Source organism: Nerophis ophidion, linkage group LG14, assembly GCF_033978795.1.
Source record: "Nerophis ophidion isolate RoL-2023_Sa linkage group LG14, RoL_Noph_v1.0, whole genome shotgun sequence".
Classification (NCBI taxonomy): Eukaryota; Metazoa; Chordata; class Actinopteri; order Syngnathiformes; family Syngnathidae; genus Nerophis; species Nerophis ophidion.
The window spans coordinates 3,712,028-3,784,116 of NC_084624.1; the positions used below are offsets into that span (position 1 = coordinate 3,712,028).

The 72,089-nt window shown below is 40.7% G+C and overlaps 2 protein-coding genes across 5 annotated transcripts in view; one reads left to right on the forward strand and one right to left on the reverse strand.

The window, feature by feature from the left end:
- The window catches only part of miga1 (mitoguardin 1), a 20,938-nt gene extending 16,021 nt beyond the window's left edge, over window positions 1–4,917 (reverse strand). The window contains exon 1 of the mRNA XM_061919651.1: window positions 4,765–4,917. The gene's annotated coding sequence lies outside the window, so the exon portion shown is untranslated. The remainder of the gene's footprint in view (window positions 1–4,764) is intronic.
- Window positions 4,918–10,515: 5,598 nt separating this feature from the next.
- usp33 (ubiquitin specific peptidase 33) lies at window positions 10,516–51,765 on the forward strand. 4 transcript variants are annotated; one of them, XM_061919652.1, is made up of 24 exons: window positions 10,516–10,686; window positions 14,204–14,304; window positions 19,616–19,669; window positions 19,764–19,826; window positions 24,044–24,193; window positions 24,383–24,491; window positions 25,741–25,810; window positions 29,052–29,165; window positions 32,778–32,856; window positions 33,116–33,554; window positions 33,615–33,755; window positions 37,384–37,499; window positions 37,584–37,756; window positions 39,366–39,436; window positions 39,513–39,546; window positions 39,625–39,670; window positions 39,748–39,928; window positions 40,032–40,158; window positions 40,251–40,420; window positions 43,632–43,713; window positions 43,791–43,899; window positions 45,812–45,914; window positions 46,387–46,455; window positions 50,808–51,765. In XM_061919652.1, exons 2-24 carry the CDS (start codon window positions 14,221–14,223, stop codon window positions 50,963–50,965), a joined length of 2,742 nt encoding a protein of 913 aa, XP_061775636.1. In that variant the 5' UTR covers window positions 10,516–10,686; window positions 14,204–14,220; the 3' UTR covers window positions 50,966–51,765. The 4 variants fall into 4 exon arrangements, with proteins under 4 accessions (XP_061775636.1, XP_061775637.1, XP_061775638.1 ...); XM_061919653.1 differs by having other exon boundaries at window positions 37,387–37,499; XM_061919654.1 differs by having other exon boundaries at window positions 10,517–10,686; window positions 33,627–33,755.
- The last annotated feature ends 20,324 nt before the right edge of the window (window positions 51,766–72,089 follow it).

The following is a 72,089-nucleotide window of genomic DNA, read 5'->3' on the forward strand; positions in this document are numbered from 1 at the left end:
CAGTCCAAGGGAGCAGAGTCAAAGAATGCATTTTGCAGTGATCACTTTGTTAAAGATTTGTTTGATATATTATTAACGTTTATTATTTCTCAATAAATTATTATTCTGATATTATTTGTATTTCTTTCAAAAGCACCAACTCCGCCAGTCTAAATTAAAGAAAGCAAATGTGAGCAAAAACCTAAAGAGTTAAGCTTTAACCAAAGGCAACAATCATAAACCGCCACTCTACCAACCGGCATAGCTCGGTTGGTAGAGTGGCCGTGCTAGCAACTTGAGGGTTGCAGGTTCGATTCCCTCTTCCGCCATTCTAGTCACTGCCGTTGTGTCCTTGGGCAAGACACTTTACCCACCTGCTCCCAGTGCCACCCACACTGCTTTAAATGTAACTTAGATATTGGGTTTCACTATGTAAAGCGCTTTGAGTCACTAGAGAAAAGCGCTATATAAATATAATTCACTTCACTAAATGAAACTTTCAGCACATACAAAATGTATAGATGCAAACGGGGAAAAACACGCTACCAGTAAACGGCGCGTGCAACACCAACAAATATCAGAAGACGCGAAGTTAAATCATAATATGTAACTTTACCCCAGCAAAAACGATACATATTTATCCTGGAGTCTTGATACTAATTTCCTTGACCCATCCACACACAAAGGAGTTGTAGACCTCCATGCTTTTCAAAGTTTCCATCTGTTTTGTCATGTAGAAATGCATCAGGAGCACAATAGCGATCGGCGTATAATCTTTTTTTGATAATGTATAGGGATGTATTCCATTGCATAGTTTGATTTTTGCAGGAATATTTACCGTATTTTTCGGATTATAAGTTGTTCCGGAGTTTACGTCGCACCGGCCGAAAATCCATGATAAAGAAGGAAAAAAACATATATAAGTCACATTTTTGGGGGAAATTTATTCGATAAAATCCAACACCAAGAATAGACATTTGAAAGGCAATTTAAAATAAATAAAGAAAAATGAACAACAGGCTGAATAAGTGTAGGTTATATGAGGCATAAATAAGCAACTGCTATGTTAACCTAACATATTATGGTAAGAGTCATTCAAATAACTATAACATATAGAACATGCTATACCTTTACCAAACTATCTCTCACTCCTAATCCATAAATCCCATGAAATCTTCTTCCTCGATGTCGCTTCTAAACAACTCTGCCAACTCCAAAAGTATGCACCTCTTCCTCTGCGGCATAGCTCGGTTGGTAGAGCGGCTGTGCCAGCAACTTGAGGGTTGCAGGTTCAATTCCCGCTTCCGCCATCCTAGTCATTCCCGTTGTGTCCTTGGGCAAGACACTTTAAACACCTGCTCCCAGTGCCACCCACACTGGTTTGAATGTAACTTAGATATTGGGTTTCACTATGTAAAGCGCTTTGAGTCACTCGAGAAAAGCGCTATATAAATATAATTCACTTCACTTCAGCCAATGGGAGTAGTTCTATTGTGCCTCTAAAGCAGGGGTCACCAACATGATACCCGCGGGCACCAGGTCGCCCGTAAGGACCAGATGAGTCGCCCGCTGGCCTGTTCTAAAAATAGCTCAAATAGCAGCACTGGGGCGGTATAGCTCGGTTGGTAGAGCGGCCATTCCAGCAACTTGAGGGTTGCAGGTTCAATTCCCGCTTCTGCCATCCTAGTCACTCCCGTTGTGTCCTTGGGCAAGACACTTTACTCACCTGCTCCCAGTGCCACCCACACTGGTTTAAATGTAACTTAGATATTGGGTTTCACTATGAAAAGTGCTTTGAGTCACTAGAGAAAAGCGCTATATAAATATAATTCACTTCACTTCACTCTTGTCCTTTTCTGCGGCATATTTCACTACATCCAGCTTGTAACCTGCACTACATGATTTCCTTTTCAACGCCATTTTTGTTCAGCCCTTCTCACTTTTCATAAGTTATCGCCAACGATGAAATTATATATTTTAATAGCTAAGGCAGTAGCATATAGCAGTTAGCATTCCATGACCCACAATGCACTTCTGCCATGACCCTCCCCTGCCGAATTCTTATTGGTTGACGTGTGTGTGACGATTGCTGACATTTTCTTCGTCTCTTCTGCGAATGAGATAAATAATATTATTTGATATTTTACGGTAATGTGTTAATAATTTCACACATAAGTCGCTCCGGAGTATAAGTCGCACCCCCGGCCAAACTATGAAAAAACAGCCATCTTAGCAATTGGCATTTGTATTTATTTTTACATTAAGGAATTGCATTTTTGTATCACTACCCACTCTTTAACAAGTTGGGTCAAAAATGACCCCGAGCAGTTCCATAGATTCTTCTATGAAACTGTAATTCTTAGCAACTCTGACCATCCCACTTACACATCTGATGTGATCTCACACAAAGAAAACGTAGGTCAAACTGTATGATGTTTGTGAAATGCGACTTTCAGGGTTCTACTAAAGCATTTTAGGCCCGTGTAGAGATCCAAACTCCAGAGGTTACAAGGTTCAACAATATTAATCACTGGTGTTCTGCACACTGTATCAATCCCAGTGGGTTGAATTCAATTTGCATCATATTATTGTACTTGCCCGGAAAAGGGTGGAATGCCATCTCCGGGTTGGGGAGGAGCCCCTGCCCCAAGTGGAGGAGTTCAAGTACCTAGGAGTCTTGTTCACGAGTGAGGGAAGAGTGGATGGTGAGATCGACAGGCGGATCGGTGCGGCGTCTTCAGTAATGCGGACGTTGTACCGATCCGTTGTGTTGAAGAAGGAGCTGAGCCGGAAGGCAAAGCTCTCAATTTACCGGTCGATCTACGTTCCCATCCTCACCTATGGTCATGAGCTTTGGGTCATGACCGAAAGGATAAGATCACGGGTACAAGCGGCCCAAATGAGTTTCCTCCGCCGGGTGGTGGGTGTCCCTTAGAGATAGGGTGAGAAGCTCTGCCATCCGGGAGGAACTCAAAGTAAAGCCGCTGCTCCTCCACATGGAGAGGAGCCAGATGAGGTGGTTCGGGCATCTGGTCAGGATGCCGCCCGAACGCCTCCCTAGGGAGGTGTTTAGGGCACGTCCAACCGGTAGGAGGCCACAGGGAAGACCCAGGACACGTTGGGAAGACTATGTCTCCCGGCTGGCCTGGGAACGCCTCGGGATCCCCCGGGAAGAGCTCGACGAAGTGGCTGGGAGAGGGAAGTCTGGGTTTCCCTGCTTAGGCTGCTGCTCCCGCGACCCGACCTCGGATAAGCGGAAGAAGATGGATGGATGGATGGGATTATTGTACTGAAAATTCACCTGAGGAGTTGTTGGTAGCACTTTCATTTTGATATTAACATTATTTACAAAAACGATGTGGGAACCCATGAAGGGCGAAATAAAGTGAGTTTGTCGCAGTAAGAATGAGTTAGAAAAAGTGAAAAAGTGAGTTTGTCACAGTAAGAATGAGTTAGAAAAAGGAAGAGAGGTAAAAAAAAAAAACTGTGGCTCAATCCCACCATACCTGATTACCCATAATACATTGTGTCCAAACCATATTAGCACACAGGTCCTTCCGCCATATATGCAAATAAACAGTTACATAATATTCACTGTATTAAAGCAGTATAAAAGAGTATGTCCTCATATTATTTAGACAAATGTAATAATTACAAATGAAGTGTACCTTATAATTATGCTAAGCATGCAATATATACATATTCATATTATCCAAATAAAGTAAATAGTCCCCTTTCTCCATGTGGCCCTCGATCTTAAATGAGTTTGACACCACTAAATGGGCCCTAGTGTTTAAATGTGAGTGTGAATATTTGTCTATCTGTGTTGGCCCTGCGATGAGATAGGGACTTGTCCAGGGTGTAGCCCGCCTCCCGCCCGATTGAAGCTGAGATAGGCGCCAGCGACCCCAAAAGGGAAGAAGCGGTAGAAAATGGATGGATGGATGGACCCCTGGTGTAAAGGAATACTCAGTAAGGGATAAGGAGAAAGGAGTTTGATTACGCTCTGCTTCCATCCATTTCCTACCGCTTATTCCCTTTTGGGGTTGCGGGGGGCGCTGGCGCCTATCTCAGCTACAATCGGGCGGAAGGCGGCGTACACCCTGGACAAGTCGCCACCTCATCACAGGGCCAACACAGATAGACAGACAACATTCACACACTAGGGACCATTTAGTGTTGCCAATCAACCTATCCCCAGGTGCATGTCTTTGGAGGTGGGAGGGGCCTATCCCCAGGTGCATGTCTTTGCTTATTATGCTCTTATTTAGGATGCCCCAAAAAATATTTTCAAAATAAAGGTGCTCCACTTTAAGCAAATGGGAAAGCCCTAATTATCTACCAACCAATAACCAATTAAATTTGCTCCTCATGCTCATTCAGTTTGTCCTAATGGAAGATTAGCTCAATTTATAACTACGATTAATCCTTATTTACACCTGTGGAACTGTTTTTTTTTTTTTTTTCCAAGTAGAAAACAAACCAGTGTGCTTGTATAATATGCAAAAAATACAAATAAAAACGGTAATAAATGCATTAGAAACACACGTGGTTACTTGTGGTTGCAGTATATTATATTACACGTTATCTTTGAAGACGTAATCCTTAAAAATAAGTAAGAGAACAATTATCTTAGAAATGACAAGTCGTGAGTCTGCGCGACTGAGAGTTAGCAATGCTAACAGTAGCTCACACACACACAACATTGATACATGTAATTACCCCGTTCGTTCGAAACAAGACAAGAAGTGTAAATATGAAGAATTGCGCCTTGAATACGATTACCGGCTCATGTGAAGAAGGCTCGTCCACGACAAAAGCCGCCAACGGTGCACCGGGACGGGCGCCTGACCTCAGTTGCAGCCGCCGTGAAGGACTCGCTGATTAGCCAACTAGCTCCACTTTTCAAAATAAAAGCACGTCGCCAATAACATGGGGTTTACGCGCCCCTAGTGTACGAACGTGGGTATTGCAAGTCTAAGTGAAGGTCATGCACACACAGCCAGTGGTTACACAAGAGAGTCTATGCATGCCACTTCAGTCAAATGAAATGTGCATAAAAGAAAATTTTCAAATGTTATTTGCTTAAAAAACGTTGCGTTTCATGTGTGCTATTGTGTGTTACCTCAAACATTAATCCCATTTATGGATGTAAAATCAATCAATCAATGTTTATTCATATAGCCCTAAATTACAAGTGTCTCAAAGGGATGCACGAGCCACAACAACATCCACGGTACAGAACCCACATACGGGCAAGGAAAAACTCACCCCAGTGGGACGTTGATGTGAATGACTACGTGAAACCTTGGAGAGGACCGCATATGTGAAAGTCCAGTCCATAGTGGATCTAACAGAATAGCGAGAGTCCAGTCCATAGTGGATCTAACATAATAGTGAGAGTCCAGTCCATAGTGGATCTAACATAATAGTAAGAGTCCAGTCCATAGTGGATCTAACATAATAGTGAGAGTCCAGTCCATAGTGGATCTAACATAATAGTAAGAGTCCAGTCCATAGTGGATCCAACATAATAGTGAGAGTCCAGTCCATAGTGGATCTAACATAATAGTGTGAGAGTCCAGTCCATAGTGGATCTAACATAATAGTGCGAGTCCAGTCCATAGTGGATCTAACAGAATAGTGAGAGTCCAGTCCATAGTGGATCTAACATAATAGTGAGAGTCCAGTCCATAGTGGATCTAACATAATCGTGAGAGTCCAGTCCATAGTGGATCTAACATAATAGTGAGAGTCCAGTCCATAGTGGATCCAACATAATAGTGAGAGTCCAGTTCATAGTGGATCTAACATAATAGTGAGAGTCCAGTCCATAGTGGATCCAACAAAATAGTGAGAGTCCAGTCCATAGTGGATCTAACATAATCGTGAGAGTCCAGTCCATAGTGGATCTAACATAATAGTGAGAGTCCAGTCCATAGTGGATCTAACATAATAGTGAGAGTCCAGTCCATAGTGGATCTAACATAATAGTGAGAGTCCAGTTCATAGTGGATCTAACATTATAGTGAGAGTCCAGTCCATAGTGGATCTAATATAATAGTGAGAGTCCAGTCCATAGTGGATCTAACATAATAGTGAGAGTCCAGTCCATAGTGGATCTAACATAATAGTGAGAGTCCAGTTCATAGTGGATCTAACATAATAGTGAGAGTCCAGTCCATAGTGGATCCAACATAATAGTGAGAGTCCAGTCCATAGTGGATCTAACATCATAGTGAGAGTCCATTCCATAGTGGATCTAACATAATAGTGCGAGTCCAGTCCATAGTGGATCTGGCCGATACACAGGCGAGCGGTCCATCCTGGGTCCCGACTCTGGACAGCCAGTGCTTCATCCATGGCCACCGGACCGAACCCCCTCCACAAGGGAGAGTGGGACAGAGGAGAAAAAGAAAAGAAACGGCAGATCCAGGGAGGCGTTCGGGTGGCATCCTGACCAGATGCCCGAACCACCTCATCTGGCTCCTCTCCATGTGGAGGAGCAGCGGCTTTACTTTGAGTTCCTCCCGGATGGCAGAGCTTCTCACCCTATCTCTAAGGGAGAGACCCGCCACACGGCGGAGGAAACTCATTTGGGCCGCTTGTACCCGTGATCTTATCCTTTCGGTCATGACCCAAAACTCATGACCATAGGTGAGGATGGGAACGTAAATCGACCGGTAAATTGAGAGCTTTGCCTTCTGGCTCAGCTCCTTCTTCACCACAACGGATCGGTACAACGTCCACATTACTGAAGACGCCGCACCGATCCGCCTGTCGATCTCACCATCCACTCTTCCCCCACTCGTGAACAAGACTCCTAGGTACTTGAACTCCTCCACTTGGGGCAGGGTCTCCTGCCCAACCCGGAAATGGCATTCCACCCTTTTCCGGGCGAGAACCATGGACTCGGACTTGGAGGTGCTGATTCTCATTCCGGTCGCTTCACACTCGGCTGCGAACCGATCCAGTGAGAGCTGATCAGGACCACATCATCTGCAAAAAGCAGAGACCTAATCCTGCAGCCACCAAACTGGAACCCCTCAACGCCTTGACTGTGCCTAGAAATTCTGTCCATAAAAGTTATGAACAGAATGGGTGACAAAGGACAGCCTTGGTGGAGTCCAACCCTCACTGGAAATGTGTTCGACTTACTGCCGGCAATGCGGACCAAGCTCTGACACTGATCATACAGGGAGTGGACCACCACAATAAGACAGTCCGATACCCCATACTCTCTTCAAGACTTCCCGAGGGACACGGTCCAATGCCTTCTCCAAGTCCACAAAGCACATGTAGACTGGTTGGGCAAACTCCCATGCACCCTCAAGAACCCTGCCCAGAGTATAGAGCTGGTCCACAGTTCCACGACCAGGACGGAAACCACACTGTTCCTCCTGAATCTGAGGTTCGTAGCCTCCTCTCCTCATAACTACACATAGAAAAACTCCAAATTTTCCTTTACACCCCCAAAAAGATATGAGTTTGTACCTATTCGACCTGCTCGTTCTGATTGTAAATTATGGTATTAGTTTATTTCCAACATGCGTACATCGACAATATGGTACATCACATATTTCAAGCTTTTCATTGCAGCGAGTCAAAAAAGGAGTAGGAAGAAGCAGAGTTTATACCCCTTTTCGTTTCATGGCAATTTCTAACACATTTTTTTGCACTCAATCTGTAACACAACAGTGAATAAATAAGTAAATGAGTAAGTGAATAAATAAATAGACAAATGATTGAGTAAATGAATATTAAATACATGGAAAATGGAAGGATAGATGATCTAATAATAATAATAATAATATATTTTATTTGTAAAGAGCACTTTACATTGACCAAACAATCTCAAAGTGCTACAGTGTATTAAAATAAATAAATAAATGATTAATAATAATAATAATAAAGTTTTCATAAATAAATAGTTATGGTATTTATCCATCCATCCATTTTCTACAGCTTGTCCCTTTCGGAGTGGCGGGTGTTGCTGGAGCCTATCTCAGGTGCATTTTGGGCAGAAGCCGGGGTTTATAATTCACATAATGAGACTAATAATAATAATAGTAATAATAATAATAATAATGATAATCTGGCGACTTGTCCAGGGCAGTGTTTTTCAACCTTTTTCAAGTCAAGGCAAATTTTTTTCATAACAAAAATACAGAAGCACCAGCAGAAAATCAATCAATCAATCAATCGATGTTTACTTATATAGCCCTAAATCAATAGTGTCTCAAAGGGCTGCACAAACCACTACGACATCCTCGGTAGGCCCACATAAGGGCAAGGAAAACTCACACCCAGTGGGACGTCGGTGACAATAATGACTATGAGAACCTTGGAGAGGAGGAAAGCAATGGATGTGGAGCGGGTCTAACATGATACTGTGAAAGTTCAATCCATAATGGATCCAACACAGTTGCGAGAGTCCAGTCCAAAGCGGATCCAACACAGCAGCGAGAGTCCCGTTCACAGCGGAGCCAGCAGGAAACCATCCCAAGCGGAGGCGGATCAGCAGCGCAGAGATGTCCCCAGCCGATACACAGGCAAGCAGTACATGGCCACCGGATCCACAAGGGAGAGTGGGACATAGGAGAAAAAGAAAAGAAACGGCAGATCAACTGGTCTAAAAAATGGAGGAAAATGTTAAAAAAAATGAAACTCCACCAGGTTGTCCTGCCTTATTTTGAGTTTGTTGTTGTTTCCTGTGTGTAGTGCTTTAGTTCCTATTTTGGTGACTTTTCCTGTTTTGTTGGTGTTCTCCAGTAGCAGCTTCATGCCCTCCTTTGAGTGTGATTCCCCGCAACCGATTTGTTTTCCCAATCAAGACTATTTAAGTTGTGCGTACGCGTTCTTTCTTTGTGGGGACATTATTGATCGTCATGTCATGTACGGATGTGTGAACGCCGTCTTTACTCCACACGCTGTAAGTTTTTGCTGTCGTCCAGCATTTTGTTTTTGTCGACTCTGTATACAGTTCAGTTTTACTTTTGTTTTACATAGCCATCACTTTGCTTCAGTGCCTTTTCCTAGCGGGACTTGCCTTTTGTTAATTTTTGGTTGAAGCGTTGCATACCTTTTTGACTGCATGCTGTCTCCCACTTTGCTCTGCATTTTGGGATCACGACAGACCGTCCTCGACGCGTTCCGACTTCTACAAAGCACTACCTGCTGCCATCTACTGATATGGAGTTTTACATGGTTACCCTGCCAAGTTCTACACAGCACAGGCACTAAATAACGGCACACACCACTTTGCGGTGTCTTGGCTGGGTGAGCAGGTGTCGGACACCTTAGTCACCTTGGACGTATCCTCGCTCATCCATGCGGACTGGACACTGGCCGAGAGTGGAGTCGACTGTCTTGGTTGCTTTGTTGGGTCTGCTCCCTCCACCCCAGCGGACGATGGCGTGGAACACAGCAGAGGCCACCACAGTGTATATGTTTCTTTTACTTTTTATTCTTAGCTGTATGTAGAAGTGTCTGGTTGTATCTGCTGCTTTAATGTCTTTAATGTCCTCTGTGTTCTTTGATGTTTCCCTCTTACACACATGGAAGAGGGATGTGTACTATGGCTATGAGTTCTTTTTTTTCCCCTTGGCCTCAGTCTGCACCCCCTCTCCAGAGCCCAGGCTAAGACCGATTTTTTTTTATTATTATTTTTTTTAATCTTCTATTCCCCCCACCCCCCGCCCTTGTTTACCTGTATCTCATCTTTTTTGTAAGGGGCGCTGGAAGCCGGCAGACCCGTCAGCGATCCTGTTCTGTCTCCCTGTAATGTTTGTCTGATCTTGAATGGGATTGTGCTGAAAATTTTTATTTTCCTGAAGGAACTCTCCTGACGGAATAAATAAAGTACTATCTAATCTAAACATTGCTATGATTATTGATTTGCAAAAAACGTGTTTGGGACCAATTTAGGCAAAGTTGCTTATTTTCCCACGGCACACCAGACAATATCTCGCGGCGCACCGGTGTGCCGCGGCACAGTGGTTGAAAATCACTGGTCCAGGGTGTACACCGCCTTCCATCCAAATACAGCTGAGATAGGTTTCAGCAGCCCCCTGAAACCCCAAAAGGGACAAGCAGTAGAAATGGATGGATGGATGGATGGATGGATGGCTAGTTGGATGGATGGATGGATGGATGGATGGATGGATGGATGGATGGATGGCTGGCTGGCTGGCTAGTTGGTTGGATGGATGGATGGATGGATGGATGGATGGATGGATGGATGGATGGATGGATGGCTGGTTGGATGGCTGGCTGGTTGGATGGATGGATGGATGGATGGCTGGTTGGATGGATGGATGGATGGATGGCTGGCTGGCTGGCTGGTTGGATGGATGGTTGGATGGATGGATGGATGGATGAATGCATGGATGGATGGATGGATGGATGGATGGATGGATGGATGGATGGATGGATGGATGGATGGATGATGTTAAAGCCAACGTTGCCTCTCCAAGAGAGAGATTGTCTATCTTGTGGCAAAAGTCGTTCTTTGGGCTGAACGGGGTGGGAGGCGTTTAACCTGAAAGGGGCGTGGCCAGCTGTAACGTTAGCAACCACGCAGAACGGCGAAGAGCGGCTGACGTTACTTCACAGCAAGGCGCTCCGCGAATCTAAAAACCCGAATCTTTAAAACATTGGAGTGGATCTTATCTCATTTTCCAGGATCGTCGATATTTGAACGTCAAGGTAAGAGACGACGAGTGTCCAGCGGGCGGGGTTGTAGCCGCCAGGCTGCTGGAGGCTAACGTTAGCTCAGTGCTAACAGGCGGCCGTCTCACTTCCTCAAACCCGCTTGGAAGTCACTTCAAACCTTTTATTTATTTGTTAATTCCCGCCGTTTGTGGTGGCGGCAAATAAAACAACAAAACAATACAGATGGATACTAAAAGCTCGATGCTAATGTTAGCCGAGAGCGGCTAATTCCGACAGCCAGACAGCCTGTGGCGCTGTCAAGCATTAAGGCTGCTTTTGACAGCTTGGCCCCGCAAGCGCTTAAAGGTCCACATCCCAGTCAACAATCTTCAATTCGACACATTAAGTCAACATATTTAATTCCTGCGTGTACCGTAATTGACAGAAGTAATGCCTCCATGTGACTTTACATTCTAAGCCCCGCGGCTAATGCTCTCTTGTATGTGGCTCATCTCGTTGGATATCAATTTCTTACTACGTGATTGTGCTTATTATAAATGGTTATATTATATTTTAAATAAACCTTCAGAATCTGTCTCGATTAATTAATTCAAATACTTTATGAGAGTTACATTGTTTTTGGTGTGCACTCCTGCTTTAGGTCGGAGCCCCGCCCTAGTTTAGCTTCTTTCTTAAAATTCCGGCCACTAATGCCTGATCAAAAATAATAATGATACAGTTAATTAAATAAGAAATTAAAAGAATAACATTAAAATCTACAGGCATCTAATGGCCCAAAAAATACATACTCTACAGCAGGGGTAGGGAACCTATGGCTCTAGAGCCAGATGTGGCTCTTTTGATGACTGCATCTGGCTCTCAAGATAAATCTTAGCTGACATTGCTTAACACGATAAGTAATGAACAATTCATCCAATGCCCTTGACGCGAATCCCTTCGGGGTGAAGTGAAGTGAATTATATTTATATAGCGCTTTTCTCAAGTGACACAGCGCTTTACATAGTGAAACCCAATATCTAAGTTACATTTAAAGCAGTGTGGGTGGCACTGGGAGCAGGTGGGTCAAGTGTCTTGCCCAAGGACACAACGACAGTAACTAGGATGGCACAAGCGGGAATCGTACCTGCAACCCTCAAGTTGCTGACACGGCCACTCTACCAACCGAGCTATGCCTGCATTTTTTTAGTAAGACCAACATTTTTAGAGTATTGTAGGTCTCTTATTTTTTTTAAGAACATTGTTATTCTGAAGCTAACCAATAATAAATCAAATACTTCTTATCATGAATGCGACTTCTTGAACAGGTGCGGGGTGATGGACAACTGGGCAATTTTTGAAGAGCTGCAGCCCGCCACCGTAGCCCCCCACTCCCTCCCCTCTGTTGCAAGTCTGGAGATGTATGTTGTGATACGTATATATGCTTTGCTCTGGAGTTTTTTTTCTCCCCATAGCTGTTCTGTGACCCTAAACACTGTTTGTTTGTCTAATCAAATCAATCAGTCAATCAACAAAGTTGTGTTGTACTCGGGCAATAACAATACTTACCTACCTACATAATTACGGTGGTAATCACAGTGTCAAAATATCCGCTTTCTACCGCACCGGTTCAAGAAGTCGCATTCATGATAAGAAGTATTTGATTTATTATTGGTTAGCTTCAGAATAACAATGTTCGTAAAAAGAATAAAAGACCTACAATACTCTAAAAATGTTGGTCTTACTAAAAAAATGCAGGCATTCATTGTTAAAAACTATTATATGACTCTCACGGAAATACATTTTAAAATTTTTAGCTTTCATGGCTCTCTCAGCCAAAAAGGTTCTCGACCCCTGCTCTATAGCATCCATCCATCCATCCATCTTCTTCCGCTTATCTGAGGTCGGGTCGCGGGGGCAGCAGCCTAAGCAGGGAAGCCCAGACTTCCCTCTCCCCAGCCACTTCGTCTAGCTCTTCCCGGGGGATCCCAGGCGTTCCCAGGCCAGCCGGGAGACATAGTCTTCCCAACGTGTCCTGGGTCTTCCCCGTGGCCTCCTACCGGTTGGACGTGCCCGAAACACCTCCCGAGGGAGGTGTTTAAGAGTTTTTACGATTCAAGACAACTCCTAGTGCTGTTATTAATTAGCTAGAGTATGTCTGTCTAACTGTGTTGGCCCTGCGATGAGGTGGCGACTTGTCCAGTGTGTACGCTGCCTTCTGCCCGAATGCAGCTGAGATAGGCTCCAGCACCACCCGCGACCCCAAAAAGGGACACGTGGTAGAAAATGGGTGGATGGATGGATGGATCAGAATTTCAATCTTTTTTCTTTTATGTTGGGCCTTTTTCTCTATTTTTCCCAAATTTGTTGTTTAATTAAATTAGTTTCCTACATTTAGTCGCAAATTGATATTTCCCTGCACTTTGGACAGCGTTGCATTACGTTCACTTCACCATGTAAAAAGTATTTCATATTCCATCTTTTTTTAGGACATTAGAATTGCCTGTGGGTAAAATAAACATGGTTTACACTAGTACTAAAGCCCACACTGGAAAAAAGACACCCATCCATCCATCCATCCATCCATCCATCCATCCATTTTCCTCCGCTTATCTGAGTTCGGGTAACGGGGGTGGCAGCCTAAGCAGAGATGCCCAGACTTCCCTTTCCTCAGCCACTTCGTCCAGCTCCTCCCGGGGGATCATGAGGCATTCTCAGGGCAGCCGGGTGACAAAGTCTTCCCAACGAGTCCTGGGTCTTCCTACCATGAATTGATTTAGGTGGACACCAACTTAAACAAGTTGTGCAATCTGCTAATAAAAGTTTCAATCAAAAATAGTGGCCTCCTACCAGTCGGACGTGCCCTAAACACCTCCTTAGGGAGGCGTTCAGGTGGCATCCTGACCAGGTGCCCGAACCACCTCATCTGGCTCCTCTTAGTGGAAAAAAGACACACACTAACAAAATAGTTATAGATTTAGAAATATGAAAATACAGTCACAATATTACGTGGATAAACTCATAATGCTAAGAGAACACTTCAAAATTATACCAGAATTCCATCCATCCATACATTTTTCTACCGCTTATTCCCTTCAAATATAAAAAATGTCCTCAAATATAGAGGAGGAAAGTCACATCCATCCTCTCGGGGTTGCTGGGGGAGGTTGGAGCCTATCCCAGCTGCACTCGGGCGGAAGGCGACGTACACCCTGGACAAGGGCCAACACAGAAAGACAGACAACATTCACATTCACACAGAATTTAAAGTGGCAATAGCACAATTATATTTGTAGCCTTACCAAAATGAGAATAAGGATAAATGATATTACAACACATTTATGAGAATTAAGTCATCATTTATAAGTCTAGAAAGGCAAACCAGCGTTCCGTTGTGACATGCGGCCTGATAACAAGAGCGATTGTTCAGTGGCGCTGGTGCATGACTCAGCTTTCTCCTGCTGGCATCAAGACGGAGATGCCGCGACAGGACCCTTTTAGTGAAGGAAAATTCATGTGTTCTTCATTTCGAGAAAGTCACCATCAGCTGATGCATTCTGAATCTTTTCCTTAGCTTCCGTGGGCTGAGCGATGCCATTGGCCACCAGCTGCGACTGCCCCCACCTGGACTGTGTGGGGGAGATCACCAAGGAAGAACTGATCCAGAAGTCCCATGTGAGTCAGCGTGTTGTTGTGCATTACGTCTGCTGAAAGACATGTCTTTCTTGGAACTTTAATACTGTGAACCTAAACAGGGGGTTTTAGTTTTCTACAGAGTACTTTCTCATGCATTTCTGTTGAGAAATGTTTCTATGGTACTGGAAAAAGTTAATCTTTTTCAATGAGGTCCCAACTTTAGAGGCCCACTGAAATGAGATTTTCTTATTCAAACGGGGATAGCAGGTCCATTCTGTGTGTCATACTTGATCATTTTGCAATTGTCAGAGTTATTTGTTGACGAACCCCAAGATGCAGAGATGGAGGCAGGCATGGAGTGAGAAAACATGATTTAATAAAGATACTAAGACAAAATCAAACAAAAGGGTACTAACACAAAGCGCGCACGAGGCGGTGAATAAACTAAGGGTCTTTAGCATAGAAGCTAGCAAGAAACAAAAAAGGGCCTAGCGTGGAAGCTAGCGGGTTGCAAACAGGAAAACAGAAGTCGTTACTTGTAGAGTGAAAACAAAACAGAAGCAGGGAACAAAAGACAGTAAGTTACAAACCAACGAATGTAGCTTACCGCTACGCTACAATAAAACGACACGATAGCAACAACAGGAGCGACATGTGGCAACGACAATACAAATGACAATACAATGATCCAGCCACTGACACAAGACAAAGGAGGTACAAATAGGAGCCGGCTGATTGGCAACAGGTGTGGCCAGATGCCAATCAGCCGCAGCTGAAGGGGAACAAAGCACTCAGGGAACAAGACAGGAAGCTGACAAAATAAGAACACTAGACAGGAACTAAGGACAGGAAATACTAAACACACTGAGGAGGAACACAGCACTCAGGGAACAAGACAGGAAGCTGACAAATTAAGAGCACTTGACAGGAACTAAAAGGCAGGAAATACTAAACACACTGAGGAGGAACACAGCACTCAGGGAACAAGACAGGAAGCCGACAAATTAAGAGCACTTGACAGGAACTAAAAGACAGGAAATACTAAACACAGGAAACAAACAAATGCAGAGGAAAAAACTAAAACATAGACAAACTATCAGGGGCAAGCCTGACAGCGATATTGCCATATTTTTGCTGAAAGGATTTAGTAGAAAACATCGACGATAAAGTTCGCAACTTTTGGTCGCTAATAAAAAAGCTTTGCCTTTATCGGAAGTAGCAGACGATTTGCGCGTGATGTCACATGTTGTAGGGCTCCTCACATCCTCACATTGTTTACAATCATGGCCACCAGCAGCGACAACGATTCGGACCGAGAAAGCGTCAATTTCCCCATTAATTTGAGCGAGGATGAACGATTCGTGGATGAGGATATTGAGAGTGAAGGACTAGAAAAAAAAAAGGCGATTGCAGTGAGAGCGATTCAGATGTTATTAGACACATTTACTAGGATATTTCTGGAAAATCCCTTATCTGCCAATTGTGTTACTAGTGTTTTAGTGAGATTATATAGTACCTGAAAGTCAGAGGGGTGTGGCCACGGGTGTGGTGACCGCCAGTGTCTCCGGTGGGAGGAGGTAATAGTCCGCAGCAGCTGCAGGAGGACGCAGGCTCCGCTCATAACTACGGTAAGAGCCAACTTATTACCACAATTTTTTTCACCAAAAACTGCCGGTTGACATGTAGTCGGGATCCATGTTCGCTTGACCGCTCTGTTCCATAGTAAAGCTTCATCTTCGGGAATTTTAAACAAGGAAACACCGGCTGTGTTTGTGTGGCTAAAGGCTAAACGCTTCCCACCTCCATCTTTCTACTTTGACTTCTCCATTATTAATTGAACAAATTGCAAAAGATTCAGCAACACAGATGTCCAGAATACTGTGTAATTATGCGATTAAAGCAGACTACTTATAGCTTGGATCGGGCTGGAAAATAATGTCCGCTACAACCCGAGACGTCAAACGCAGGCGTCATCATACCGCGACGTTTTCAACAGGACACTTGGCGGGAAATTTAAAATTGCAATTTAGTAAACTAAAGCGGGCGTATTGGCATGTGTTGCAATGTTAATATTTCATCATTGATATATAAACTATCAGACTGCGTGGTCGCTAGTAGTGGCTTTCAGTAGGACTTTAAGGCACCAGTGAAACTTGACCAGTGATTCTCAACTTTTTTTTAAGGCCTTGCTCTATGCCTGGGCCGATATTAAATTTTTCCTTGTAATATATTGTTTAACAAATTTTATTGCCTGTAAACAATATTATTGTCAGAGACCATATTAAGCACTAATGTAATCATATCTAATAATAATAATTGTTATACAAGTATTCCTTTCAAATGCAATAAACCTTAATTTCTCTTTTTTACCTTTGTAATTGGAAGGTCAGTACATTTTAATCATACTAAATAGGGAAACAAATAAAAGTGACTCTTAATTAGGGCTGGACGTTATGGCCTTTTATTAATATCTCGATATGTTTAGGCCATGTCACGATACATGATATATAGCTCGATATTTTACCTTAGCCTTGAATGAACACTTGATACATATAATGACAGCAGTATGATGATTCTATGTGTCTACATTCAAACATTCTTCTTCATACTGCATTAATATATGCTACTTTTAAACTTTCATGCAGAGAGGGAAATCACAACTAAGTCAATTGACCAAAAGTGTATTTATTAAACAGTTATTAAACAGTGACACAAACATTCATGTCATTTCAAAACAGAAAGTGCAAGATTGTCAGAGACATTTTAAAACAAGCTATTAGTGCACTTTTGTGCATCATGTCACTAAGACACGGGTGTCAAACTCAAATACAGAGTGGGCCAAAATTTAAAACTGAACAAAGCCGGGGGCCAAGGTTGAACAAATTAATCTTTTAATAGGGACCCAAACAAGTTTTGCATTGAGTATTGAAAAAGCAAGGCTTATATAACTTTATAATGACAAGCAAAATCAAGTTTCAAATTATAATTATAATAATTAAAAAATATCAATGGTATATCAAATAACATTTAAATAAAAATTGGGGGTGGTCGGGGTTTGGTGGTAGCGGGGGTGTGTATTGTAGCATCCCGGAAGAGTTAGTGCTGCAAGGGGTTGTGGGTATTTCTTCCGTTGTGTTTATGTTCTGTTACGGTGCGGATGCTCTCCCGACATGTGTTTGTCATTCTTGTTTGGTGTGGGTTCACAGTGTGGCGCATATTTTTAACAGTGTTAAAGTTGTATATACGACCACCCTCAGTGTGACCTGTATGGCTGTTGAGCACGTATGCCTTGCATTCACTTGTGTGTGTTAAAGCCGCATGTATTATATAACTGTGCTGGCACGTTGTTTGTATGGCAGAAAAGCGGACATGACGGCAGGCTGTAGAGGACTAAAGGCAGTGCCTTTAAGGCACGTCCCCCAATATTGTTGTCTGGGTGAACTTTAACTCCTCCCACTGGATCTTTCCTAGTTACCAATCAACCTGACTAGGATTTAAACCCAGTCCTCTTTGATTGGGAGATAGCTGTTTTGACCACTCAGCCCTCGTTGGTCTTCTTAAAGGGAGATTTCGGGCCCTAATGACATATTTAATTGAGAACCTGTCTCAATAAACTATGATATAAAAGCTTAACTCCACCAGCTGAAGCTTTCCTAGTTACCTGATTGATCTGACTGGGATTTCAACCCAGTCCCTTTGGATTGGGAGCGAGCTTTTTAACCATTTTCGGGAGCGGCACTGAACTTCGGGAGTCTCCCGGGAAAATTGTGAGGGTTGACAAGTATGAGTATCAGCGGTGAATGGGGGTGTCCTTTTTTTTTCTTTCTTTGTCATAAAAACGGGACATTTTTGTCATGAAAAAGGGAGGTTTTTGTGGTTGGTGCATTAATTGTAAGTGTATATTGTGTTTTTTATGTTGATTTGATTAAAAAAAAAAGTATATATTTTTTAATTTTATTTATTTAATAAAAATAAATAAAAAATTATTCTGCGGCCCGGTACCAATCGGGCCACGGCCCGGTACCGGACCGCGGCCCGGTGGTTGGGGACCACTGTGGTAAATGACCTATCCTTAAAGACACACATTAAATCTGAAATGAGTCCCTTCTTGGAGTTCAATTACACAGGAGAGGTTTCGTCTCCCATGTTATGGGACACCCTGAAGGCTGTTTTAAGAGGGAAAATGATAGCAATATCTTCAGTTAAGAAAAAAAATGAGAATACAAAATCAGATGACTTAAAAAAACTAAACTAAAATAATTAGAAAGAAGACACAAACTAGATTTGGCACAGGATACATTAAGGCGGTGGTTCTCAAATGGGGGTACGCGTACCCCTGGGGGTACTTGAAGGTATGCCAAGGGGTACGTGAGATTTTTTAAAAATATTCTAAAATAGCAAAAATTCTAAAATCCTTTTATAAATATATTTTTTGAATAATACTTCAACAAAATATGAATGTAAGTTCATAAACTGTGAAAAAAATGCAACAATGCAATATTCAGTGTTGACAGCTAGATTTTTTGTGGACATGTTCCATAAATATTGATGTTAAAGATTTCTTCTTTTGTGAAGAAATGTTTAGAATGAAGTTGATGAATCCAGATGGATCTCTATTACAATCCCCAAAGAGGGCACTTTAAGTTGATGATTACTTCTATGTGGAGAAATCTTTATTTAAGTTGTGATTTCCCTCTCTGCATGAAAGTTTAAAAGTAGCATATATTAATGCAGTATGAACAATAATGTTGTCATGGAGACACATAGAATCATCATACTGCTGTGATTGTATTTATCAAGTGTTAATTCGAGATATATATTGTGTATCGAGATATGGCCTAATAATATCAAGATATTAAAAAAAGGCCATATCGCCCAACCCTAGTTCATTTTCATATATCCTTTGATGACTTGATTTATTGACTATTGGCCCAGATTAACCTTGCAATCCTAAAAAAAGTTTTAATACGTAAAATAATTGACAAATACGTCAGAGCTGGCTCGTTAGCTAGTGTTTTACTCTTTCATATCATCAGCGTGGCGCAGTGGGAGAGTGGCCGTGCGCAACCCGAGGGTCCCTGGTTCAATCCCCACCTAGTACCAACCTCGTCACGTCCGTTGTGTCCTGAGCAGGACACTTCACCCTTGCTCCTGATGGGTGCTGGTTAACGCCTTGCATGGCAGCTCCCCCCATCAGTGTGTGAATGTGTGTTTGAATGGGTAAATGTGGAAGTAGTGTCAAAGCGCTTTGAGTACCTTGAAGGTAGAAAAGCGCTTTACAAGTACAACCTATTTATTTATTTATTTATAATGCTGTCATTCTGACCAGAGTCTCTCCTTGTTTGTCCAGGGCCAGTGTCAAGACTGCAAAGTCGGAGGACCCAATTTGTGGGCGTGTTTGGAGGTAAGACGTGGCTCACGATCAAAAGCAACAACATGCTGTAGCTTTTGTCCCTCCGAGGAAAATCAACATGTTCTTCTGTTGTCGTCGTCTCTAGAACGGCTGTGCTTACGTAGGCTGCGGAGAGTCTCACGCTGACCACAGCACGGGACACTCGCAGGTGAAGAATGCTTTGAATGTCGATTCCCCATCACCTTTAGTTTCATTGGAGTGCATCACGTCGGCTCATCTCCACATCCAGTGCCAGTGCAGGAGTGGATCATCTATTATTAATTGGTATTCCTCAGGGAAGGGAGAGGGCATGGAGTGCTGCTGTCACTTCAATGGTTACAGTATCTGGCCTCTTGGGTGCCCGACTGCCCCTTCCCCCGCCCTGGCTGCTAGCCATGCAATATAAATGTAAACTCGCTAAAAAGCTCTTTGACACAAAGAAAAGCTGCACAATGGCTGACACGTGTGCCGGTGAATATGTTTAATGTCGGCCGATCTCCTCCCAGCCACACTAATTGCCATATTATTTTTCAGTCTCACGTGTAACAGCAATAATGGACACTTTACAGCAGCTGATAAAGCCACTTATTGCAAGCAGTTCATAACTTACTGTCTGCTGGGTTTCCTCTCATAAATGATTTACTGCCATTCCTTACTTTGTCATCCGGCCCCCTTCTGACAACGCGGCACCTCTAATGCCACCACGATCAATAATGCACGAGCGGTCCGCTTTGTTTGACTCCCCAACACGTTGCTAAAATATTCACTTAAATTTTCCAGTACTTTGGATTTATATTCTGTAAACTAGGGATGTCCAATAATACCGGACTGACAATATTATCGGCCGATAAATGCTTTAAATTTTAATATCGGAAATTATCGGTATCTGTTTCAAAAAGTAAAATTTATGACTTCTTAAAACGCCGCTGTGTACTTGAACATAGAGAGAAGTACAGACCGCCAAAAAACCTTAGAGGCACTTCCTTTGCGTGCCGGCCCAGTCACAATGCAAGGCATTACTTGGTCAACAGCCATACAGGTCACACTGAGGGTGGCCGTATAAACAACTTTAACATAGTTACAAATATGCGCCACACTGTGAACCCACACCAAACAAGAATGACAAACACATTTCGGGAGAACATCCGCACCGTAACACAACATAAACCCAATAAAACAAATACCCACAATCCCTTGCAGCACTAACCTTTCCGGGACGCAACAATATAGACCACCCGCAACACTTTACCAACCCTCTCTCTCAGGGAGAGCATGTCCCAAATTCCAAGCTGCTGTTTTGAGGCATGTTAAAAAAAAATAATGCACTTTGTGACTTCAATAATAAATATGGCAATTGGCATTTTCTTCCATAACTTGAGTTGATTTCTTTTGGAAAACCTTGTAACATTGTTTAATGCATCCAGCGGGGTATCACAATAGAATGAGGCATAATAATGCGTTAATTCCACGACTGTATATATCTGTATCGGTTGATATCGCAAAAAAAACATTATCGGACGTCTCCACTAGAAATGCATCTCTTTTAATTAACCGCAGCGTGTCTTACAGTTGCAGAGAGTGTGGTCTATAAAAGGAAATAACCGCAAAGGTCTCCAATTAGAAAACATTGAAGCGGTAGGAAATGGATGAATGGATGGAGTGAACAGCTGAGGCTGTAAGAAGTATCTTTAGCAGTTTTGTCAACCTATACATGTGCTTTAAAATGTTGTTGAGAAAGTCATGAGTTTGTTAGGAATGGCTATATTTCACATTTGAACCTATACAGTACCACTTCCCGATATCTGTAAATTGATACCGGTACCAATTTTTGGTACTTTTTTTTTTTTGTGTTTATGTGGTAAGAAATGTTAAAGGGGTCAGACTGTTAGGTAAAATTTTGCTGTTTTCTTTTTTTATAGACACCATTTTTAAGCCGCTTTCAGATTGTCTGTTCAGAATGTGCCGTTCTGGTTGCAGCTTAATTTACGTGCAAAAGTCCCCCTCCAGGCTAAGCCCCCTTCAACTGCTTAAAAAATGTTGTAGTTTTTAGGGCTTCTATTTCAAGTCTAGTGGCCGATATAAATTAGAACTACCGTATTTTTCGGACTATAAGTCGCAGTTTTTTTCATAGTTTGGCCAGGGGTGCCACTTATACTCAGGAGTGACTTACGTGTGAAATTATTAACACATTACCGTAAAATATCAAATAATATTATTTAGCTCATTAACGTAAGAGACTAGATGTATAAGATTTCATGGGATTTATGGATTAGGAGTGAGAGATAGTTTGGTAAAGGTATAGCATGTTCTATATGTTATAGTTATTTGAATGACTCTTACCATAATATGTTAGGTTAACATAGCAGTTGGTTATTTATGCCTCATATAACATACACTTATTCAGCCTGTTCTTCACTATTCTTTATTTATTTTAAATTGCCTTTCAAATGTCTATTCTTGGTGTTGCGTTTTATCAAATAAATTTCCCCAAAAAATGCGACTTTACTCCAGTGCGACTTATGTATGTTTTTTTCCTTCTTTATTGTGCATTTTCGGTAGGTGCGCCTTATACTCCGGAGCGACTTATACGCCGAAGAATACGGAATACGCTACTTTTTTATTAGAAATGCCAACAGTGGACGATAGGTGCATATACAAGCCAGTCTGCTTCACAACAAGAGAATGGAAAAAATAAGAAACTTACTGACTACAACTTTGGACTAGACCCGGATAAAGATGCCAAACTTGCGCAAAGTTCTTGGGGTAAACCATATGGAAATATCCACTAACGCAACTATGGCAGAATACGTCTCAACAGTCTCAAATTCCAAGTCTTGTACTCAATACAAACCAGCTGTTTTTTTGTAACGTGCATCTTAGTTGTAGTTGTCATTACCAAATACACAAGCAAATTGGTAGCATGTGTATGGTGTATCCACTGTAAATTAGCATCAAGTGTGCGCATTTTAAAAGTGCAGTCTAACTTTTGAGCGCTTTCTATCAAGCATGCTTGCTTTGTTAGCATGTAAATTTACAACATGACCAAGAGCAGAGTTGTCAAACTAATTTTAGCATTAAGGAATATCTATACCCAAGTGGTCCGTAATGGTAAAATCATGGCATGATAACTTAAAAATAAAGACAACTCCAAAACGTTTTCTTTGTTTTACTTTGGCCAAAAATAGAACAAGCACATTCTGAAAACGTACAAGTCACAAATAATCCTCTGGACAAAAAACTTCGAGTTTGTTGAACATTCTGAGGAAATTTGTGCAGCTTCAAAAACACAATGAGCTGAGCCTTGGTCTCAGTGTATCTACAAAGGCAGGATTAAACTTTAAATCACAGTCTTTCTGGGATTCAAAGACAAACACATGTAAACTCTTCGAGGTATCAAATACCTCCTTCGTCATGTCCATGTATCAATCCGGTGCTAACTCAACAAACCCTAAGAAACGGGAGGTAAAAACCATTCAAAAGGGTTAAGTTCACTTTTCTCATGTTTGTCAGAGACATTTTGGGGGAGTAAAGGTGCCAAATAACGATGTGTTTGAAGCAGAAGACATAAAACGGCAGGTTTTAAGTTTGATGTGGGTCGAGTAGTAGGAGCCACAGTCACCCTTTACTGTCTACCTCCGTTGGCTTGCCTAACAGAATTGTTATTGTGGCACCCAGTGGACACATTTAGAACAGCAGTTTCTTTCATAAAAACAAAACAGGTCATTTTTATACCTGGCAAGACCTATTCTCGGGCCTGATCCGGCCTGCGGGCCGTACGTTCGACACCCCTGACCTAGGTCTAAGTCTTCTAAGTGAATTGTGAATTATATTTATATAGCGCTTTTCTCGAGTGACTCAAAGCGCTTTACATAGTGAAACCCAATATCTAAGTTACATTTAAACCAGTGTGGGTAGCACTGGGAGCAGGTGGGTAAAGTGTCTTGCCCAAGGACACAACGGCAGTGACTAGGATGGCGGAAGCGGGAATCGAACCTGCAACCCTCAAGTTGCTGGCATGGCCACTCTACCAACTGAGCCTGTTTGACACAAAGTGCTTGAGTCTACAAAAAGACCTGACGTCACGTGCAAAAGTATCAAAATATGGTACCGTTTGAAGTCACGTGAATTAGTACCCGGAAGTACAAATGGAATTTGGGCAGTACCTATAAAAGTACCACTTTTGGTACTTAAACCAAGTTACACTATGGACAATCAAGTCATCAAGTCTGTTAACAACTTACTTGTTGATATATGACCATGTGGTCAACAGTTTCCTTTCCACTTTTCCCATGCACTCTTTATTAAAGTGAATAAAAATGAACTTTTAGGCTGTAATGAATACTTTCTCATTCATTGTACTTGATGCCTTGGTCTTACTGCACACAGGAGACGGGCCACAACCTGACGGTGAACCTGACCACACTTCGAGTGTGGTGTTACGCCTGCGGCAAGGAGGTGTTCCTGGACCGGAAACTCGTCCCTCAGCCCCTGCAGTCCAGCAGCAAGCTCCTCCCCTCCTCTCCGATTGCGGCCCAGGTACACGCCCTCTCATGTCCTCGCCGCCAAGAGAGTCCTAGGAGTATTTTATTATCTGACAGGGCAGGTTTACAATGTGTGCTTATTGCATAATTGTGCCGTTACATAACTGTTGTTACAAACTCCTTTGAGCCCAATCATTGCCAAGATAAGACATTGTTGCTGTTGTTGTTGTGTACCTCCCTAAAGACACGCAACAGTTCTGCCGTGAGCCCTACATCGCTCCGAGTTTCCCCAAATGGTGTCTGTGAAGACCTGGACATGGAGACGGAGGAAGAGGACGACATCCGAGCTCGAGGTCAGCAGGACGATTATTGTGGACGTACACATAAATATACCTATAAAGTGTTTGGCTGTAAAGGTACACAAAAATTTCGGTTCGGTAAGTACCTCGGTTTAGAGGTCCCGGTTCGGTTCATTTTTGGTACAGTAAGAAAACAACAAAATATTTATTTACCAAATTTGTAAACAATGGCTATCCATTTAACATTGGGAACACTATAACAATTCTGCCCATGTTTATGAACATTAAACTGCCTCAAATTGTTGCTCAAATTAAATAAAATGACAAAAATGTTCTTATACATATAAAAAGTGCAATATTAAACAGTTTCAAGTCAACTCATCGTGCTTAATTTATCACAGCATTTGGGACGCCTGTAGTTGATTTTTATTTTGTAAATGTTATATTTTTTATCAACATGTGATAGCAGGGACCCTGCCATTCAAAGCTTTTCTGTACGTAAAACACACACACACCGCAAAATGAGCTAATGTTACGCTATAAGCCAATTAGCCTTCACCTCAAGCCAGAACTGCGAGCGAGCTGAGCTGCAGTTTTAAGTTTCTAGAAGGTCAACAGGCTCATGGTGATGTTACTAGTAGTTGACTGGGAGGTGTTTATTATCATTTGGGGAGAGTACGCTGCCTTATGCTCACCTGCTGAACACCTATCTGCTCGACGCTGAAGCATTGACTACATGCGCTCTGAATACGCACTGCTGATTGGCTGTTGCCGCTCTGGTATAGCTCGGTTGGTAGAGCGGCCGTGCCAGCAGCTTGAGGGTTCCACGTTCGATCCCCGCTTACACCATCCTAGTCACTGCCGTTGTGTCCTTGGGCAAGACACTTCACCCACCTGCTCCCAGTGCCACCCACACTGGTTTAAATGTAACTTAGATATTGGGTTTCACTATGTAAAAGTGGTTTGAGTCACTAGAGAAAAAGTGCTATATAAATATCATTCACTTCACTTCACTTGAATACGCACTGCTGATTGGCTGTTATTGCTATATATGTAACCAATCAGATGGTAGTGTGGGTGGGACAATGCTGGGTGCTGAGACAGAGGTAGAAGAAGCAAAGCAGCTTGTTAAGACTTTAGCTTAAAAACTCATTCGGTACACCCCCGTACCGAACCGAAACCCCCGTACCGAAATGGTTCAATACAAATACAGGTACCGTTACACCCCTACTATAAAGCAAATGTAACAGCGGGTCTTGATTGTTTATTTGAATTCAATCATTGCGTCTCTACCTCCTCGCAGGCCTAACGGGACTAAAGAACATTGGCAATACGTGCTACATGAACGCCGCCCTTCAAGCCCTGTCCAACTGGTGAGACATGGTTATCTCTTTTTCCTGCCCTCTGTGTCCCTCCCCCACCCCGCCTACATCCTCACATCTCATCTGCACTTCTCATTCACATTCAACATTTCTTAACTGGTTGCCAGTGAGGGAAGCCACGTTGCGGCAATTTCAAAAGGCATACACAGCCTCTTGTTGCTACCTTTTTGATTGAGACTTTTATTAGTAGATTGCACAGTACAGTACATATTCCGTACAATTGACCACTAAATGGTAACACCCCAATACGTTTTTCGACTTGTTTAAATCGGGGTCCACGTTAATCAATTCATGGTATAAATATATACTAGTCCTCACACAAGTTAATCATCAGAGTATATACATTGAATTATTTTGATTATTTGCAAACCAGAGGGTGGGATGTGGAGAGGGTTGGGGGGAGGCGGGGTTAGGTCTGGTTGCTATCAGCACTTTAGTCATCAACAATTATTTCATCAGAGAAATGGACATTGAAACAGTGTAGGTCTGACTTCAAAGGATATGTACAGCGGACATTGAAAATAGTGAGCTCAGAAAGAATAACAAGTATATACATTTGATTATTCACAATCCGGGGAAGTGGGATGAGGGTGTTAGTCTAGGGTTGTAGTTGCCTGGACGTCTTCTTTTAGTGAGATTTTGAAGGAGGATAGAGATGCACTTTCTTTTACACCTGTTGCGAGTGCATTCCATATTGATGTGGCATAGAAGGAGAATGAAAGACCTTTGTTAGATTGGAATCTGGGTTTAACGTGGTTTGTGGAGCTCCCCCTGGCGTTGTGGTTATGGCGGTCATTTTATGTTCTGGAAGTAGTCTGACACGTTTTTGTCTTGACGCGTCCAGCCTGTGTGATTGCACCAGTGCGGCCAGTGAAAGTAACAACCCTCTGCCCAGGTGCTACATTCCCAAAGGCTGACTGACACACATTGTTTTTAATTCAACTGATGATTGCTCCTCAGATTTAGATGCGTAAAAGTGGTAAGAAAGTTGCATGCTAAATCAATTTCCAGCATTGGCCGTGATCACTTTTTGTGATTCCAGGCGTCTCTCGTTTTTAATTTGTTTCTGGACTTGACTGTGGTCAATTCATTTGAAAAAAAATTTGAATTTAAATTTGTAAATGGAATGTTTTGTAGTGCCCCTGCCCTTTTTTGCCTCGTCTTAAAAAGTGCCATCTGCGTGTGTGTGTGTTTTTTTTTCCCTTTGAACAACATTAATAAATTCCTGTCAGGGATGTAAAAAAGCAAAACAAAACAAAAAAAAAACAGCTATTCAAAAACTCCACGTTTTATTGTAATACCGGGTTGTTTGAGCCCGCGCTTCCACAAGAGAGAGAGAGAGAGAGAGGGCGAGTGAGTGAGTGAGAGAGAGGAGAGAGAGCCACGTGACAGTGGAGCAACTTGAACCTGTGAGTTATGGTCTAGTTGCCGTCCACTTATTCAGCATCTATTATGGGTAATATTTCAGAAAAATGCTCTATTATTCTATTATTCAATGTGTTAGCTTCTGTTTTTGCCAGACGTCGGAGCACGGCGCATCAATTGAGCACGGCACATCAATTCCGCACAGAGCAGAGCGGATCGTGCGGGACAGGAAGTAGTGTGCAAAATACAAAATAAAACACCGGGTTAATCTTCAAAATAAAATGCACTGTGTTTACGCCGGATCACATTTCTCTCACAGTAGAGGTTTGGATATAAAGTTGTATTGCGTTTCAGTTGTTTAGTTTGACCATTAAGTGAGAAAGACCATAAGTTACAACTTGATGGTGTTTTAATCAAGTTAAGGGAAGAAGGACAGATTTTCACATTGAAGTTTTTTCCATTTGGGTATTTATTTATTTATTTATTTTTCGAAGTTCATGTTGCATAGTTTAATGTTCAATATTAAAGTGCTTATCTTTAACAATAAATAGCCTAATAATAAACCAGTGTTTTGTTGCTTTTCATGTCTTCCAAGCCTATGATAATGTGAATTAACTCATTATGACAATAATTTGTTGACACAAAAGAAATGGCAATCACTTTTACCTACAGAGGACACACAGCTAAGTAGTTTACTTCCTATTAGCAAATTTAATTTTACATTAATTTCCATCTTGTGTAAAGGACCCCCCAAAAAATGTCCTGCCCTTTTCTGACTTTGAGGCCCTGCCCCTCTATAATCATGTCCCTGAACAGCACCCATGGCTAGTTGGCGTAGCAATTGTCAGAATGAATTCTGTAAGATCTGCCCCAAAGCATCCGGTTTTACCCGCTAGCATTAGTCGAGATGACTTTGGTGTTCCAAGCATGGGAACAAAGAATGTGAGTGTAAAGGATTTTGCTGAGAAAAATAACTGGATGATATTCATTGAATTAAAGAAAATACATTGTCAAAAACGTGACTGACTGTATAGCATACCTGGCCCGGCACTTCAAGTGTGCTTCTGCTAGTCTGCACCGTATTGAAGCAGAATGAGTCAATAATGCCAGCCAAGGACGTTAAAATAAAAATCTAAAAGGCAGGCATTTATCTATTAAAATATGGAGAATCTGCTGATGGAATGCTTGCCGGAGAAAAAGCATAAAGATGCCATAGAAGTCCACTCTCGAAGGTAAATGTTGTACATTATTATTACTTCATAGATGTACTGTCCTTGTTTGTAGTACGTTCTATTGTATTGCTTTTCAAACAACATCTAATCTATAAATTAGTTTTTCTTTTTAAAAGGCATGCTACATTAAACTTGTGCTCTTTTGGGGGCGGGCCAAGCACCGATTGAATTTGTTATCATTTTAATGGGCGACATTGATTTCAGATACAAGTGTTTCCAGTTGTGAGCTCGGTCAAGAACGAATTAAGCTCCAAAATTAGGTCTACTAATGTGCTGCACTATAATATATATACCGCATATATTTATTCAGGCCAAAAATATGTAAAATTTACTTCTTTAAAAACGTGATGAAATGAATGAAGTCGCAAAATTCCATGACCGAAATGGTGAGAGACGACTGTATTTGAAATATGATGCAAAAACCTTTTGAGTTTGACTTGCTGAAACAAACTTTTTATCAAAGAAATACACACATAGATGTTACTTGATTCATTGCAGCTTCACAACTAAGTTGAGCAATGATGTTTCAACTTATATGCAGCAAGAGGTGTTTCATATTCTTAATGTCCCTACTGCTTGGAACCCCAAATATATTTTTTTCCAGCATTAATAATCAGTCTGTTTTTCTGTGTCAGTCCGCCTTTGACGCAATTCTTTCTGGAGTGTGGTGGCCTGGTGAGGACGGACAAGAAGCCAGCGCTCTGCAAAAGCTACCAGAAGCTGGTGTCGGACCTTTGGCACAAGAACAGGTTGGTTGCTTGAAGTTTATTTAAAATATGCATACAGTTTCAATGAGATACGTTACATGTTTTACATATTTTGATTTCATGTCCGAAAAGGAGTAGGAAAAAGCAAAGCTGATTTAATCCTACCCATTTTCCACTTCATAGCAATTAATAACACATGACAGACATGCACCTGGGGATAGGAGGATTGGCATCATTAAATTGGCCCTAGTGTAGAATGTGAGTGTGAATGTTGTCCGTCTATCTTTGTTGGCCCTGCAATAAGGTGGTGACTTGTCCAGGGTGTACCCCACCTTCCGCCCGAGTGCAGTCGGGGTAGGCTCCAGCCACCCCGCAACCCCAAACTGGACAAAACGGTTGAAAATGGATGTATGGGTGGATGGTTGTTCTCTTCCTGTTCTCATTTTATAACAAAATTGACATACATGAACTCTAAATACAACAGTTTTCCAAATAGATACTTAAGTCAATTATTATTCACTTAATGAGATGAATAATATCTTAATTTTTAAGTTCAAGACATTAATTATAATTTTCTTTCCTTGTACTCTGTAAACACTTGTCGTTTGAACAATTTCTTAAACTGGATCATATTGAAATATCATTAGATTTTTTTTGCTTAGTCCATTTTATAATTTAATTCCACATACTGACTGATATGCTAAAGGTTGTAATGTTGTACGTGCAAAGATATGTTTTAAGTCAGATTTTTCTCTAAGGTTATATTTAGGCATGGCATATAATGGCTTTTTTGCCGATATCTGTCAAGCTTGGACTGTGGAGGTTTGTGCTTCCTCGATGCAAGGATGATGTGGGACTAGTCAGGCATGAATGTAAGTACATGATATTTATTAAATAAAGAAACAAACTACAAAAAGGCAAACCAAGGACGCGCTCTGTGGCGGATAAAAATCAATACTATACTTAAAACTAGCACAATGGCATAAATACAAAAAAAACTTACACGGCATGGAACTGTGGACGAGGACGTGAAGGTTTAAACAGCATGGGTAGGGTGCGTGCGAGTGTGAGGATCCCAGAATGATGAACAGAAAAAGAGTGACTAAAGTAGCTGTGATGATTAGTGAAAACAGGTGAGGCTGAGAACAGGGACGTGACATGACAGGTGAAAAGTAATGAGTTGGCATGGAAACAAACAAAACCAGGAAGTGCAAAACATGACTGAATGTCCAAAATCAAAACATAACATGACAAAACAAAACATGGTCCATGGGTGTGACAATATCCCATTTTCCGATATTGTCCAACTCTTAATTACGATTCCGATATCAACCGATACCGATTTAAACAGTCGTGGAATTAACACATTATTATGCCTAATTTTGTTGTGATGCCCCGCTGGATGCATTAAACAATGTAACAAGGTTTTCCAAAATAAATCAAATCAAGTTATGAAGAAAAAGCCGACATGGCACTGCCATATTTATTATTGAAGTCACAAAGGGCATTATTTTTTTTAACATGCCTCAAAACAGGAGCTTGGAATTTGGGACATGCTCTCCTTGAGAGGGTGTATATTGTAGCGTCCCGGAAGAGTTTGTGCTGCAAGGAGTTCTGGGTATTTGTTCTGTTGTGCAACGATGCGGACGTTCTCCCGAAATGTGTTTGTCATTCTTGTTTGGTGTGAGTTCACAGTGTGGTGCATATTTGTAACAGTGTTAAAGTTGTTTATACGGCCACCCTCAGTGTGACCTGAATGGCTGTTGACCAAGTAGGACTTGCATTCACTTGTGTGTGTGTGTGTGTGAAAAGCCGTAGGTATTATGTTACTGGGCCAGCACGCAAAGGCAGTGCCTTTAAAGTTTATTAGGGCTTTGTACTTCTTCCTACGTCCGTGCACACAGCGGCGTTTTAATAAGTCATAAAATGTACCTTTTGAAACCGACAATTTTGAAAGCAAAATTTCGATATTACATTTTAAAGCATTTATCGGCCGATAATATCGGACATCTCTAGTTATATTCCTCCTCGTGTGTTGAGAAGAATTGTTGTACATTCTTAGGTAGCAAGTGGTAGTTTGCTTTGTACATAAGTTTAGCTGTTTGCAAATGTACCAAATCGTTGAATTTCAATATTTTGGATTTGAATAATAACAAGTTTTTATGTTTTCCACAGCCAACATTATGTATTATTGTAATTTACCTTTTTTGTAACACTATTAATGAATCAAGTGTACTTTTGTAGTTATTCCCCCATATTTCTACAGAATAACTTAGATATGGTAACACTACCAAGCAGTAAAGAAAGTGTAGTGATTTTTGGTTTAGAACAGGCCTGGGCAATTATTTTGCTCGGGGGGCCAGATTTAGATTAAAAAAAGTGTCTGGGGCCCGGTATATCTATTTTTAGGAACACTAATACAAAACCTCACAATAATGATTGAAAGCTCAAAATGGTATGACAGACCGCCTTAAAAAACGGAATGGAATTTGACATTTTTTTTCACTAAATGAGACACCCAGAATGTACATGAAAATAAAGAATGTTGTATTTACAATAATAACTACAAAGGATAAAACACTGAATATCGACAACATATTTCACGAAAAAGCGAAACACAACAAAAATGCAACAAACAGTGAAATAGGAACGCGAAGGGTAAACAAAAAACCCACATCCAATCTGAGATGTCTCATAGTGACCAAAGTAACTAATTAGATGACCATAATAACTAATTAGATGACCATAGTAACTAATTAGATGACCATAGTAACTAATTAGATGACCATAGCAACTAATTAGATGACCATAGTAACTAATTAGATGACCATAGTAACTAATTAGATAACCATAGTAACTAATTAGATGACCATAGTAACTAATTAGATGACCATAGTAACTAATTAGATGACCATAGTAACTAATTAGATGACCATAGTAACTAATTAAATGACCATAGTAACTAATTAGATGACCATAATAACTAATTAGATGACCATAGCAACTAATTAAATTACCATAGTAACTAATTAGATAACCATAGTAATTAATTAGATGACCATAGTAACTAATTAGATGACCATAGTAACTAATTAGATGACCATAGTAACTAATTAGATGACCATAGCAACTAATTAAATGACCATAGTAACTAATTAGATAACCATAGTAATTAATTAGATGACCATAGTAACTAATTAGATGACCATAGTAACTGGTATATCATGCAGATTCCAAGCATTGAAAGACTCAGTGTAGTTGAAGACTTGCGGTCATTAGAAAACACATCATAATGGCAGCTACACTTTCCCTCTTAAAGATCTAAAACAATTATTTGGGAATGTCCGGCCGGCCTGATTGAAAAGCTCAACGGGCCTCATGCCTTAATATGCCCAGGTCTGCTTTAGAATATATTTGGCTTTTTTCATTTAAGAAATAGTTCTATGTGTTTGCCACTTTTACCATGAATTGATTAACGTGGACCCGACTTAAACAAGTTGAAAAACGTATTGGGGTGTTACCATTTAGTGGTCAATTGTACAGAATATGTACTGTACTGTGCAATCTACTAATAAAAGTTTCAAACAATCAAGACTTTTCTTAAAGCTGGACTTTGTGCTGCTGACTAACTTTGTATGTGTCTTGTCATTGCAGACCCTCCTATGTGGTCCCTACTAGTCTGTTCCAGGGAATTAAAGCCATAAACCCAATGTTCAGGGGATATTCTCAGCAGGTGTGTGATGTTTTGCCGGAGCTCTCTCCTTTCAGGCCGAAAAGACAAATTGATGTTTTCTTTTGGCTAGTCAGTTTTTGTGGAAATGATTTAGCTGAGACATCTTCATTCGTCGCGACACGCAGGAATTATCATGTCTTTGAAAGAAGTTGTTTGGAGCTCACTTTGATTTTTTTGTTATGCTGTGTGTTAGTTTGGCATCAAAACAAACTTTAAAACTCCCCACCGGAACTAACTTGCTGTTCCGCATTGTGTGCAGGACTCGCAGGAGTTTCTGCGCTGCTTGATGGACCAACTTCACGAGGAGCTGAAGGAGATACTACCTGAGCCGTACGAGCAGTCCAGTGACATTACGATAGGCGACTGCCCGGAGCAGGACAACCGTAGCCAGTCGGACAATGACTTCCAGTCGTGTGAGTCATGCGGCAGCAGCGAGCGGGCCGAAAACGAGGCGCAGCCCGCCAGCATGCCGTCAGACAACGAGATGGAGATGCTGATTCCCGAGCAAGATGACATCCAGGCCAATAGGGAGTGGCAGAAAGAGAAGAACATGATCAACGACATCTACCGCTGCGGCGTGAACGATGTCATGGAGGACAACAACACAGGGGACATGGACAAGGATGTGGACACCACCACAGAGACCAACACCATCATCAGCAGTCAGGGACACATTAAAGTGCAAAGCAGGACATCAGGTAATTAAAAAGAGACACTGTTAATGAATGTTGACATTGAGCATCAATAATCTTCTGTAGAATCTTTTCCAGACATCCAAATATCCAAACTCGCAAGACCCCAAAGCCCAGTGCCCATGGAGGGGCACATTTCCAAAATATCCACCAGTCCACCCAAAGCTTCCTCTGTCTGGCCTTGCCTCAACGCTGCACACAAGAAAGGTATGATACCATCTTTACTGACATGTTTGTGTAAGTGAGCGTCTGCTCAGCTGTCATTAGCAAATAAAAGATCTTTTACAAACACCCTTTCCATATGCTTTGGGAAATTGTGTTAGATGTAAATATAAACGGAATACAATGATTTGCAAATCCTTTTCAACCCATATTCAGTTGAATGGGCTACAAAGACAAGATACTTGATGTTCAAACTCATAAACGTTATTTTTTTTGCAAATAATAATAAACTTAGAATTTCATGGCTGCAACACATTCCAAAGTAGTTGGGAAAGGGCATGTTCACCACTGTGTTACATCACCTTTTCTTTTAACAACACTCAATAAACGTTTGGGAACTGAGGAAACTAATTGTTGAAGCTTTGAAAGTGGAATTCTTTCTCATTCTTGTTTTATGTAGAGCTTCAGTCATATTTTACGCTTCATAATGCGCCACACAAATTCGATGGGAGACAGGTCTGGACTGCAGGCGTGCCAGGAAAGTACCCACCCTCTTTTACTACGAAGCCACGCTATTGTAACATGTGGCTTGGCATTGTTTTGCTGAAATAAGCAGGGGCGTCTACTTTGAGAAACGTTGTTCTTAAACTGTTTGACTATTTGCTCACGCAGTTGTGGACAAAGGGGTGTACCTCGCCCCATCCTTTCTTGTGAAAGACTAAGCATTTTTTGGGAAGCTGTTTTTATACCCAATCATGGCACCCACCTGTTCCCAATTAGCCTGCACACCTGTGGGATGTTACAAATAAGTGTTTGATGACCATTCCTCAACTTTATCAGTACCTATTGCAACTTTCCCAACTTCGTTGTCACGTGTTGCTGGCATCAAACTCTAAAGTTAATGATTATAAAATACAACAATGCAATATTCAGTGTTGACAGCTAGATTTTTTGTGGACATGTTCCATAAATATTGATGTTAAAGATTTCTTTTTTTGTGAAGAAATGTTTAGAAGTAAGTTGATGAATCCAGATGGATCTCTATTACAATCCCCAAAGAGGGCACTTTAAGTTGATGATTACTTCTATGTGTAGAAATCTGCATTTATAATTGAATCACTTGTTTATTTTTCAACAAGTTTTTAGTTATTCGTATATCTTTTTTTTCCAAATAGTTCAAGAAAGACCACTACAAATGAGCAATATTTTGCAGTGTTATACAATTTAATAAATCAAAAACTGATGACATAGTGCACCAAAAATGCTTTGCTCTGATTAGGGGGTACTTGAATCAAAAAAATGTTCACAGGGGGTACATCACTGAAAAAAGGTTGAGAACCACTGGGCTAGTACATTTTAGGTGTAGCTCTGGATTAGGGCTGAATGATTAATTGCAATTTAATCATAATGTGATAAAATGCGGTTTTCCAACCGCGAGGGCTGCAGTTAGAATGGTCATGAGTTATGTTATGTGTGGTCAAATACCCCAATTTGTCAATTCGTTTATTTTTTTAAATAATTATGAATTGCGTCACTGTGTTAAAGAGAAACTGCACTTCTTAAAAATTGTGCCTCCAGCTCCCAATCCTGACGAAAGACAAGAAGACAAACGTTTTTTTTATTTTGCATTCCAATTTGTAGTAATCGTCTTGTTCTCGGTGGCTAGAAATGCAGCTAATGGAAGCAGTCTGTTCTGCCTCTAAATCACTTTGAAAATGCATCCAAAAACTGCCAACAATATTAAGTTACATTCCATAACCTATATAACAACCAAGTTGTAGTTACATTGTTATTGTAATAGTGAACTCTGAGGAACTCAGCATAATTATTGAATTGTTTGCAACGCACAATACAATACGATAGGACACCAATCTGTACTGACTAAAAAAAATGAATAATGCTATTGTAGCGTTTGTAAAGTATTAGCTCATATTTCATGTTTTGTTTGTACACAGCTAGCTGCACAGTGTATGTAGTGTGGTTTTATGGTGATGTACTGCATGTATCATGATCAATATTACAGTGACTTACTCGATGGACAGTTGCCTGTTTGTTCCAGTTGGCCGGGGACATTTTTGCCAGCTGATTTTGGGTATGCACGGCATGTATGTTGGCTCCAAGTTTCACATCTGCAGCGTCAAATCACGTCCACCAAACTCTCTGGGCTTACATCTGCTCCAACGTGTCACCCTCTCTTTGTGCTCGCTTCTAAAAGGCGGCAGTTGGTCCAAGTCTGCCATGATTACAACACATTCGCCTTTCTTTCCAGAAGTAGGGACACACATTTGTTGCCAAAAGTCAGAAGTGCGCTGCTAGGGAAAAATAAATAAATGTGATGAGCATTTTTTTTTTAATCATCTTTAAAATCATATAAAAAATCGGTCCAGAGTGACCGAAGTGTCCGATACATGTTCATCCATCCAGGACTCTGAAGCTCGTTCATCCTGCCAGAGAGAGCGCAACCATCCACCATGACAACCGATTGCAAACACGGCCCAAACCTCTGCCCTCTCTCCCGCCACTCAACGGCACCTAAGTAGCACCACCATAGGATGAATTTCATCTTTTCTAACGTATTGCTGGGAAAAATCGGATTGGGTGAAGCCGCAATATTTAAAGTGCGATGTAGCGAGGGACGGCTGACGATTATTTTCCAAAATTGCTCATACCTAATTTGGATCCGCAGTTTTTTTTTTGGAAGCTAGAAGTTAAATGTCACTTTGCAATATGTATTACCGCCGTCTTACCGGATGAGAGCTGCAACTTTGATTGATTGATACTTTTATTAGTAGATTGCACAGTACAGTACATATTCCGTACAATTGACCACTAAATGGTAACACCCCAATAAGTTTTTCAACTTGTTTAAGTCGGGGTCCACGTTAATCAATTCATGGTACAAATATATACTATCAGCATAATACAGTCATCACACAAGTTAATCATCATAGTATGTACATTGAATTATTTACATTATTTACAATCCGGGGGGTGGTTGGGGAGCTGTGGTTGATATCAGAACTTCAGTCATCAACAATTGCATCAACAGAGAAATGGACATTGAAACAGTGTAGGTCTTATTTAGTAGGATATGTACAGCCAGCAGAGAACATAGTGAGTTCACATAGCATAAGAACAAGTATATACATTAGAAGTACATTTGAGTTGTTTATAATCCGGGGAGATGGGATGTGAATGGAGGAGGGTATTAGTAAAGTGTTGAAGTTGCCTGGAGGTGTTGTTTTAGAGCGGTTTTGAAGGAATATAGAGATGCACTTACTTTTATACCTGTTGGGAGTGCATTCCACATTGATGTGGCATAGAAAGAGAATGAGTTAAGACCTTTGTTAGATCGAAATCTGGGTTTAACGTGGTTTGTGCAGCTCCCCCTGGTGTTGTGGTTATGGTGGTCATTTACGTTAAGGAAGTAGTTTGACATGTACTTCGGGATCAAGGAGGTGTAGTGGATTTTATAGACTAGGCTCAGTGCAAGTTGTTTTACTCTGTCCTCCACCCAACTCATGGCTGTTTTTGCAGAACATGTTTACAAATGGCTTCCTGTTTCTTTCCTGCTTTGTTTTCTTTTACACACTTCAGCCGCCAAGCTGAAGCTGCCATTACTGTCATTATGTCCGTCTTGTTTTGCCACTGTCTCATCGCTGCATCTCCACAGCAGTCAGCACCTTCTCCCCACCTAAGAGCAAGTGTCAAAAGAAATACCGCAGCGTCATCTCGGACGTCTTTGACGGGACCATCGTGAGCTCGGTGCAGTGCCTCACCTGCGATCGGGTCAGTGCCTCGAAGTAAATAGCGCATCTGAGCGGCACTCTCAAACATCACACTTAACAACCCCTGGACTGTGCGTCTTCGCAGGTGTCCGTCACATTGGAGAACTTCCAGGATATCTCCTTACCCATCCCGGGCAAGGAAGACCTGGCCAAGCTCCACTCCTCCACTCACCAGACATCCCTGGTCAAAGCCGGCTCCTGCGGGGAAGCGTACGCGGCGCAGGGCTGGATCGCCTTTGTCATGGAGTACATCAAGAGGTGTGGAACAACATCACGAGCCCCAAAGAGGCCGTTTTTAGCCATCGAAAAATTGAAATCACAGAAGAAATTTCCAATGCAATAGATAGTAAAAAATGTGCGTCAGCAGTGTTTATGGATCTAACTAAAGCATTTGACACAATTAATCACAATATTTTAACAAAAAAACTAGAACAATATGGCATTAGAGGGTTAGTCTTAAATTGGATAAGAAGTTATTTAACGAACAGGAAACAATACGTGAAGCTAGGTGGACACACTTCCACAATGCTAAATATTTCCTGTGGTGTACCTCAGGGATCAATACTAGGACCTAAATTATTCAATCTCTATATAAATGACATTTGTAAAGTTACAAGAGATTTACAGTTAGTATTATTTGTGGATGATACAACAGCGTTTTGTTCAGGAGAGAACACACAGAAGATAATACAAATAATAACTGAAGAAATGAACAAATAAAAAAAATGGTTTGACAAAAACAGACTATCATTGAATCTCAGTAAAACTAAAATAATGCTATTTGGTAACAGTAGAAAAGAAAGTCAAACACAAATACAAATAGACGGAATAGAAATTGAAAGAGTAAATGAAACCAAATTTCTAGGTATAATGATTGATGATAAATTGAACTGGAAATCTCATGTAAAAAATATACAACATAAAGTAGCAAGAAATACGTCAATAATGAATAAAGCCAAATATGTTCTAGACCAAAAATCACTTCTTATTCTCCACTGCTCACTAGTGCTACCATATCTGAGTTGCTGTGTAGAAATATGGGGAAATAATTACAAAAGTACACTTCATTCACTAACAGTGTTACAAAAAAGATCAGTTAAAATAATACATCATGTTGGATATAGAGATCATACAAACCTGTTATTTATTGAATCAAATATACTGAAATTCCACGACATACTGGAATTGCAAACAGCTAAGATTATACACAAAGCAAACTATAACTTGCTTCCCAAGAATATACAACAATTCTTCTCAACAAAATAAGAGAAATATAATCTTAGAGAAAAATGTAATTTAAAACATTTGTATGCACATACAACACTTAAGACCTTCAGTATGTGGAATTAAATGATGGAATGGATTAAGCAAAGCAATCAAACAATGTACTAATATGATCCACTTCAAGAAACTCTTCAAACTGGAAGTGTTTACAAAGTACAAAAAAGAAGAACTACGATAAACATTCTGATTTTACTCACCCATTCATTCTCAAAATAATCTGATTTATCTCATCGTATGGAATAAAACTTGCTTCACCAATTATTTATTTGTTTATTTATTTTTATCGTGATTACTTATTACTTATGGAGTATACATTGTGAATACATTGAGAACAGGAAGTGAACAAAAGTTTTAGCAAGTGTTATGTAAAGAAAAGGGGTAGGATTAAATAAACTCTGCTTCTTCCTACTCCTTTTCGAACACGTTGAATAGAGAAACTGGAAATTGTGATGCATCATGTTGTATGCTTGCATGTTCCAAATAAACTCAAACTCAAACTCAATCGTGTTAAAAAAGCTGATGAGTTTTACCAGGGGAATTTTGTACAGGATTTATAATAAATGCTGTCTGCTTCAATTTTTAGCTGGTTCTGGGGTCCAGTGGTGACGCTACAAGATTGTCTGGCAGCCTTTTTTGCCAGAGATGAGCTGAAAGGTGAGCCAGTGGATACTTCTTTTTACTTGACACAATATACGATTTAAATGTTGTTTTTCATGATGCGCTTTCGTAGGAGACAACATGTACAGCTGTGAAAAATGCAAGAAGTAAGTATTTCCTTTTGTATTCTCTGCTGAACCTAAAACTTTAGAACTAGTTTTCAAAATGTCATCTTTTGTCCTCAGGTTGCGAAATGGAGTCAAGTTTTGCAAAATGCAAAGCTTGCCAGAGGTAACATTGAAAAAGAAACATAATGATCTGCCTTCGTCTTATCACTTAAACTATGTTTTTATCATCCTTGACTCTAGATCCTGTGCATCCATTTGAAGCGCTTTCGGCACGAGTTGATGTTCTCCACCAAGATTGGCACCCACGTTTCCTTCCCCCTAGAGGGCCTGGACCTGCAGCCCTTCCTGACCAAGGATAGCTTGGCGCAGACAGCCAACTACGACCTGCTGTCGGTCATCTGCCACCACGGCACTGCCAGCAGTGAGTGGGCGACCCGCGTGAAAAAATGTCTCATGTGCTTGTGGTACATGCCTGCCAATGCTGCTCTGATAGCAACCATGCTTCTCTGCCGTCCGACCACTAGGTGGCCACTACATCGCCTACTGCAGGAACACCGTCAACAACCTGTGGTACGAGTTTGACGACCAAAGTGTCACGGAGGTCTCCGAGTCTTGCGTCCAGAATGCTGAAGCTTACGTGCTCTTCTATAAGTAAGTCATCATTCATCAACACTCTATTTTTACGCCGCCGTTCATCCTCTTCAATCAATGCGATGAACAAAATTGCTGCGCTCCCGCCGCAGAAAGAGCAACGAGGACGTGCTGAAGGAGCGTAGGAGGGTGTCTGGCTTACTCGACATGATGGAGCCCAGCCTCCTGCAGTTCTACATCTCCCGCCCGTGGTTCAACAAGTTCAAGACATTTGCAGAGCCGGGGCCTATTTCCAACGACGACTTCCTGTGCACGCATGGAGGTAATTGTAGTTTTCATCAGTTAGTATCCTCGCAGAACATACAAACCCTGTTTCCATATGAGTTGGGGAATTGTGTTAGAAAACGGAATACAATGATTTGCAAATCCTTTTCAACCCATATTCAATTAAATGCACTACAAAGACAAGATATTTGATGTTCAAACTCATAAACTTTTTTTTTTCTTGCAAATAATTATCTTAGAATTTCATGGCTGCAACACGTGCCAAAGTAGTTGGGAAAGGGCATGTTCACCACTGTGTTACATCACCTTTTCTTTTAACACTCAATAAACGTTTGGGAACTAAGGAAACTATTTATTGGAGCTTTGAAAGTGGAATTCTTTCCCATTCTTGTTTTATGCAGCGCTTCAGTCGTTCAACAGTCCGGGGTCGATTGATGTCGGTTTTTGATACAGTGCCGTCTGAGGGATCGAAGGTCACGGTCATTCAATGTTGCTTTCAGGTTATGCCGCTTACATGGAGTGATTTCTCCAGATTCACTTAAACTTTTGATGATATTATGGAACCTAGATGTTGAAATCCCTAAATTTCTTGCAATTGCACTTTGAGAAACGTTGTTCTTAAACTGTTTGACTATTTGCTCATGCAGTTGTGGACAAAGGGGTGTACCTCGCCCCATCCTTTCTTGTGAAAGATTGAGCATTTTTTGGGAAGCTGCTTTTATACCCAATCATGGCACCCACCTGTTCCCAATTAGCCTGCACACCTGTGGGATGTTCCAAATAAGTGTTTGATGAGCATTCCTCAACTTTATCAGTATTTATTGCCACCTTTCCCAACTTCTTTGTCAGGTGTTGCTGGCATCAAATTCTGAAGTTAATGATTATTTGCAAAAAAAAAGTTTATCAGTTTAAACATCAAATATGTTGTCTTTGTAGCATATTCAACTGAATATGGGTTGAACATTATTTGTAAATCATTGTATTTCCAGTTATATTTACATCTAACACAATTTCTCAACTGATAATGGTTTGTACTTACCGTATTTTCCGCACTGTAAGGGGCACCTAAAAACCTCCAATTTTCTCAAAAGCTGACAGTGCGCCTTATAATCCGGTGCGCCTTATAGTGCGGAAAACACAGAAATACTTTTTCCCTTTCATAACAAAGCTGAATTCAAAAGGCAGCTTTTTCTCCTTGTGTAGACAATGCTGCATTCCCATTATAGTTACAGAACAGGAAATCTCTGCAGGCTCCACATTAGTGCAGGGAGTTTAAAGGGGACCTATGACAAAAATGTGTCTTTACATAAATACTTGTGTTAAGCAATGTTAAAGCATCAAATCTTAAGCGTGAGCTTGCACAAAGTGTTGCATGTGTCTGTTCGTGGGGTTTTAAGCCTGTCTACATCCTGATGTCGCAAGGTGGATGTCCTAATTTGGACCATAAGTCAAGCTCTCTTCTACAGGCTTGGCATGTGCATAATAACCCCGACGTGCAACACGCAGTGACATAAATGCTGATTTAAGGAGCTTCTGGAAGCAGAGTCTGAATTGATCCAAAGGTGGGAAGGTGTACATCATTTTGTGACCGGGCAAATATATAATATATTTAGTAAGTTTATTTTCGACCCTGTCTGGAATGAAAGTAGCGGTGACAACTTCACGATGTATGTTTAAACAATGTACATTCTCAAAAGATACATTATGATACTTTTGGAGAAGGTGCAGCGTGGTTTTATTTGCAAACCGGGAACGCCTCCAGAATCAAACATCTTACAGAGAGGCTCAAAAATCATGTTGTAAAGGTGACTGTGGAGTAAAACTTACACCAAAGCATATTTAATACATATTTTGTAGTTCAGAGGTTATTAACCTTATTTATTTTGGGGCCCAACATTTCCACTACAGAGCGGCCCAGGGCCCATTCGAATATTAACACTGAAATAGCAATAATCGTATTCAAAAATTATATCGAACCTACTTACCGTTTACAACTTTATCAAATGATATGAAACCATGAGCTAATCACAAAGATTATTATTTATCTAAGACATTAACCTTAGGTCAATCAATCAATCAATGTTTATTTATACATCCCTAAAGCACAAGTGTCTCAAAGGGCTGCACAAGCGACAATGACATCCTCGGTTCAGATCCCACATAAGGGCAAGGAAAAACTCACAACCCAGTGGGATGTCAATGTCTATGAGAAACCTTGGAGAGGACCGCAGATGTGGGTGAACCCCGCCCCCTCTAGGGGAGACTGGATGCAATGGACGTCAAGTGGGTCTAGCATGATATTGTGAAAGTCCAGTCCATAGTGGGTCTAACATAATAGTGAGAGTCCAGTCCATAGTGGATCTAACATAATAGTGAGAGTCCAGTCCATAGTGGATCTAACATAATAGTGAGAGTCCAGTCCATAGTGGATCTAACATAATAGTGAGAGTCCAGTCCATAGTGGATCTAACATAATAGTGTGAGAGTCCAGTCCATAGTGGATCTAACATAATAGCGAGAGTCCACTCCATAGTGGATCTAACATAATAGTGAGAGTCCAGTCCATAGTGGATCTAACATAATAGTGAGAGTCCAGTCCATAGTGGATCTAACATAATAGTGAGAGTCCAGTCCATAGTGGATCTAACATAATAGTGAGAGTCCAGTCCATAGTGGGTCTAGCATAATATTGTGAGAGTCCAGTCCATAGTGGATCTAACATAATAGTGAGAGTCCAGTCCATAGTGGGTCAGGTCAGGCCGATTAGGAAAATAATACTAATATACCGCATTAGATTGGACTCATGAATAACTAATGAAAATAAATTTAGCCATACCTACAATTATGTTGTGCTTAAATAATCAAACTAAATCATAATAAACATGTTTCCAAACTAAAAGGTCAATCAAATCAAAGTGCAAATTAATATGCAGCTTCAACACTTTAAGTCATAATTTTTGCACTTAAAAACTTTCAAGATTTCATCTCCAGACTCCTCCTCCTGTTTGTTTGATATCGTCATTACTGCCACAAGTGGTGGAAAAGTGTATTACAACTGAGTACCGCTGCGGCCCATTTGATCCACAGCTGAGAAACAGATATTCTTTGGAGGCTCAAAGGGTTCTATGGTTGAGAACCACTGATAAAGATCACATTCTTTTGAAAGTCGACAAAGAACTCTTGGTTTGTCTTGTCTGTTTGTGTACATTACCTGTGTAGATGATGTCTGTGGTCCTGTGTTACCTCAGGAGTACCGCCCAACAAAGCGTCCTACATCGACGACCTGACCGTAATGCTGCCTCAGAACGTGTGGGATCACCTTTACAGCAGGTGCTCAGACTGACCTGCAGCAGCAGCAGCAGCAGCTCTTCATAGCTGCTCGTGATAAAACAAAAATCTGCTTGTAGGTACGGCGGAGGACCAGCTGTCAATCACCTGTACGCCTGCCACACATGCCAGATTGAGATAGAGAAGCTGGAGAGGCGGCGCAAGTCAGAACTAGACATGTTCATCCGGGTAAGTCCACTCTTTTCCCGTCGTCCATCGTGTCATAATTCCGTTTTTTTTGCAACGTTCATCTGAGCTTACTTCCTGCATGGACAATTTATTATTATTTAATACTTATCTCTCTGCGAGTCAGTCTAATTTGGGATGGCCATTTATGTACCATTACATGTATTTGTCATGTTGATTGTTGCTACACGCTGCCTTTTGTGCAGAAGCTGCAGATCTATTTCCCAGCCAGGGTCTTAAAGGCCTACTGAAATGAGATTTTCTTGTTCAAACGGGGGGGCTTCACGGTGGCAGAGGGGTTAGTGCGTTTGCCTCACAATACGAAGGTCCTGCAGTCCTGGGTTCAAATCCAGGCTCGGGATCTTTCTGTGTGGAGTTTGTATGTTCTCCCCATGACTGCGTGGGTTCCCTCCGGGTACTCCGGCTTCCTCCCACCTCCAAAGACATGCACCTGGGGATAGGCCCCTCCCACTTCCAAAGACATGCACCTGGGGATAGGCCCCTCCCACCTCCAAAGACATGCACCTGGGGATAGGCCCCTCCCACTTCCAAAAACATGCACCTGGGGATAGGTTGATTGGCAACACTAAATGGTCCCTAGTGTGTGAATGTGAGTGTGAATGTTGTCTGTCTATCTGTGTTGGCCCTGCGATTAGGTGGCGACTTGTCCAGGGTGTACCCCGCCTTCCGCTCGATTGTAGCTGAGATAGGCGCCAGCGCCCCCGGCGACCCCAAAAGGGATTAAGCGGTAGAAAATGGATGGATGGAAAATACAGTAGCAGTAATGCTACTTTTTGTAGCAACGCTTTTGCCCCACACTTGACAAATTACAGTTGTCTGTTCGACATATTCCCGCTTGAAGCCAAACCACTGCCATACGATGGACCCCCTGCTGTTTTTCTTGGGAATTATTTCTTTATTAATTAATTCCCGCACGACAGCTAACGTTACGCATGCCGCTACCTCTCTGCTCCGCGAGGGCGTATAACATGAATTGATTAACGTGGACCCCGACTTAAACAGGTTGAAAAACTTATTCGGGTGTTACCATTTAGTGGTCAATTGTACGGAATATGTATTGTACTGTGTAATCTACTAATAAAAGTTTCAGTCAATCAATCAAAAAACGTATGTGACGTATGTAAGAAGGTGCGCTTGTTTTACGTCTCTGAGGAGAGACAACAAAGAGTGAGATGAGCCTGTAGTGTAATGCCCGCATACTCGAATATCACACAATATAGTCATTTTCTATATCGCACAGAGACTAACCCGCGATATATCGATATATCGATAGCCCAACCCTAGCGTCATGCTGCACTTCTTTCAACAGCAAACTCGTTAAGACTAAATCAACAGCCCATCTGCTGGCTGCAACTAAGCAATTCAACCAATGTGGACTTGTCTGGTTTAAGTCATCAACAATTTCACAACTAATTATTAACACACTAAATATTGGAAAAGTCAGTCATTATGCCCATCTTTTATTGTGATGTTATTGTTAGCGTTGACAAAATATGGCAATAATCTTATATGACGGCGCACTCAGTCGCCACAGCAGGAGGTGAGAGGTGTGATGCTGATGAAAGCCTCATCATTAATGCATTGAGACAGATGCAGCTGTTTGTGTCAGTGTGACCTGCCCACATACACAAAGGCTGCACAGGAGGTGTGTGTTTCCGCGCGGATGCGTGCAAAGAAGGAGAATTGTGTCATTTCCAAACAGGCGGAGTGAGTTAGGAATGTCTTCTAATTACAGCATGGGCCAGAGAGAATTGATTTTTGCGTTTTCCATCTCCTCTCAGTCCTTTCATCCTCACTTCATTCATTCTGTGCAACCACAGCACCCACCCCTGCCCAACCCCCAACCTCTTTCTCACTGGCTCCCCCATCCCCTCGCCCTCCTCTGTGTTTGCAGCTGAACAAGGCGTTCCAGGAGGAGGAGTCTCCAGTGGTCATATACTGCATCAGCATGCAGTGGTTTCGCGAGTGGGAGGGCTTCGTCAAAGGCAAAGACAACGGTAATTGGACACAACCGTCTTCCTACGTTTACGTGTCTAATTAGAACTGGATATAAATAAAAAGGAAGGACTAAAATGTACAAAATGATTGCTTCTTGAAGCTGAAAACATGTGTGCATTTTTGTAGTCTAAAATCGAGCGGTGGAGTTGTTTCATCTCATTTATCTTCAAAGAGCTTCAAGTCCCTGAAGTCATCTCCCTCTTGCACCGAGCGCCAACATATATTTCAGTTTTATACCACTTGTACTCTGCCGCTCCCTTTTGTACTGTCACTTCTATTTATAACAGCCTGCACCTTTGTATTCCCACTCCTCTGCGTGTTTATCTTCTTTGCCTTCAAAGCAAGGAGAAGACTTTTGCTTCACTTCATTTTAACCTAAATCCTAATCGGGACAGACCAAGATACCAGTGAACGTGTGTGTTATATGACATTAACTGTTTGAATATTCTTCTTTTTTTTTCCCCCTCCAAGATCCACCAGGACCCATTGATAATTCCAAGATAACGGTGAACAAGGGTGGCCATTTAACACTCAAACAAGGTACGACATATACCATATTTTTGTTGTATGTAAATGTCATGAAATTAGGGCTGGGCAACGATTGAAAATTTTAATCGAAGTTAATCGCACTATTTCTCCGATTAATCGCGATTAACTGCATTGTATACGCAAAGCCCAATAATGAATTCAAAAGTAGTGTGTAGTGCACCTTTATTGGAATATTCTCCCACATGAACAAAAGCGCCAAAACATTTGTTGTGCAAACACAATTTAAATCAGTCCTTGTTAAACAGTAGCAGTTAAATAGCATATTTGATGAAAATCAACTCCAAAAATGTAAATACAAACATTTAAGCTTATTGCCACTGCCAGGGTATTTAAGTTATCCTGTTTGTTATGGAAAATAAATATAATCTACATACAAATCTCTGAGCCACAATCATAACATCTGAACAGGCAATTTCTGAGGTAACAGCAGAAAACATTTTTTTATCAGGGATCTTATGTTTAAAAAACCTATATTATAGGTAGTGGGCTGTTTTAGGGAATTTTTGATCAAATTATCCGTAGTAGCAATATTAATAATGTTGTGTTTATTCTGCGTAGTGCACTTAAAATAATTATGACCATATCTAGGAATTGATATGATGGGAATTTTCCGATTGTTTGCTTGGTGCTTTGATAAACTGAACGCATCATATACATGGTAATATATTGTGATGTTATGAGCCAGGGAAAAAAAGAACTACCCTACCCAGCATGCAACAGGAGTGACGAGCATGCGGTATAGGTTGTGTCGCCATGACGGCATCTTGTATGTTGTGATATGCACGCTCTGAAAGCAAACGTTAAGAACTCAGCCAACACTCCTGGTCTGCATTATTCATAAATAGACAGACAACACATATACTCCGCTGCTTCACAGGCCGCTGGGTGTAGCCGGCAAAGTATTCCCATGCTAGCTAGCCGGTCTAGCAAGCACGCCTCATTCAGTCCAAAACGGCCCGATCTGTCCACATCCAGAATTGTCTGGCGGTCGTAAGTGATCCCGGAGTGACCACGCTGTAAGCCAGCCATGAAATTTGCAGAATTGTCCGGTATTTTTGCCAAATGTTCCATCTTTACCAAGAGCCCCTCCACGCCGAAGTAAGTCCGGGAGATGCCATCTTGTTAAGAAAAGGCGTTAACAAAATAAAAGCATGTAAACAACATACGCAAATGTGCAATAAAATAATTGCCGGCGTTAATAGATTGATGAGTTAACGCGTAATTAACACATTAATTTGCCCACCCCTACATAAAATATAACAGAACATCATTGTCATTGTTGCAGTAACAATGAAAAAGCAGTTTAGCAGCAAGCTTATTCTAAAGCACACCAAATACTCAATATTAGGGCTGTGAATCTTTGGGTGTCCCACGATTCGATTCAATATCGATTCTTGGGGTCATGATTCAATAATATATCGATTTTTTTTTAGATTCAATTCTCGATTTAAAAGCGATATTTTTCCGATTCAGAACGATTCTGTATTCATTCAATACATAGATTTCAGCAGGATCTACCCCAGTCTGCTGACATGCTAGCAGAGTAGTAGATTTAAAAAAAAAAAAAAAAGCTTTTATAATTGTAAAGGACAATGTTTTATCAACTGATTGCAATAATGTAAATTTGTTTACAAAAATATGACTTATTTTATTTTTGTGAAAACATTGGACACAGTGTGTTGTCAAGCTTATGAGATGCCATGCAAGTGTAAGCCACTTGTTCTTTTTGATTATTTTTATAAATGTCTAATGATAATGTCAATGAGGGATTTTTAATCACTGCTATGCTGAAATGATAACTAATATTGATACTGATGTTGATAATATTCACGACTTTTGGTTTGTTCTGTGTGGTGTTTGTGTCTCCTCTCAATTGTTCTGTTTATTGCAGTTCTGAGTGTTGCTGGCTCAGCTTTGCTTTTGGAATTGGATTGCATTGTTATGGTATTGCTGTGTAGTGGTTTGTTGGATTGATAAAAAAAAAAAAATGTATTTTTTAAAAATGAGAATCGATTCTGAATCGCACAACGTATTCGAATCGATTTTTTTCCCACACCCCTACTGAATATACTACTGTATAGATTACTGGATATACTTTTACTATTGGATATGAGGCTGCAGCTATCGGTTATTTTAGTATCGACTACTTAGTTGTAATAAAAAAAGGCCTCAAATGAAATAGTTTCATCAGCACACTTCAATAAGTACACCAGAGGTTTATCTATTTTTATTTATGTATTTTTATTAAGGATCCCCATTAGCTGGTTGCCACAACTCACTAGTCTTCCTGGGGTCCACAAACTCAATACAATTACAAGTAAAAGCATATAATTATAACTGCACAACACAGAAAAAAATAAAAGCATCAATAAGAAAACAAGCAAACAATTTACAGTCACAGAATAATAATTACAATATAAATATAACTATACAATACAAAACCAAACAAAATCATCAACAAGCAAACTCATTTAAAAATCAGATAAACTATTATTGTCCTTCTAAAAACCTGTTTACTTTCAATGCCGCTGAGGTGTCGATACTTTTTTTTTTTCCCCAAGAGCAGCATACTGAAAAATAAGTAATATGATTTTTTAACATTTTGTAAAAGAGGCAGAGACAAATTCAATGTATTAAGAAAAAGACAGCTTTGTGTGACTCTGATCTTTCATTATGTCTTTTCTTTGTATTTTTGTCGTCACTTGTGGTGTCTCAAATAAGTCGTGATGCAGCCTGTTTTAGGATTTCAGTTTACTGAACTGCATATCTTGACCTACATTGGATTGATGTGTGTGTAAAACATTAAAAGCCGTCAAAGTGGTCCCGCTCCACCGTGTTCCCATTACTAAAAGTGCCAACTCAAGTCAGCATATGAAGTCCACCTCCTTTCTCTACATAACATTGTTTTTATGTGATAAATTGTTCAGTTTATGTCATCATTGTCGCATTATTTGCAGAAAGCAGATTTGTGCATTTATGTCAGAAGTAGTACTGTGAAATGATTAATTATTGAAATTAAATTCATTACACTTGACTTCTGATTAATTGCAATTAATGCAGGAAAATGACTTTCCTAGTTTAAATGAACTTTTTAAATCAATCAATCAATGTTTATTTATATAGCCTAGGGGGATAGCGGGGGCTGTATATTGTAGCGTCCCGGAAGAGTTAGTGCTGCAAGGGGTTCTGGGTATTTGTTCTGTTGTGTTTATGTTGTTACGGTGCGGATTATAATTATAATTTTCTTTCCTTGTACTCTGTAAACACTTGTCATTTGAACAATTTCTTAAACTGGATCATATTGAAATATCATTAGATTCTTTGCTTAGTCCATTTCATAATTTAATTCCACATACTGATATGCTAAAGGTTGTAATGTTGTACGTGCAAAGATATGTTTTAAGTTAGATTTTTCTCTAAGGTTATATTTAGAGATGGCCGATAATGGCTTTATTGCCGATATCCCATTTTCCAATATTGTCCAACTCTTAATTACCGATTCCGATATCAACCGATACCGATATATACAGTTGTGGAATTAACACATTATTATGCCTAATTTTGTTGTGATGCATTAAACAATGTAACAAGGTTTTCCAAAATAAATCAAATCAAGTTATGAAAAAAAATGCCAACATGGCACTGCCATATTTATTATTAAAGTCACAAAGTGCATTATTTTTTTAAACATGCCTCAAAACAGCAGCTTGGAATTTGGGACATGCTCTCCTTGAGAGGGTGAATATTGTAGCGTCCCGGAAGAGTCAGTGCTGCTAGGGGTTCTGGTTATTTGTTCTGTTGTGCAACGATGCGGATGTTCTCCCAAAATGTGTTTGTCATTCTTGTTTGGTGTGGGTTCACCGTGTGGCGCATATTTGTAACAGTGTTAAAGTTGTTTGTACGGCCACCCTCAGTGTGACCTCTACGGCTGTTGACCAAGTATGCATGGCATTCACTTGTGTGTGTGTGGAAAGCCGTGATTATATTATGTGACTGGGCCGGCACGCAAAGGCAGTGCCTTTAAGGTTTTTCGGCGCCCTGGACTTCTCCCTACGTCTGTGTACATAACGGCATTTTAAAAAGTCATACATTTTCCTTTTTGAAAACGATACCGATAATTTCCGATATTACATTTTAAAGCATTAATCGGCCGGTAATATCGGCAGTCCAATTATCGTTTATTCTCCTTACATTTTTGGTAATAATCACAAGTATGTCAACGTGAGTCTTCCAATCGGAGGGTTGTCGACTTAACCTGCATCCACTGTCTCTAAAAGTGTTGACATCTTGAGTGCTTACTTTGACACCCCCCCATCTTTCCCCCCCTCTCACACACATCCCAGGGGCAGACTCCGGCCAGATCTCAGAGGAGACGTGGAACTTCCTCCACGCCATCTATGGCGGTGGACCCCTGGTGACCGTGTGGCCCAACGTGGGCCACCAGGACACCGAGACGTCCCAGTCCGAGGAGAAGATCGAGATGGAGACACGCTCTCTTTAAGGCGGCAAGTCCAGCAGGAAGGGAATGGGTGATCTTTTTTTTTTATTTTACTTTGCACTTGACTTTCATTTTGATCAATGAAGCTAAAAGGGAACTCTTCGTCTCCAAGAGGGAACCGAGCTTCCTGGCGTTGTACAGAAGTCTGTAAAAAGAGCTACTGGGTTTTTATTAGCACTGTAGTCAGCTTGTTTTCACAATATTTTAAATGTGTGCAGCTAAGAAGGAAAAATATCCACTGAATGCCATAATGCCATGTTATCATCCTTATTATTTTGTCTGTTCTTGTTGAAGCAAATGAGCACCTAGCACACGTTTTTGTTTTGTTTTCCTGCGATTTGTTATTGCAGATCGTCACAATATGTCTTGCTGTTGTATTCTAGCCATGTCCAAGGAGGGGAAGAGTGAGACTGATATGAAGGGACTATTTATTATTATGATCGGTCACGCTTGAATGTACTGATGTACTTTGTTGATTGAGACTCAGCACTTGTCACGGAAAGAAGGGGAATTTACAGTTTTGTATCAAAAAGGTAGCTTCACGATGCATGCTTTGAACATTTTCAAAACTAAATCTCATGCAGCTCTTTGTAAATGCTAAACGTGCACGACCCAATGGGAGTAATCATCATCATCATCATCTGCAGGCTAATTACGGGCATTATTTGGCGTTTGGGCTCTGCTGCTGCATATTGGAAGGGATGCTGTCATCTTTAGGAGTCAGCATATGGACCAGTAAGGAAGATCAATTCTGATTTTTGTTGCCTCGCACAATTAAAACAAAAAAGTTGATGAAACCTTAATGCATGTGTGGCACTCTGATTGTCCCCCCCTTTAATTCAAGTACCCTTAATCAGAGCAAAGCATTTTTGGTTGGAAAAAAGAGATAAAGAAGTTAAAGGCCTACTGAAAGCCACTACTAGCAACCACGCAGTCTGATAGTTTATATATCCATCCATCCATCCATCTTCTTCCGCTTATCCGAGGTCGGGTCGCGGGGGCAACAGCCTATGCAGGGAAACCCAGACTTCCCTCTCCCCAGCCACATCGTCTAGCTCTTCCCGGGGGATTCCGAGGCGTTCTCCCAGCCGGGAGACATAGTCTTCCCAACGTGTCCTGGGTCTTCCCCGTGGCCTCCTACCGGTTGGACGTGGCCTAAACACCTCCCTAGGGAGGCGTTCGGGTGGCATCCTGACCAGATGCCCGAACCACCTCATCTGGCTCCTCTCCATGTGGAGGAGCAGCGGCTTTACTTTGAGTTCCTCCCGGATGGCAGAGCTTCTCACCCTATCTCTAAGGGAGAGACCGCTTGTACCCGTGATCTTATCCTTTCGGTCATGACCCAAAGGTCATGACCGTAGGTGAGGATGGGAACGTAGATTGACCGGTAAATTGAGAGCTTTGCCTTCCGGCTCAGCTCCTTCTTCACCACAACGGATCGATACAGCGTCCGCATTACTGAAGACGCCGCACCGATCCGCCTGTCGATCTCACCATCCACTCTTCCCCCACTCGTGAACAAGACTCCTAGGTACTTGAACTCCTCCACTTGGGGCAGGGTCTCCTCCCCAACCCGGAGATGGCACTCCACCCTTTTCCGGGCGAGAACCATGGACTCGGACTTGGAGGTGCTGATTCTCATTCCGGCCGCTTCACACTCGGCTGCGAACCGATCCAGTGAGAGCTGAAGATCCCGGTCAGATGAAGCCATCAGGACCACATCGTCTGGAAAAAGCAGAGACCTAATCCTGCGGCCACCAAACCGGAACCCCTCAACGTTTTGACTGCGCCTAGAAATTCTGTCCATAAAAGTTATGAACAGAATGGGTGACAAAGGACAGCCTTGGCGGAGTCCAACCCTCACTGAAAACGTGTCCGACTTACTGCCAGCAATGTGGACCAAGCTCTGGCACTGATCATACAGGGAGTGGACCGCCACAATAAGACAGTCCGATACCCCATACTCTCTGAGCACTCCCCACAGGACTTCCCGAGGGACACGGTCCAATTCCTTCTCCAAGTCCAAAAAAAGCACATGTAGACTGGTTGGGCAAACTCCCAAGTTTATACATCAATGATGAAATATTAACATTGCAACACATGCCAATACGGCCGCTTTAGTTTACTAAATTGCAATTTTAAATTTCCCGCCAAATATCCTGTTGACAACGTTGCGGAATGATGACGCTTATGATGACGCGTGCTTGTGACGTTATTGGTTGGAGCGGACATGTTCTCCAAGCACCACTCACGGCCAAAAGTAGTCTGTTTTTATCGCATAATTACACAGTATTCTGGACATCTGTGTTGCTGAATCTTTTGCAATTTGCTCAATTAATAATGGAGACGTCAAAGAAGAATGCTGTTGGTGGAAAGCGCTGTATTGCTGCTGCTTTTAGCAACCAAAACACAGCCGGTGTTTCTTTGTTTGTTGTGAAACTTTAACACAGAGCGGTCAAGCGAACATGTTTCTCTACCACATGTCAACCAGCAAATTTTTGGATGGGAAAATTGTGATATTAGGTCGGCTCTTACCGGAGACTTAGCGGCGGCATAGCTCGGTTGGTAGAGCGGCCGTGCCAGCAACTTGAGGGTTGCAGGTTCGATTCCCGCTTCCGCCATCCTAGTCACTGCCGTTGTGTCCTTGGGCAAGACACTTCACCCACCTGCTTCCAGTGCCACCCACACTGCTTTAAATGTAACTTAGATATTGGGTTTCACTATGTAAAGCGCTTTGAGTCACTAGAGAAAAGCGCTATATAAATATAATTCACTTCACTTGAGTGGATTATGCGACCTCCTCCTGCAGCTGTCAAAAAGGCAGCTGTGATCTTGGCTCCTCCATTGGCTTCTCTCAGAGACACTGGCGTTCACCGCAGACCTCCGACTTTCAGGTATGACTTTATGATCTCACTAAAACACTATTAACACAATAAGCAGATAAGTGATTTTCCAGCATTATCCTAGTAAATGTGTCTAATAACATCTGAATCGCTCCCACTCCCATCGCCTGGAGCCGTCGCCGTTTTTTTTTTTTGTGCTTCACTCTAACTTTCCTCATCCATGAATCTTTCATCCTCGCTCAATATAATGGGGAAATCGTCGCTTTCTCGGTCCGAATTGCTCTTACTGCTGGTGGCTCACATTATAAACAATGTTCAGATGTGAGGAGCTCCACAACCCGTGACGTCACGCGCACATCGTCTGCTACTTCCGGTACAGGCAAGGCTTTTTCTATTAGCTACCAAAAGTTGCTAACTTTATCATCGATGTTCTCTACTAAATCCTTTCAGCAAAAATATGGCAATATCGCGAAATGATGAAGTATGACACATAGAATGGACCTGCTATCCCCGTTTAAATAAGAACATCTCATTTCAGTAGGCCTTTAAAGTGCCCTCTTTGGGGATTGTAATAGAGATAAAACATTTCTTCACAAAAAAAGATCTTTACATCAATATTTATGGAACATGTCCACGAAAAAATCAAGCTGTCAAAACTGAATATTACATTGTTGCATTTCTTTTCACAGTTTATCAACTTACATTCATATTTTGTTTAAGTATTATTCACTAAATATATCTATAAAGGATTTTTGAATTGTTGCTATTTTTAGAATACCGTATTTCCTTGAATTACTGCCTGGTCAAACTCGTGACACTTCCCCTGTCATCATTTTCAAATCGTGGGAGGCTGATTTAATTACCGGTAATTTGAAATCGCATAAAGGGAAGAAGATTAAGAGGATTTAAGGTCCAAGCTTACATCAGACTCAAATTTTTACTGCATGCCTTTGGTAAGTGCCGGAGTGAGAAGAGGTTTTAAATGATTAGCGCATGCTTACTTTTACCACATGCCTTTGGTAAGCACAGGAGTGAGAATAGGTTTTAAAATAATTAGCGCCCGGGCGGCAATTCAAGGAAATACGGTATTTAAAAAAAAATCTCAAGTACCCCCAGGGGTACGCGTACCCCCATTTGAGAACCACTGTTCTATGTTAATGCTGAAACAGAAAGAGAAGCTCATGAATGTTTCCCCCCTTCATCTTTAAGAATGTTTGCGCTGATGGAAAAATGTAGTTTAGTGAAGCACAAATGAGCTCCTCACACACCCGCGCGGCTGCACTGGCAACATGTCGGCGACTGAACCCGCAGCGAATTTGCGGAAGTGAGGTACGTGCAAATATTTCGGTATGTTTTCATTTGTGTCGGCGAAAATACAACACGCCTAGTTTAAAAACTGCAAAGTTGTGAACGGGAACAATCGGCTAGCTGGGCTAACTTAACACGGAGCCGCTGAGGCTAAAGTAGCCGCTAACATAATCGCCGCTAGTTGTTGCCAATAATGCGGCTCCGGGTCCATTCTCATTAAACCTTAATATTGTCTACGTTTTTGTTTTTTAATGTGTTTTTTCCATGACACATTCCTCCCGACCGCTGTGGCCGCATCGGTTAGCGCCGTCAGCGAGGCTAGGAGCGGCAGCCCAGCTAGCAGCCACACAGCCACAGACTTGCCACGATTCTTTCCGACGCGCAGCCAGGCGGCGAGATACTTACTCGGCTAGCCGGAGGAGACGCCTCGCTTGTCGCCAGCGGATTCGCGTGAACCTCCGCCACTCTGGAGCCTCCTAAGGTAGCCTCTTTCATATTCATTCGGACGCTTGTGTTTCTTGTTCAGTTAACGGGAAGTTAGTTTAAGAGGCTAAATAAGCACGCTAGGCTAAGCTCAAGCAGCCTTGCGCTATGAAGTTGAGTTTGTGACAATAAACTGACAATTTCTCCCACCCAAAAAATGTGATGATTATTGTTTATTTCAACGTACTCTCGTCTGGCTCGGAGCAGCATTTCACCACCTGTATGTCGACCGAAGGCACCGAGAGATAACCAGACTGTACGCCGGGAGACGAGGTGCTCTTTTCGGTTTGTACACTCACGCTACCCCGTGGATGTAACAGTGCTTCTAGGCCTCGGTGGAGGCTACATACTCACAATTAAGCAGTACACACAAGCACACTTTCGTGCGTATTTTCGGGAAAGAAATCCCCTCAAAAAGTGCCATTTGCGGTCGTTAGCTTTAGCCAAATTGAGCCATCGGTAGCCAGGCTTGTTTGGCAGGTGTCTGCGAGCATATATTGCACATTTAAAAACGACCCAAGGCTAAATGTTCATCCATCCGTCCATCTTCTTCAGCTTATCCGAGGTCGGGTCGCGGGGGCAGCAGCCTAAGCAGGGAACCCCAGACTTCCCTCTCCCCAGCCACTTCGTCTAGCTCAGTGGTTCTTAAAGGGGAACATTATCAATCAATCAATCAATCAATGTTTACTTATGTAGCCCTAAATCACTAGTGTCTCAAAGGGCTGCACAAACCACTACGACATCCTCGGTAGGCCCACATAAGGGCAAGGAAAACTCACACCCAGTGGGACGTCGGTGACAATGATGAATTATCACCAGACCTATGTAAGCGTCAATAAATACCTTGATGTTGCAGAAAAAAGACCATATATTTTTTTAAACAATTTCCAAACTCTTAAATGGGTGAATTTTGGCGAATGAAACGCCTTTCTATTATTCGCTCTCGGAGCGACCTAGGTAGTCAACCGCCAGTTTCTCAAACACATTATAAACATCGAGTCAAATCAGCTCTGTTATTTTCCATTTTTTTTCGACTGTTTTCCGTACCTAGAAGACATCATGCCTCGTCGTTTTGTCGACGGGTGTAACAACACGATCAGGGACGGATTCAAGTTGATTTACGTAGAATGTGCATCGATTAGGCCGGCATGCTAATCGGTGCTAACATGCTATTCAGGCTAGCTGTATGTACATTTGTAGCTTTATTTGCATCCAGCCTTTCCCTCCACCCACATTTAATGCGAAACAAACACTTACCAATCGACAGATTTAAGTTGCTCCAGTGTCACAAGATGCGAAAGTCCTGATCGTTTGGTCCGCACATTTTACCGGCGATGCTAACGCAGCTATTCGGCCATGCTATGGCTATGAATAGCGTCAATAGCTATTCGCTCAATAGCTTCAGTTTCTTCTTCAATATTTTCATACTCCAACCATCTGTTTCAATACATGCGTAATCTGTTGAATTGCGTAAGTCGCTGAAATCCGAGTTTGAATCCGAGCTAATGTCACTATATCTTGCTGTGGTGTTCCCATTGTTTGTTTACATTGGCAGCACTGTGTGACGTCACAGGGAAATGGCCAGTGTCTTCGCAGAGAGCGAAAATAAGGCACTTTAAAGCTTTATTTAGGGATATTCCGAGACCGGTAAAATTTTGAAAAAAACTTCAAAAAATACAACAAGCCACTGGGAACTGATTTTTATTATTTTTAACCCTTTTGAAATTGTGATAATGTTCCCCTTTAATGACTTGGACAAATTTCCCCTCCAATTTTTCATATGTGTGAGCAAACGCCAAAACTCCTTGAGCATTCAGTGGCGCACATGTGAGTGACAGCAGACATGCACACTGTTATGCGCTTATCTTTTTATTCGATTTTGTGCGCGGCCTAGATGTGCCGTGCGCAGAGGACCCGTGAGCAGTGTGCCATTGCACAGGCGCGTAACTTAGAGGGAACGTTGGCTTGGACCGGTCATGCAGCCAATGTCGATTTCCCCATGTCTTGTTTTGCTTAAACCTTTCTTTGACACGCTGCCACTAGAAAAGTCTACAACACACTTGGAAGACGCTTTGACGGTTTGGGTTCAAAAGTCAACTAAAAAGAACAAAAGTGACGACATCCTTCCTCAGTGTAGCGATCACGACTATGTATTTTTCAGCCTCGCACACCTAATTAGTTCTCTTTTTGTTTCAAGTATTAATAAGTCACGTAAAATGATGACTACCTGTAGTGTCACTTCCACCTAGGGCTGGGCGATATATACGATATATACGATATATTGGGGGTTTGTCTTTTTGCGATATAGAAAATTACTATATTAGGGATGCACCGAAATGAAAATTTGTGGCCGAAGCCGAATAAAACTTAAACACTTGGCCGAAGGCCGAAAACCGAATAATGAATGCAGTTTTTCAAAAAAAAATGTATATTGCATAAATAGCCTAGAATAAATATTTAGACATGTTTTTTCAAATAAAGGAATTTTTTATTGAATATTGACTTTTTTAATATTCCAGTAGCCTTTGCTTTTCAAAAAAAGCACAGAGTTTTTCATTTATATTAGGCCTTCAAACAAAAGATGCATTCCAAAAAAAAATAAAGTGCATTAAAGTGGATAAACCCACAACAAATGAATTATTCTCCTTTTGGCAAAAGTCTGCTTAGCCACAGTAGATATGCTAATAATGTAAACAGAAGGCTCAAGTAAATCTCAATAAGTGTGTGCTTGTAACCTCATACACTTATACAGGTAGCCTACACAACAGGCTAATAATGTAAACAGAGGCCCCACTAAATCTCAATAAGTGTGTGCTTGTAACCTCATACACTTATACAGGTAGCCTACACAACAGGCTAATAATGTAAACAGAAGGCTCAAGTAAATCTCAATAAGTGTGTGCTTGTAACCTCATACACTTATACAGGTAGCCTACACAACAGGCTAATAATGTAAACAGAGGCCCCACTAAATCTCAATAAGTGTGTGCTTATAACCTCATACACTTATACAGGTAGCCTACACAACAGGCTAATAATGTAAACAGAGGCCCCACTAAATCTCAATAAGTGTGTGCTTATAACCTCATACACTTATACAGGTAGCCTACACAACAGGCTAATAATGTAAACAGAGGCTCCACTAAATCTCAATAAGTGTGTGCTTGTAACCTCATACACTTATACAGGTACACAACATATCCCAACGTCACTGCACGTTGGTTGATTGCGTCAAAAAATTGCGTCACACGCCACTATTCGGCCTTGTTCTTAACTCATTCCACCGAAGGCTGAATGTGGCTTTTTTTGCCATATTCGTCCGAATATATTCGGTTACCGATTAATCGGTGCACCCCTAGACTATATCGTAATATTCGAGTATACGTTCTCACGCAGGACTTTTAGCTGCGGGCCTACACCTCAGGCTCTCCTCGCTCTGTCCTGTGTCTCCTCCCAGACAAGCAGGCTCACATTCTTACATACGTCACAAACTGTCACGCCCTCGCAGGGCAGAGAGGTAGCGGCGTGGCTAACGTAGCCGTACGAGAGAAAGGTACTGCGAATGTGGTAACAAATGAAGGAATAATTAATTCCCAATAAAAACTGCAGGGTTTCCATCGTCTGGCGGTGGTTCGGCTTCCTGTGGGAATATGTCGAACAGACAACCGTAATTTGTCAAGTGGGGGGGGGGAAGCGTTGCTATAAAAAGTAGCATTACTGCTAATATGTAGCATCATTTGAAAGTCACTCGCTAGACCAGGGGTGTCAAACTCAAATACAGAGTGGGCCAAAATTTTAAATTGAACAAAGCCGCGGGCCAAGGTTGAACAAATTAACCTTTTAATAGGGACCCAAACAAGTTTTGCATTAAATATTGAACAAGCAATGCTTATATAACTTTAGTGACATGCAAAATCCAGTTTCAATTAATAATAATAATAGTAATTAAAAAAATATCAATGGCATATCAAATAAAATTTAAATAAAACTTGTATGCCTTTTTTTCTATTTGTAATCTTCTGAGGTAAATATGAATTTTTTTCCACAGGCTAATAATATATTTGAAAATAAAATAATAATGAATGAACCAAACATTCAAGCTTTGAAGTAGCAAAAGAAAATGCATGAACAAAACGTTAATTATTGGTCAGTTTGCTGGAAGTTTCCCGGAAGAGTTAGTGCTGCAAGGGTTTCTGGGTATTTGTTCTGTCGTGATATGGTGCAGATGTTCACCAGAAATGTGTTTGTCATTCTTGTTTGGTGTGGGTTCACAGTGTGGTGCATATTTGTAAAAGTGCTAAAGTTGTTTATACGCCCACCCTCAGTGTGACCTGTATGGTTGTTGACCAAGTATGCATTGCATTCACTCGTGCGTGCGTGCGTGTGTGTGTGTGTGTATGTGTATGTGTATGTGTGTGTTTGTGTGTGTGTGTGTGTGTGTGTGTGTGTGTAAAAGCCACAAATATTATGTGACACGCTGTTAGTATGGAGGAAAAGCGGACGTGACGACAGGTTGTAGAGAACGCTAAAGGCAGTGCCTTAAATGCACGCCCCCAATATAGTTGTCCAGGTGGAAATCGGTAGAAATTTGTGAGAATGGTTGCCCCGGGAGATTTTCGGGAAGGGCACTGAACTTCGGGAGTCTACCGGGATAATTAGGAGGGTTGGCAAGTATGAGTATTAGCGGTGAATGCGGTGTTACAGCGGCACCGACACTGTATAACACCGGCGGGGCAGCTCTAATGCTAAATTGATATCGCCTCAAGGGCCAAATTAAATTACACGGCGGGCCAGATTTGGCCCGCGGGCCAGAGTTTGAGACCCATGCTCTAGACAATGAAGATAATTTCATAACCTTAGTAACATACCACATAGTGAAGGACGAATACTATTTGATTTCCTATTATGCAGCTCATTTTTATTTGACACTTAAAATGTCCCTGACAATCTTTCAATTTATGCTTTGGAAATGACTTGAATGTTTGTGCCACTGCTTAATAACTTTAATAAATACACTTTTGGTCAAGTGACTTAGTTGTGATTTCCTTCTCTGCATGAAAATTTAAAAGTAGCATATATTAATGCAGTATGAAGAAGAATGTTTTAATGTAGACACATAGAATCATCATACTGCTGTGATTATATGTATCAAGTGTTCATTCAAGGCCAAGGCAAAATATCGTAATATATATCGTATATCGCGATATGGCCTAAAAATATCGTGATATTAAAAAAGGCAATATCGCCCAGCCCTAATTCCGCCTAAGTCTATTTCTTTAGATTTTGTTATGTTATTGTGTTGCGTGGGAAAGAAGCGACTATGATTATGTGCACATTGCAGGTCAATTCCTATTTGTCTGCTCAATTTTGACATTTATCTGATTGTTGAACATATATCTTTATTTTTTTTAAATTCAGACCGATGTGTCGTAAATTGCTCACAACTCTTGACTTTGACTCCTCACTCACGCACTTCTCAGAGCAGGACATAAAATATAGTTTTACCAATCTTTTTAATACCATGATAACAATATACATCACAATATTGTATTTTTGGTGTGCCAAATTAAATGATGTGCTGGACCACACCTAAATGATAAAGGTAAACAGTCCAGTTTTGAGGTAACGTTAGTATTTTGTCGTATTACCACACTGTCTCACTACTGTTCTTCATGTCGTGTCTTCAAATAATAGAAAAAAAAATTGGGTTCCAGTTGCTAGCAACATTTTTTTTGCATGTTTTGGAGATTAGCCCACCTTTGTTTGGTTGGTGCCTACATGTGTTAATACAAACCAACGGCAAACAATGATGTTGTTCTTCCCTCCTTTTGGTACCAGTTCCTCTTTGGGTTTTGTTGGTTTAGCCTACATTGTGCTTCCCGTCCCTGCTACAATGTTGACATCCTTGCTTCTGCCGGTGCTCTCCCTCTCATGAATGTATGAGCACCGTAAAATTCATTGAAATGATGTTAGATGCTACCACAAATAAAAGAGCACTGCCACAGTTGTATCAGACGCAACCCCGACGTTAAAATTATGATGCAAACAATAGAGAATTATATTGCTCAATAGACCTCTTTATGTCGCACTACAATATTTATCATAATATTGCACAGTCTTTTACAAATGTAGCACAAAGAAGTTGTTTCAACACAAACCTTTTTCAACTTCCTATGCCACAAGTGTCAATCTCAAGGCCTGGGGGGGGCCATATCTGGCCTGCCACATCGTTTTATGTGGCCCGTGAAAGTCTGGGAATAATGTGCGTCAAATGACTTAATCTCACTTACTAAATGTGTTCGTACTTTCAATTTTGACAGAACATAGATAGATAGATAGATAGATAGAGATAGGAGAGTCCCTTCAGGAAAATAAAAATTCCAGCAGCAGTGTACAGAGTTGAGATCAATTTAAATAAAAGTAAAAAGTAAATAATGGGGGTTTAAATGGAAACAAAATAGAGAAATATTACAATAAGAATAAAAACTAAAAAGCAACAATGGGAATAAAAATATAACAGTAAAATATGACTATAATAAGACAAAGTAGGCAGTAGTGACCATGTTATGAAAACGTATTGCACTGTTATTGTTTTGCATCCCCTGTCATCCTAGTACCACCCGCCCCAGAGAGGAGTTGTACAGTCTAATGGCGTGTGGGACAAAGGAGTTCTTGAGTCTAATAGTCCTGCACTTGGGATGAAGCAGTCTAGCACTGAACAGGCTCCTCTGGCTACTGATAACGCTATGCAGAGGGTGACTGGCATCATCCAGGATGCTCACTAGTTTGTCAACAGTCCTCTTCTCTGCCACCCTCACCAGTGTGTTCAGTTTCATTCCCATTGTAGAACCGGCCCGCCTGATCAGTTTCTCAAGTCTGGAGCTGTCCTTCTTAGATGTACTGCCCCCCCAGCACACTACCATGTAGAACAGAACACTGGCAACCATAGACTGGTAGTACATCCACAGGAGTTTTTTGCAGATGTTGAAGGAGATGCAGTACATGTGCATGTACTGCATCTAATTGAAACTTTATTTGATCATGCAACAAATTAAATCATTTATTCCAAACATTTTTTTGTTGGAATACAAACAAATATCTGCTTTTCACCCTGATTTTTGATTTCAAAGCAAGTTATCTATCAATTTGTGTAGCATGAGGCATTTCTACAGCTCTAATTGCTTCTGTCTATTTGTGGTATTCTAACGTCTGCAAATGATTGTCGTCAAGTTGTTTCCCAGGCGCCAAAGTGACCTTACTTATAAAACATGGACTTAAAGCCAGCGCGCTTGTACGTTCATTAATTATCACAGAAGCTGTTGCAAAAACTAGTTAATTACGGAGCGGGGAAGCATCTTCCACTTGAACCAAGCCGATTAATTTCGTCATTTTGCAGCGCAGATCTAATGAGTGGGCATAATTTGTTGAGTTGTTTTTTGTGTCTCAGGCTGACTGCTCTGTTTGCTCCCCCCCCCACCCTTTCCTGTTTTACGCATGGACAAATCACATTAGTTGTCTCAGCAGGAGTTGTCCGCCGTGTGTGAATAACAATGTGCACGCGGCGGCCGCCCATATTGTCCGTGGTGATTTTAATGATGGAGTAATCCTAAAATGTATTTGTTGGCAGGGCAGAGCTCGACCGGTTCAGTCAAGGCAAGAACAAGGTTAGATGTCGTTCTGGGACAAGTGTTATGAAATGCGTTTGGACAGAGGTCACTTCTGCTGGGGTTCATTTGGATGAACTCCGTCATGCCCGCGACGTTAATTGATGCAACTCTTGATGCAATAGTCCTCTTTCTGTTAGCCACAGTGAGGACATGGCTGTAATCACCGCTCACGGAGTGCAAATTTATCATGACCTCCACCGCCACACTAGTTATTGTCCTGATTTATTAGCACTCTCCATTTTTACATATAAAATATAATTTTAATTTCTATCTAGCCGGGGTGTCAAACTCATTTTTATTGAGAGCCACATTGCAATTATCTCTGTTCTCAAAGGCAGCTTGTAACAGTGAATTAGGGGCTGGGCGATATGGCCTTTTATTAATATCTCGATATTTTTGGGCCATGTCACGATACACAATATATATATTGTGATATTTTGCCTTAGCCTTGAAAGAACACATGATTAAAACAATAACAGCAATATGATGATTCTATGTGTCTACATTAAAACATTCTTGTTCATACTGCATTAATATATGCTACTTTTAAACTTTCATGCAGAGAGGGAAATCACAACTAAGTCAATTTAGCAAAAGTGTATTTATTAAACAGTTATTAAGCAGTGGCACAAACATGCATGTCACTTCAAAACAGAAAGTGCAAGATTGTCAGACACTTTAAAACAAGCTATTAGTGCACTTCTGTGCATGATGTCACTAAGATGACATATCAAACTCTAAATTAAAGTGCACTTTTTGTACAGAACGCCACTACAATAGTTTAAAACTAATAAAGTGCACTTTTGTGCATGATGTCACACAAGATATTTCAATAACTGTCACATAAAAATGAGCTGCATAATAGGAAATCAAATTAGCAGTGCTGGTTCTCTTTGTAGCAATGCTTTTGCCGCTTTTTTAAAAATTTAATTTAATTTTATTTTTTATATTTTTATTTTTTATTTTTCCCTTGGCCTCAGTCTGCACCCCCACTCCAGGGCCTAGGCTAAGACCGATTTTTTAAATTTTATTTTAATCTTCTATTTTTTTCTCCCATCCCCCCCCCCTTGTTTACCTGTATGTAATCTTTTTTTGTAAGGGGCGCTGGAAGCCGGCAGACCCGTCAGCGATCCTGTTCTGTCTCCCTGTAATGTTTGTCTGATCTTGAATGGGATTGTGCTGAAAATTGTAATTTTCCTGAAGGAACTCTCCTGACGCAATAAATAAAGTACTATCTAATCTAATCTAATCTATCTTGAAGCTAAACCACCGCCAGACGATGCACCCCGTGCTGTTTTTCTTGGGAATTAATTCTTCCTTCATTTGTGACCAGATTCGCGCCTTCTTTCTCTCATATTACCACTCGCAACACACCGTTAGCGTCACGGCTAACGTTACCCATGTATCTACCTCTCTGCTCGGGGAGGGCGTGTGAAGTTGCACGTGTGACTTATGTAAGAAGGTGCACTTGTTTATGTCTTTGTGAGAAGGAGGGACAAGAAAGAGTGGGAAACGCATGCAGTTTAATGCCCGCAGCTAAAAGCAACTGTGTGAGAACTTGTACACAAATATCACGATACTGTCATTTTCTGTATCAGACAGAGACAAACCCGCGATATATCGCCCAGCCCTCCAGTGAATATATATTAGTAAAAATATCTAATACCCTTGTGACACAAGTTGCATAGGCAACATATTTTGATTATATTTTACAGAAGGATTGATGGATAATCGAGCAGATATTGAGGTATTAATTTTTGGTAACCCAAAAAATGCTTAGAGCATCTTGTTGCATGATCAGATGATATTAAACTGTGGAACATATGTGTCAAAGTTGAAAGAAAAAATTAATTTAGCCAGAAAGTTCAGTATTATTTCCAGCCTTTCGCAGGCCACATTAAACGATGCGGCGGGCCGCCATGTGAACTGACCAGATCTGGCCCCCGGGCCTTGAGTTTGACGCTTATGATCTAAAGCAGGGGTCTGCAACCTTTTTGAAAGCAAGAGCTACTTCTTGGGTACTGATTAATGCCAAGGGCTACCAGTTTGATACACACTTAAATAAATTGTCAGAAATAGCCAATTTGCTCAATTTACCTTTAACTCTATGTTATTATTAATAATTAATGATATTTATCTTTGTGGAAACACTGATCATCTTAATGATTCCTCACAATAAATATATATTTTTGATGAGATGTTTTAATTAGGTTAAAATCCAATCTGCACTTTGTTAGAATATATAACAAATTGGACCAAACTATATTTCTAAGAAAGACAAATCATTATTTCTTCTAGATTTTCCAGAACAACAATTTTAAAAGAAATTCAAAATACTTTGAAATAAGATTTAAATTAGATTCTACAGATTTTCCAGATTTGCCAGATTTGGAATTTTATTCATAAGTTTGAAGAAATATTTCACAAATATTCTTTGTCGAAAAAACAGAAGCTAAAATGAAGAATTAAATTAAAATGTATTTATTATTCTTTACAAAAAAAAAAAAAATACTTGAACATTGATTTAAATTGTCAGGAAAGAAGAGGAAGGAATTTAAAAGGTAAAAAGGTATATGTGTTTAAAAATCCTAAAATTATTTATAAGGTTGTATTTTTTCTCTAAAATTGTCTTTCTGAAAGTTATAAGAAGCAAAGTAAAAAAAATAAATGAATTTATTTAAACAAGTGAAGACCAAGTCTTTAAAATATTTTCTTGGATTTTCAAATTCTATTTGAGTTTTGTCTCTCTTAGAATTAAAAATGTCACGCAAAGCGAGACCAGCTTGCTAGTAAATAAATAAAATTAAGAAATCGAGGCAGCTCACTGGTAAGTGCTGCTATTTGAGCTATTTTTAGAACAGTCCAGCGGGCGACCCATCTGGTCCTTACGGGTGACCTGGTGCCCGTAGGCACCTTGTTGGTGACCCCTGGTCTAAAGGTACCTGGAGGATGGAGGTGGACACCATGCAGGCAAAGTTAGTCACATGTTGTCTGTTTACTGTCCAGCCTCATATCATTGTGTTTACTGTTTGCCGTTTAAACTTCCAGCATTAACATGCTCATCTCTTCCATCGAATCCTTGATGTCTTGATTTGAGTGGCAAAAAACAGCAACACTTTTGTTTAAGAGAGCTGTTGACTTATCTGCACTCACATCTCCTATGTCTGGGATCAAGCAGTGTTTCCTGGTATTTTGTGAATCACGAAGCAAGCACCGGAAAGAAACACAAATGAACTGAATGCACGCATTTTAGACACTGTTCAACCTGACCTTGTAGTTTCCTGTGGCAAGCTTTGTTTGGAATATTTGTGTATCTCGCACCTGGGAGAAGTGGTGTAGCCCTGAGCGTGTCTGGTGTTGCTAAGCTACAATAGCGGCTGAAATCAATACCATGGTGCGAGCCGCAAACTGACACACACTGGAATGTTCACATGTCAGGATGCTGCGTCATCTTTTATCTTTAGCTTAGCCTGCTTTAGTCTGTCATATTTTTTTCCAAACGGCACAGATTAATTTAATTGGCCATCCTTGTAAAAAGTTGTAAAGGGTAGGGATGCACTAATCTGTAAAGGCCGATTTACATGAAAAAGTATGTGATCGGCTATTACCGATTAATGCCTTTCGATGCCAATTACAAAAGCCGATCCAGGCTGACATTTATTAGGCTGACAGGCGGCTAGCGACGAACTATGTATGTCGATACCCCGTGTGAAGCTGCTTCGCTATATTTATAATGATCACTGCTAATAAAGCAATTAAAGTACATTTTTACTACCTGAATGATTATTATGACTTGGGTAAGAGCAAACATGAGCAGGCATGTTAAAGGGGAACATTATCACAATTTCAAAAGGGTTAAAAACAATAAAAATCAGTTCCCAGTGGCTTGTTGTATTTTTTGAAGTTTTTTTCAAAATTTTACCTGTCTCGGAATATCCCTAAATAAAGCTTTAAAGTGCCTTATTTTCGCTCTCTGCGAAGACACTGGCCATTTCCCTGTGACGTCACACAGTGCTGCCAATGTAAACAAACAATGGGAACACCACAGCAAGATATAGTGACATTAGCTCGGATTCAAACTCGGATTTCAGCGATTTACGCAATTCAACAGATTACGCATGTATTGAAACAGATGGTTGGAGTATGAAAATATTGAAGAAGAAACTGAAGCTATTGAGCGAATAGCTATTGACGCTATTCATAGCCATAGCATGGCCGAATAGCTGCGTTAGCATCGCCGGTAAAATGTGCGGACCAAACGATCAGGACTTTGGCATCTTTTGACACTGGAGCAACTTAAATCCGTCGATTGGTAAGTGTTTGTTTCGCATTAAATGTGGGTGGAAGGAAACGTAATATAGTTGCAAATGCATCTACAGGTTATCCATACATCTCTGTGCCATGTCTGCTTTAGCACCGCCGGTAAATAGCATGTTAGCATCGATTAGCATAGCATGTTAGCATCGATTAGCTGGCAGTCAACATCAACAAAACTCACCTTTGTGATTTCGTTGACTATCGTTGCAAATGCATCTGCAAGTTATCCATACATCTCTGTGCCATGTCTGCCTTAGCATCGCCGGTAAAATGTGGAGACACATTCAATGGGGGTCTGGCGGCAGACACTTTGGCATCTTCGGGCCAGTGGTGCAACTTGAATCCCTCCCTGTTAGTGTTGTTACACACCGTCGAGGCATGTCTCCAAGGTTCCAAAAAATAGTCAAAAAAACGGAAAATAACAGAGCTGAGACCCGGTGTTTGTAATGTGTTGAAAATGAAAAGGGCGGGTGTGTTACCTCGGCGACGTCATATTCTGACGTCATCGCTTCCAGCGCGATAAACAGAAAGGCGTTTAATTCGCCAAAATTCACCCACTTAGAGTTCGGAAATCGGTTAAAAAAATAGACGGTCTTTTTTCTGCACCATCAAGGTATATATTGACGCTTACATAGGTCTGCTGATAATGTTCTCCTTTAATCGCCAAGCTAGATTGAAAAAAACATCAGAAAAAAGTGTATAGTAAAATTTAAGAAGTGTACCGTATTTTTCGGATTATAAATCACAGTTTTTTTCATAGTTTGGCCGGGGGTGCGATTTATACTCCGGAACGACCTATGTGTGAAATCATTAACACAGTACCGTAAAATATTAAATGATATTATTTATCTCATTCGCGGAAGAGACAAAGAAAATTTCAGCAATTGTCACACACACGTCAATCGATAAGAATTCGGCGGGGGAGGGTCATGGCAGAAGTGCATTGTGGGTCATGGGATGCTAACTGCTATATGCTATATGCTACTGCCGTAGTTATTAAAATGGATCATTTCAAACTTGGCATTAACTTAAAAAAACTGAGAAGGGCTGAACAAAAATGGCACTAAAAAGGAAATCATGTACTGCAGATTACAAGCTGGACGTAGTGAAACATGCAGCAGAAAAGGACAAGAGGAAGCAGTGCATACCTTTGGAGTTGACAGAGTTATGTAGAAGCGACATCGAGGAAGAAGATTAGGAGTGAGAGATAGTTTGGTAAAGGTATAGCATGTTCTATATGTTATAGTTATTTGAATGACTCTTACCATAATATGTTAGGTTAACATAGCAGTTGCTTATTTATGCCTCATATAACATACACTTATTCAGCCTGTTCTGCACTATTCTTTATGTATTTTAAATTGCCTTTCAAATGTTTATTCTTGGTGTTGGGTTTTATCAAATAAATTTCCCCCAAAAATGCGACTTATACTCTGGTGCGACGTATATATGTTTTTTTCCTTCTTTATTATGCATTTTCGGCCGGTGCGACTTATACTCCGGAGCGACTTATAATCCGAAAAATACGGTTGATGGAAGCGTGTTACAGCAGAAAGTAAGATATTAACAGGAAATTAAAATACCAATAGAGTGGAAAAACAAGTTGACTTACTATGTTTATTGTGTTTCATTGGATCCAATAAACCATATCCAATAGTGTTAAAAATCTGCTAAGTACCGTATGTGAAAATACCGTTTAATGATCACAAAATGCCACAAATTCAGTCAGCCATTTTGAATATTCCGCTCCGAATACCTTTGGCTATTTCCTCCAGTGACGTCCACTGCACTTCCCTATGTTTATTAGATCAATCATACTGGAGATACGCAAAAAATTGACAGAAATTTGCTGTCTATCGTTTACAATCCCTATATAAGACATGAACACATATGTTTTTCTTTTCTTTATGCATTCTGAGTTGTGAATAAATAACTAAATAAAAATTCTGCTATCAATCATGCTGGGGTGTCTGTATTTTGCCCACAAAACTCTCTAAATAATCATCCAAAACCTGCAAACACTCTGTTTACATCTTGTTAGCTGAATATTAAACAAATATTAATATTTTAACAAGCGCTAAAGCAGACAACGTATTTTTAGAATTGATTACCGAGAGCTAACTATAGTTTATGCTGCGCTGCACTTAAGGAGAGACTTTAATTTAATTATATAATTAAACCGATGATGGCATCAATTCAACATACATTGATGCAAACTGCCGTAAAACTGTAAAGGAGAAGAGGCGCATGCAGCACTGCAGCAATTTCTTGTTTGCTGCCGTTTCTGCTACGACTGCATCGTGTCTCTGCTTGTCAAAGTTATTCTAGATTTTAAATCATGCCTCTCATCTGGATAATAGGAGGATTTTGTCATAAATCTAGAAGTTGTTCATTTGTGACATTGTATTTATACCTGGAGATGGAGACAAACACTACAACAGAAGACAGTGTCAGTCGCAACTTTTTAAACCCTTTGTATGGATTGAAATTAATTTTGCATGAATTTATACCTGGAGATGGAGACAAACACACTACAACAGAAGACAGTGTCAGTGGCAACTTTTTAAACCCTTTGTATAGATAAAATGATTTTTCTTCTGGACTGGAAGATAAGGACATCCTATCAGTCCTCAACACAGTGACAGCAGACATCGTAGAGTAAGCGATCATTTTATTATGTTTGTAATTAGTTTTTCTTGTTTTGTTAGTTTGGTTTATTATTTCTTCGGTCAGTGGTCAACAAAATAAACAAACAGTTTTACATAAACAAACAGTTGTACATTCATAAATTGAAAATGTTGCAGACCGAAAGAGTTTAGGCTGAAGTTGAAGACTTATTGCGTCTAACCCTATAAACGATGTCAAATACAAGATGAGATTCCAAAAATTGACATTTCCTTTGCACAACATATTATAAATACACTTTGTACACAACATAAATTATATACACAGTAAAGACATGTGAAATATCCTTGTACACGTGTTAGTTAAACCTTTGTACCAATTATATACTATATACAAACAAATATACTTGTATTATTTTTTATATCCCATATTTAGTTTGTAACGAACATTGATCATAGTATTAAATACTGTATTGATTCAACAGTGATAGATTTTTCCAAGACATTGGTCTTAAAGTGTTTTTTTTAAATGTGTGAATAGAACTGGAACATTTTAAGAAATCATCCAAGCTGTTCCATAGATGACCCCCCCCCCACCCCCTACTTTTTAAGCTTGTTATTATATTTGCTTTCTGAACGACAGCTGAACCTCTGAGGACATAGTGACCCTCCCTAGGTTTGAACATCTCCTGTCGACACCCAGGCAGCATGTGGTTATGAGCTTTGTACGTCACAATAGTGGTGTTGAGCAGTTCTATTACCTTTCTTTCGAAGTAAGAACATAGAGTTCATATTTGATTTGTAATTATTACCCCAGATTTCAACACAATAATTACGATTTGGGAGTACGAAATAATTATATAACATGTTAAGAGCCTTTTGATGTACAGAGTTTTTAATTTGATCTAAAATAGCAATAATTTTTGCCATATTTTTCTTGAGTATATTTATGTAAGTTGTTGTGTATGTTTAGCACCTAGCACAGGGGTCGGGAACCTTTTTGGTGGAGAGAGCCATGAAAGCCAAATATTTCAAAATGTATTTCCATGAGAGCCGTATAATATTTTTTAAACACTGCATACAACTAAATGCATGCATTTTTAAGTAAGACCTGTTATTTCTTTGTGATCATGTTCTGTTTAGTTATGTTCTGTTTTGTTTTTGACTCCATTAGTTCCTGTTTTTGCGCACCCTGGTTTGTTTTTGTTTCCATGACTACCAATCAGTTCACCTTTTTTCACGACTCACACACCTGATTCACTTGAACTCATGTACCTGTTGTCAATCACCACGTCACGATTTAAGCCTGCAGTTGCCAGGCAGTCAGTTTCACCTTCTACTCTCCCTCTATCACCTCCTACACACCTATGTTATCCTTGCCGATGATCCATGCTCTTTCTCGGTCCAAGTAAGTTTTTCATGCCATAGTTTGTAAGTTTTTTTTTAATGTTCATAGTTCTCCCACTGTGCGAGTTTAAGATTTCATAGCCAAGTTTTTAACCCCCACTGAGAGCGCCTTTTGTTTATACCCTTTGTTTTTGTAATATTTTTGAGTTAAGATTAAAGATGTCATTACCTTCACGCCATGTCCGTTCCAATCGCTTTGCACCACCGGAAAACAAACCACACCATAGTTCAGGTCTTGACAAGACCAACATTTTTAGAGTATAATAAGTCTCTTATTCTTTTTAATAACATTGTTATTTCAAATTTAACCAATAATACATTTTATACTTCTTACCATTAATGCGACATCCTGGACAGGTGCGATAGAAAACGGATGGTTGGATTAAAATGCATGAGAATGTTTTATAATTTGAACGTTATTTTTAACACTGATTACCATCGTAATTATTAATTACTTATCGTGTTAAGCAATGTCAGC

Bases quoted from the DNA above. Each gene is read 5' to 3' on its own strand.
- usp33 (XM_061919652.1), top strand. From the start codon at position 14,221: ATGCCATTGGCCACCAGCTGCGACTGCCCCCACCTGGACTGTGTGGGG. The intron at 24,194-24,382 runs GTACACGCCCTC...ACCTCCCTAAAG, and splicing joins CCTCTCCGATTGCGGCCCAG to ACACGCAACAGTTCTGCCGT. The intron at 43,714-43,790 runs GTGCTCAGACTG...ATCTGCTTGTAG, and splicing joins TGGGATCACCTTTACAGCAG to GTACGGCGGAGGACCAGCTG.